Raw genomic sequence first — 72,089 nt, 5'->3', positions numbered from 1 at the left:
CCAAACCCGATACATCACTGATCACCCCTGCACTCTTAACATTCAAACCAGAAACGTCACTCACCTCACCTGCACGGTCTATATCCAAACCATTGACATCACTGATCTCCCTACACTGTTAATATCCAACCCAATCACCTCACTGATCTCAGCCAGGTTATCAATATCCAATACAGTCACATCAATGATCTCACCAACACTCTCAATGTCCAATTCAGATAAATCACTGATCTCACCAACACTCTTAATATCCAATCCCGATTCATCACTGCTCTCATCTACACTGACAATTTCCAAACCAATGACATATCTCGTCTCCCCTACATTCTCAATATTCAACCCAGACTTATCACTCATCTAAACTACGCTGTCAACATCCAAACCAGACACGTCACTGATCACACCTATAATGTCAATATCCAAACCAGACACATCACTTACCTCACCAACATTGTCAATATCAAACCCAGACACCTCACTGATTTAACCTACACTGCCCATATCCAAACAATTGTCATCACTGATCTCACCTTTACTGTCAATACCCGACCCAGATTCATAACTGGCCTCAGCCACGCTGTCAATATCCAACCCAGACACATCTGTCAATATCCAACCCAAACACTGCTCTGATCTCAGCTGAAACTGTCAATATCCAACCCAGATATATCACTGACCAGATCTACACTGTTGATATTCAAGGTAGATATATCAAGGACCAAACCTACACTTCCAATATCCAAACCCGACATGTCACTGATCACACCAGCACTCTCAATATTCAACACAGAAAATCAATCATCTCACCAGCACGGTCAATATTCAAAACATTGACATCACTGATCTCCCTACACTGTCAATATCCAACCCACGTATCCAACACAGAGTCATCACTGATCTCATTTAAACTACCAATATCCAATCCGATGCACCACTGGTCTACTTTACAATGCCAATGCCCAGCCCAGAGATATCACTGACCTCACCTACACTGCCAATATCCAACTCAGACACGTGAATGACCTTGGCAACATTGTCAATATCCAACCCAGTCATATCACTGATCTCAGCTACACTGTCAACATTCAATGCAGATTCATCACTTAAACTTTCCATATCCAACATAGTCACATCACTGATTCCAGCTGTACTCCCAATATCTTATGCAGACACAAGCCTGACCTCATCTACACAGTCAACATCCAATACAGAGTCATCATTGATCTCATTTACACTACCAAAGTCGAATCCGCTACATCATTGATCACACCTACATTGTCAATATTCAACCCAGTCACATCAATGGTCTCAACAACACTGTCGATATCCAATACAGACGAATCATTGATCACACTTACAATATTAATATCTAACCCCGATACATCACTGTTCTCATCTACACTGTCACTTTTCAAACCAATGACAGAACTCGTTTCTACTGCACTCTCAATGTCCAACGCAGACAATCACTGACCTTACCTACACTCCTAATACCCGACCCAGTGCCATAATTGGTCACAGCTACGCTGTCAATATCCAATCCAGACACATCTGTCAAAATACAACCCAGACACCTCACTGATCTCAGCTGAAACTGTCAACATTCAACCCAGATATATCATTGACCAAATCTACACTGGCGATATCTAAACAAGATATATCACTCCTGTCATCCACACTGTCAATATCCAAACCAGAGACATCAGTGATCTTCGTACATAGTCAATATCCAACCCAGTTGCAATATTGACCAAATTTACAATGTCACTAACCAACCCAGAGACATCACTGATTTCACCTACGCTGTCAATATCCAACACAAAGATGTTACTTGTCTCGTCTACACTGTCAATATCCAACCTCACCACCACTGTCAATATGAAAACCATTGACATCACTGATCTCACCGACACTGTCAATATCTAACCCAGAGACATTACTGGTCTCGTCTACACTGTCAATATCCAACCCAGATGTATCACTGATCGCGCTTCACTGTCAATATCTAAACAATTGAAAACACCGATCTCACCTGCACTCTCAATATCCATACGAATACGAGACACATCACTGATCTCACCTGCACTGTCAATGCCTAACACTGAAATATTACTGATCTCACCAACACTGACAATATCCCACCTAGACATATCGCTGACTTACCTACAATGCCAGTATTAATTCCCGAGACATCATTGGTCTCAACTACAATGTCAATATCCAACCGAGACATATCAGTCAATATCCGACAAAGACACCATTGATTTCACCTACACTGTCAATTTCCAACCGTGAAACATCTGCGAAGTGAGATACACTGTCAATATCCAACTGAGACGCATCACTGAACTCACCTACACTGTCAATATCCAACACAAAGATGTTACTTGTCTCGTCTACACAGTCAATATCCAACCTCACCACAGCACTGATCTCAACTCCACTGTCAATATGAAAACCATTGACATCACTGATCTCAACTACACTGTCAATATCTAACCCAGAGACATTACCAGTCTCGTCCACACTGTCAATATCCCACCTAGACATATCGCTGACTTACCTACAGTGCCAGAATTAATTCCCGAGACATCATTGGTCTCAACTACAATGTCAATATCCAACCGAGACATATCAGTCAATATCCGACAAAGACACCATTGCTTTCACCTACACAGGCAATATCCAACCCCGACATGTCACTGATCGCAACGACACTGTCAATATCCAACCCAGAGACACTATTGGTCTCACCTACACACTCAATATCCAACCTAGACATATCACTGACTGCTAACCTCAACTAGACTAACAATATCCAAACCAAGCAACTAACTGATCTCAACTACACCGTCACTATCCAACGAAGTCACCTCACTGATCTCACACACACTGCCATAACCCAAACCAGACGCATCACCGATGGCTTTTACAATGTCGATATCGAAACCAGTGACTTCACTAGTCTCTTCTACACTCTCAATATCCAACTGAGACGCATCACTGACCTCAACTACACTGTCAATATCCAACAGACACATCAATGATCTCACCTACTCTGTAAAGATCCAACCCAGATACATCGGGCAATATCCAACATAAATATATCCTTGCACACATCTACACTGTCGTTATCCATCCAAGACATATCACAGATCTCAGCTGGACTGTCAATATCCAACCCCGATACATCACTGATCTTAGCCACATTACCAACATCCAAATCAGACGCATCACTGAACTCACCTACACTGTCAATATCCAACACAAGGATGTTACTTGTCTCGTCTACACAGTCAATATCCAACCTCACCACAGCACCGATCTCAACTCCACTGTCAATATGAAAACCATTGACATCCCTGATCTCACCTACACTGTCAATATCCAACCCAGATGTATCACTGATCGTGCTTCACTGTCGATATCTAAACATTTGACAACACCAATCTCACCTACACTCTCAATATCCATACGAGACACATCACTGATCTCACCTGCACTGTCAATACCTAACCCTGTAATATTACTGATCTCACCTACACTGACAATATCCCACCTAGACATATCGCTGACTTACCTACAATGCCAGTATTAATTCCAGAGACATCATTGGTCTCAAAGACAATGTCAATATCCAACCGAGACGTATCAGTCAATATCCGACAAAGACACCATTGGTCTCACCAACAAACTCAATATCTAACCTACATGTATTACTGACTGCTGACCTCAACTATACTATCAATATCCACCCCAAGCACCTAACTGATCTCAGCTACACCGTCAATATCCAACGAAGTCACATCACTGATCTCACACACATTGCCAATATCCAAACCAGACGCATCAATGATGGCTTCTACAATGTCGATATCGAAATCAGTGACTTCACTAGTCTCTTCTACACTCTCAATATCCAACTGAGACGCATCACTGACCTCAACTACACTGTCAATATCCAACAGACACATCAATGATCTCACCGACGCTGTAAAGATCCAACCCAGATACATCTGGCATTATCCAACATAAATATATCCTTGCACACATCTACACTGTCGTTATCCAACCAAGACATATCACTGATCTCAGCTGGAATGTCAATATCCAACCCCGATACAACACAGATCTCTCCCACACGAGCAACATCCAACTGAAACGCATCACTCACCTCAACTGCGCTTTCAATATCCAAATCACATAAAGCACTAATCTCTTCCACACTGACCATATCTAGCTCAGAGACCGTCACTGACCTAAACTGCTAATATCAAAGGCAAAGATGTCACTGATCTCAACTACGTTGTCAAGATCCAAACCATACATATCACTGTCCTCACCGACACTTTCAATATCCGACCGAGCGTCATTACTGGTCGAGCCTGCACTCTCAATATCCAACACAGACATATCAGTGACGTCACCTACATAGGAACATAGGAAAAGGAGTAGGCCATTCAGCCCCGCGTGCCTGCTCCGCCATTTGATAAGATCATGGCTGATCTGTGATCTAACTCCATATACCTGCCTTTGGCCCATATCCCTTCATACCTTTGGTTGCCAAAAAGATATCTATCTCACATTTAAATTTAGCAATTGAGCTAGTATCAATTGCTGTTTACGGAAGAGAGTTCCAAACTTCTACCACCCTTTGTGTGTAGAAATGTTTTCTAATCTCGCTCCTGAAAGGTCTGGCTCTAATTTTTAGACTGTGCCCCTACTCCTAAAATCCCCAACCAGCGGAAATAGTTTCTCTCTATCCACCCTATCTGTTCCGCTTAATATCTTATAAACATCGATCAGATCACCCCTTAACCTACGAAACTCTAGAGAATACAACCCCAATTTGTGTAATCTCTCCTCGTAACTTAACCCTTGAAGTCCGGGTATCATTCTAGTAAACCTACGCTGCACTCCCTCCAAGGTCAATATTTCCTCCGAAGGTAAGGTGCCCTGAAATGCTCACAGTACTCCAGGTGCGGTCTAACCAGGGTTTTGTATAGCTGCAGCATAACTTCTGCCCCCTTGTACTCGATTCCTCTCGATAGAAAGGCCAACATTCCATTTGCCTTCTTGATTATTTTCTGCACCTGTTCATGACACTTCAATGATCTATGTACCTGAACCCCGAAGTCCCTTTGGACATCCACTGTTTTTAACTTTTTAACCATTTAGAAAGTACCCTGTTCTATCCTTTTTTGATCCAAAGTGGATGACCTCACATGTGTCTGCATTGAATTCCATTTGCCACAGTTTTGCCCATTCACCTAATCTATCAATATCGCTTTGTAATTTTATGTTTTCATCTACACTGCTTACAATGCCACCAATCTTTGTGTCATCGGCAAACTTCGACATGAGACTTTCTATGCCTTCATCTAAGTCGTTAATAAATATTGTGAATAATTGAGGCCCCAAGACAGATCCCTGCGGGACTCCGCTGGTCACATCCTGCCAATGTGAGTACCTCCCCATTATCCCTACTCTCTGTCGCCTTTCGCTCAGCCAACTTCCTAACCAAGTCCGTAATTTTCCATCGATTCCATGGGCTTCTACCTTAGCTAACAGTCTCTTATGTGGGACCTTATCAAATGCCTTCTGGAAGTCCATATAAATAACATCCATTGGCATTCCCCTGTCCACTACTTTAGTCACCTCTTCAAAAAATTCAATCAGGTTTGTCAGGCACGACTTACCTTTCACAAATCCATGCTGGCTCTCTCTGATTAACTAAAAATTCTCGAGGTGTTCAGTGACACTATCTTTAATTATAGACTCCAGCATTTTCCCCACAACAGATGTTAGGCTGACTGGTCTATAATTCCCCGGTTTCCCTCTCTCTCCTTTCTAAAAAAACAAGTGACATGTGCAATTTTCCAATCTAGAGGGACAGTTCCTGAATCTAGAGAACTTTGAAAGATTATAGTTATGGCATCCACAATGTGCTCACCTACTTCCTTTAAAACCCGCGGATGGAAACCATCTGGTCCTGGGGATTTGTCACTCTTTAGTGCTATGATTTTCTTCATTACTGTTGCTTTACTTATGTTAATTTTATCGAGTCCCTGTCCCCAATTCAACATAAATTTTCTTGGGATTTCCGGCATGCTATCCTCTTTTTCTACTGTGAATACTGACGCAAAGTAATTGTTCAACATGCCCGCCTTTTCCCCATTGTCAATGACAATATCCCCACTTTCAGTTTTTAAGGGGCCAACACTGCTCCTGACCACGCTCTTTTTCCTAATATAACTATAAAAGTTCTTCATATTGGTTTTGATATCCCTTGCGAGTTTCTTTTCATACTCTCTTTTTGTAGCCCTTACTATCTGCTTTGTGACCCTTTGTTTATCTTTGTATCTTTCCCATTCGCCAGGATCTGTGCCATTTTTTGCCTTTTTGTATGCCCTTTCCTTATGTCTTATACTCTCCCTTACCTCTTTAGTTGTCCATGGCTGTTTTTTTTTTGGCAAGTAGAGTTCTTACCCCTCAGGGGTATAAACCGATTCTGTATCACGTTAAATGTTTCTTTAAACATTTCCCACTGATCAACAGTTGTTTTACCCATTAACAGATTTGCCCAGTTTACTGTGGACAGTCTCTGTCTCATCCCATTGAAGTCGGCCTTACCCAAGTCTAGAATCTTAGCAGCTGATTCACTTTTTTCCCTTTCAAAGACTACATTGAACTCGATCATGTTATAATCACTATTGGATAGATGTTCACGCACAGTTAAGCCGTTAACTAAATCTGGTTCTTTACTCATTACTAAATCGAGTATGGCTTTCCCCCTTGTTGCCTCTCGGACATAGTGGTGTGGAAAACTATCCCGGACACACTCAAGAAATTCAGTACCTTTCTGATAGTTGCTAGTCTGCTTTTCCCAATCTATGTGAAAGCTAAAGTCCCCTATTAAGACCACTATGCCTTTCTTACACGCTTGTCTAATCTCTGCATTTATACAATCTAGCACTTCAGAGCTGCTGCCAGGGCGCCTATATACAACCCCCACCAGAGTCTTCGATCCTTTCCTATTGCTCAATTCAACCCATAAGGTCTCTGTTGGCTGCTTACCTCTCGTTATATCCCCCTTTATCATTGAAGTGATTTCATCTCGAATCATTAAGGCTACTCCTCCCCCTCTTCCATTTTCCCGATCTCTCCTGTAGACCTTTGAACCTGGTATAATTACTTCCCAATCCTGACCATCCTGCAGCCAAGTCTCAGTAATAGCTATCATGTCATACCCTCCAATTTGAATTTGAAGCTGTAGTTCATTTCATTTATTCCTTATACTCCGTGCATTTGTATATAGAACCCTTAGTTGGGCCACACACCCTCGCCTGACCTTCAGTTTTGATGCTGGGTTAATCGCCTGACGCCCACTAGTTTTTATTTTATCTGTCGTGCCTAAAGTACACTTTCTTTCCGCTGCTCTGCGCTTTTCCCTTTCACTTGTTCTTGAACAACTGTTTGTACTATTTGTATTGAAAATTTCCCATGGGTCTTCCCCTCTCTTGCTGCACTCAACTTTATTCCCTTCTGACTCCCCGCTCAGGTTCTCATCCCCCTGCCACTCTAGTTTAAACCTTCCCCAACAGCACTAGCAAACACCCCCGCGAAGACATTTGTCCCGGTCCTGCTGGGGTTTAACCCGTCACGCTTGTACAGGTCCCACCTTCCCCAGAACCGGTCCCAATGTACCAGGAATCTAAATCCCACCCTCCTACACCATCCCTGCAGCCATGCATTCACCCTGTCTATTCTCCTTTTCCTATACTCACTAGCACGTGGTACTGGTAGTAATCCTGAGATCACTACCTTTGAAGTCCTGCTTTTTAATTTATCTCCTAACTCCTTAAATTCACCTTGCAGGACCTCATCTTTTTTTTTACCTATGTCGTTGGAACCAATATGGACCACGACTACTGGCTGTTCACCCTCCCCGTGCAGAATGCCCTGCAGCCGCTCCGTGACCTACACTGCAACTATACAAACCATTGACATCACTGATCTCAACTGCATCTCAATATCCGACCAAGGCCTATCACTCATCTCACCTACACACTGTCAATATACAACACATACAACTCACTGACCTTATCTACCCTGTTATAATCTAACCCCGATACATCACTGATCTCACCCACGCTGTCAATAACCAAACCGGATGCATCAGTGATCTCATCTTCATTGTCAATACCCAACAAGGGCACATCACTGACATTACCTACACCGTCAATATCCAAACCTAATACATAACCCACCTCACCTACACCGTCAATATCCATCCCGGAGACATCCATACTCTCAATAACCCCCACTGGCTTACAACTGATCTCACCAACTCTATCACTATCCAACTCACAGACTTCTCTGAGTTCACCTACACTGTCAATTTCCAACCGTCAAACAACTGCGAAGTGAGATACACTGTCAATATGCAACTGAGACGCATCACTGAACTCACCTACACTGTCAATATCCAACACAAAGATGTTGCTTGTCTCGTCTACACAGTCAATATCCAACCTCACCACAGCACTGATCTCAACTCCACTGTCAATATGAAAACCATTGACATCGCTGATCTCACCTGCACTGTCAATATCGAACCCAGGGACATTACCGGTCTCGTCTACACTGTCAATATCCCACCTAGACATATCGCTGACTTACCTACAATGCCAGTATTAATTCCAGAGATATCATTGGTCTCAACTACAATATCAATATCCAACCGAGACATATCAGTCAATATCTGAAAAAGACATCATTGATTTCACCTAGACAGACAATATCCAATCCCGAGATGTCACTGATCTCAATTACACTGTCAATATCCAACCCAGAGACACTATTGGTCTCACCTACACACTCAATATCTAACCTAGACATATCACTGAATGCTGACCTCAACTATACTATCAATATCCAACCCAAGAACCTAACTGATCTCAGCTACACCGTCAATATCCAACGAAGTCACATCACTGATCTCACACACATTGCCAATATCCAAACCAGACGCATCACTGATGGCTTCTACAATGTCGATATCGAAATCAGTGACTTCACTAGTCTCTTCTACACTCTCAATATCCAACTGAGACGCATCACTGACCTCAACAACACTGTCAATATCCAACAGACACATCAATGATCTCACCTACGCTGTAAAGATCCAACCCAGATACATCTGGCAATATCCAACATAAATATATCCTTGCACACATCTACACTATCGTTATCCAACCAAGACATATCACTGATCTCAGCTAGACTGTCAATATCCAACCCCGATACATCACTGATCTTAGCCACACTACCAACATCCAAACCAGATGCATCACTGGTCTCACCTACGCTGCGAATATCTAACCCCGATACAACACAGATCTCTCCTACACTAGCAATATCCAACTGAAATGCATCACTCACCTCAACTACGCTGTCAATATCCAAATCACATAAAGCACTAATCTCATCCACACTGACTATATCTAGCTCAGAGACCATCACTGACCTAAACTGCTAATATCAAACGCGGAGACGTCACTGATCTCAAGTATGTTGTCAAGATCCAAACCAAACATATCACTGTCCTCACCTACACATTCAACATCCGACCCAGCGTCATTACTGGTCGCGCCTGCACTGACAATATCCAACCCAAACATATCAGTGACGTCACCTACACTGCAACTATACAAACCATTGACATCACTCATCTCACCTACACACTGCCAATATACAACTCATACAATTCACTGACCTTATCTACCCTGTTAAAATCCAACCCCGATACATCACTGATCTCACCCACGCTGTCAATAACCAAACCGGATGCATCAGTGATCTCATCTGCATCGTCAATATCCAACAAGGGCACATCACTGACCTTACCTACACCGTTAATATCCAACCCTAATACATAACCCACCTCACCTACACCGTCACTATCCATCCCGGAGACACCCATACTGTCAATATCCCCCATTGGCTTACCACTGATCTCACCAACACTATCAATATCCAACTCACACACTTCACTGAGTTCACCTACACTGTCAATTTCCAACCGTGAAACATCTGCGCAGTGAGATACACTGTCAATATCCAACCCAGAAACATCAGTTATCTCACCAACGCTGTCAATATCCAATCGAGATAAATCGCTGACCTCACCTGCACTGCTACTTTGCAACCCCGATACATCACTGAACTCACCTACATTGTCGATATCCAACCCATAAACATCACTAATTTCACCTACGCTGTCAATATCCCACATTGACACATCATTAATCTCACCTACACTGTCAATATCCAATCCAATCACATCACTGATGTCAATTTCCAACAAAGACGCATCACTGATCTCATCTCCACTGTCCATATCCAACCCACAAACATAAGTGATCAAATGTACACTATCAATATACAACCCAATCAAGTCACTGATACCACCTGCACTACCATTCTCGAACACAGACACATCATTGATCTCACCAGCACTGTCAATATCCAATCTACACCCATCACTTATCTCACCTACATTGTCACTATCCAAAACGGACGTTTCACTGATCTTACAGACACTGTCAATATCCAACCCACGAACCTCACTGATCTCAGGTACACTGCCAATATCCAAACCAGTCACACCACACTGATCCCAACTACGCTATCACTGTCCAACCCAGACAAATCACTGACGTCAGCAACAATTTCAATGATCAACACAGAAATCACTGATCTCAACTACACAGTCAATAACCAACACACACTTCACAGTGCGATCAAATGCAGATGGATCTCTGGAACTGGACATTGTTATCAAAATGAATCTGATCTCTAGGCCTGGACAGTGCCATCAAATGTACGCTGATCAATCAGATCTCTGAGTACGATCAAACGGAGACTGATCGCTTGATCTGGCATTGCTTTCAAATGGAGACTGAACCCCAGACGTGAACAGTGCTACCAAATTTAGACGGATCTCTGGACATGAAGAGTGCACTTCAAATGGAGTGTGAACACCTGACCAAGACAGTGCTATCAAATGGACACAGATCTCCGGCGCCCTGGACCGTTTTTTTCAATTGGAGACTGATCCCCTTACCTGGACAGAGCTGTCAAAAGGACACCGAGCTCTGGACCTGGGCAGTGCTATCAAATGGAGACTGAAGTACAGGCCTGCACCGTGCTAACAAATAGAGTCGGATCTCTGGACCTGGATGGTGTTATCTAATGGAATCTGATCTCTGGGCGGTGACATTGCTACCAAATGCAGACTGACCTCTGGGCCTGGCCAGTGCTATCAGACAGAGAGTGATCCACGGGCATGGACACTGATATCATAGAATAGTTTCGGCACAGAAGGAAGCCATTTGGCCCATCGAGTTTGTGCCGGCTCGTTGTAAGTGCAATCCAGTTAGTCACATTCCCCCGCACTTTCTCCATAGTCCTATAATTTTCCCTTCAAATATTTATCAAATTCCTTTTTGAAAACCACAATTGAATTTGCTTCCACCACCCTTGCAGGCATCGCATTCCAGGTCATAATTACACGCCGCATAAAAAAGATTTTCCTCATGTCGCCTTTGCTTCCTATTCCAATCACCTTCAATCTGCGCCCCATGATTCTCGACCTTCCGCCAATCGGAACAGTTTCTCTTTATTTACTTTATCTAAACCCTTCATGATTTTGAACAATTCTATCAAATCTCCTCTTAACTTTCTCTGCTCTAAGGAGAACAATCCCAGCTTCTCCAGTCTATCCACGTAACCGAAGTCCCTCATCCCTGCAACCATTCTAGCAAATCTTTTCTGCACCCTCTCTAAGGCCATCACATCCTTCCTAATTTGCGGCACCCAGAATTGAACACAATTCTCCAGTTGTGGACGAACCAGTGATTTATAAAGGTCAATATAACTTACATGATTTTGTACTCTATGCCTCTATTTTTGAAGCCCAGGATCCCGTATGATTTTTCAACCGCTTTCTCAACCTGTCCTGCCACCTACAAAGATTTGTGCACACATACCTCCAGGTCTGTCCGTTCCTGCACGTCATTTAGAAAAGTACCATTTAGTTTATATTGCCTTTCTTCGTTCTTCCTGCCAAAATATAACACTTTGCAGTTATCTGCGTGTAATTTCATCTGCCACGTGTCCACCCATTCCACCAGCCTGTCCATGTTCTCTTGAAGTCTATACTATACTCCTCACTGTTCATTGCACATCCAAGTTTTGAGACATCTGCAAATTTTGAAGTTCCGCCCTATACCCCCAAGTCCAAGTGATTAATATATATCAAAAATGGGAGTTGTCCTCGTACAGGCCCCTGGGGAACACCACTGCATATCTTCCTCCAGTCCGAAAAACAACCGTTCAGCACGACTCTCTGTTTCCTGTCATTTTGCCAATTAGCCACATGGTATCCATGCTGCCACTGCCCCTTTTATTCATGGGCTTCAATTTTGCTGACAAGCACATTACGTGACACTTTATCAAACGCTTTTTGAACGTACACAACATCAACCATATTACCCTCGTCAACCCTCTCTGTTACCTCATCAAAAAACGTAATCAAGTTAGTTAAACACGATTTGTCTTTAACAAATCCGTGCTGGCTTCCCTATTATTAATGCACTTTTGTCCAAGCGATGATTAATTTTGTTCCGGATTATCGTTTCTAAAAGCTTCTCCACCACCGAGGTTGAACTGACTGTCCTGTAGTTGCTGGGTTTATCCTTATACCCTCTTTGAACCAGGGTGTGACATTTGCAATTCTGCAGTCCCCTGGGACTACCCCCATATCGAAGGATGTTGGAGGATTATGGCCAGCACCTTTGTAATTTCCACCTTTACTTCCTTCAGCAACCTAGGGTGCTTCCCACCTGGACCAAGTGACTTATCTCTTTAAGTACGGCAAACCTTTCTGGTACCGCCTCTTTATCAATTTTTGCCCATCCAGTATCTCAACTACCTCCTTTTTCGCTGTGACTTTGGCAGCATCTTCTTCCTTTCTAAAGACAAATGCAAAGTACTCATTTAATACCTCAGCAGTGCCCTCTGCCTCCACGCGTAGATCTCCTTTTTGGTCCATAATCGTTCCCATCATTCCTCTTATTACACGTTTACTATTTATATACACCCGTCAAAGACTTTTAGATTCCCTTTCATGTTAGCCGCCAATTTATTCTCATAATCTCTCGTTGCCCCTCTTATTTCCTATTTCACTTCTCTCTACGTTCTATATTCAGCCTAGTTCTCACTTGTATTATCAACCTAACATCTGACATGCGCCCTCTTTTTCTGCTTCAGTTTACTTTCTATTGCTTTTGTCATTCAGGGAACTCTGCCTTTGGTTGCCCTTCCTTTCCCCGTCTTGGGAATGTACCTTGACTGTACCCGAGTCACCTCCTCTTTAAAGGGCGCCCATTGTTCGATTACAGTTTTGCTTCCCAATCTTCGATTCCATTTACCCGGGCCAGCTCCGTTCTCAACTCACTGAAATTGGCCCTCCTCCAATTATGTATTTTTACTCTAGATTGCTCCTTGTCTTTTTCCATAACTAATCTTAACCTAATGATACTATGATCACTGTTCCCTTAATGACCACACTGACACTTGCTCCACTTGATCCATCTCATTCCACATAACTAGATCCAGCAATGCATCCTTCCTCGTTGTCCCAAAACATGCTGATCAAGAAAGTTCTCCTGAATACACTACAGAAATTCCTCCCCATCTTTGCCCATTACAGTATACCGATCCAGTCTATATTAGAATAGTTGAAATCCCCAATATGGCTACTCTATACTTCTTGCACATCTCTGTAATTTCTCTGCAAATGTTGTCCTCCATATCCTTCCCACTCGTTGGTGGCCTATAGAATACACCCAGTAGTGAAATAGCGCCTCTGTGGTTTGCTAACTCTAACCAAATAGGTTCTGCCCTTGACCCCTCAAGAACATTCTCTCGCTCCAGTATTCTCCTTAATCAATACTGCCACCCCATGCCCCTCCTTTTTTTCTTTCCCTGTCTTTCCTGAACACCTTGTATCCAGGATTATTTAACTTCATGCGTTGAAACACCTACACTCTCAACCTATTTTAGGCCTTATCGTATTATCTCTTAGTGTGATCCCTTCTAACTGCACTATTTCTTAATCTGGTGCTATCTGTCTCTGCCAACTCTATTTAATCGAGACCGATCTTTGGACTTGGACAGTTCTATTAAATGGAGACGGATCTCTGGAACTGGGCAGTGCTATCAAATGGGCACCAATACCCAGACTTGGACACTGCTAGCAAATTGAGACGGATTTCTGGACCTGGACAGCGTTATCAAATGGAAATTGATCTATGGACCTGGATAATGTTATCAAATTGTGGTGGACCTCTGGACCTGGACAGAGTTATCAAATGGAGACTGATCTCTGGAACTCGACGGTGCATTCAAAAGGAGACTGATCCTCAGACCTTGAAAATGCTATCAAATGGAGATTGATCATTCGACCTGGACAGAGCTATCAAATGGACAGTGCTATCTGGGCCTGGACAGTGCTATCAAATTGAGACTGACCAATTAGGTCTGGTATTGCTGACCAATCGAGACGAATCACTGGACAAGGAGAGGGCTATCAAAAATGACTCTTATCTCTGATCCTGGACAGTACTTTCAAATGCAGACTGATCCACAGATCTGGACAATGCTATTAAATGGAGACTGATGTCTGGACCTGGAAACTGTTATCAAAGGCAGCCTGATCGCTGGATCAGGAGAGTTCATATAATTAGAGACTGATCCCCTGACCTGGACATGTGGTATCAAAGGGAAACTGATCTCTGCTCCTGGTCAGTGATATGAATTTGAGACTGATTTGTGGACCTGGAAGCTGCTATCAAATGCTGACTGATCTCTGGACCAAGACATTGATACCAAATGCAGATCGATAACTGAACCTGCAGAGTTCTTTCAAATGGAGCCTGAACCCTAGACCTGTGGAGTGCTACACAATGAAGACGGATCTCTGCATCTAGACAGTGCTATCCAATGGAGTTTGAGCTCTCGACCTGGACAGAGCTATCAAATTGACACTGAAATCTAGACATGGACAGTGCTATCAAATGGATACACATCTCTGGGCCTGGACAGTGCTTTAAAATGTAGACAAATCTCTGAACATGGACCATGCTGTTGAATTTAGAAGGAACTCGGGATCTGGACAGTGCTACAAAATGGAGACTGAGCTCTTGACCTGGACAGAGCATCCAAATGGAGATTGATCCAAGATCTTGATAGGGCTATCACATGGACAGTAATATCTGGGCCTTCACAGTGCTATCAAATGGAGAACGATCGATCGGATCTGGTAGTGTTACAAAATTTAGACGGATCTCTGGACATTGCCAGTGCTATCAAATGCAGACTGATCCCCAGTCCAGAACAGTGCTATCAAATGGAAACTGATCTACAGACCTGGGCTGCGCTATCAAAAGCAGACTGATCTCTCAACTTGGACTTTCAATTCAGGAGCGATCTACACATCTGGACAGTGTTATTCAATAGACACTGATCTATATATTAATGACTTCAACTTGAGCACACAGGGTACAATTTCATAATTTGCAGATGACACAAAACTTTGAAGGGTAGTAAACAGTGAGGAGGATACTGATAGACTGCAAGAGGATATGGACAGGCTGGTTGCCTGGACGGACACGTAGCAGATGAAGTGTGGCGTTCTTCCTACCGAAATGTTTAAATTTAACATTTTGGTAGGAAGAAGGAGGAGAGGCAATATAAACTAGAGGGCAAAACTCTAAGGGGTATCGGAGACTGATCTCTGGGCCTGGACAGTGATACCTATTGGAGTCTAGTCTCTGGATTTGGGCAGTGCTGTTAAAAGAACACAAATGCCGAGACCCGGGATACTGCTAGCAAATGGAGATAATTGCATAAACCTGTACAGTGCCAGCAAATTGAGTCGGATTTCATGACTTGGACAATGCAATCAAATGCAGACTGATCTCTAGACCTGGGCCGTACTATGAAATGGGGACTGATCTCTGGGCCTGGAGAGTGCTTTCGAATCTAGATAAATTTCTTGACCTGGACAATTTAATCAAATGGAGACTAATCTCTGGATTTGGGCAGAGTTATAAAATGGAGACTGATGCCGATACCTGGAAACTGGTAGCAAATGGAAAAGGATTTCTGGACCTGGACAGTGTTAATAAATCAGGTACAGGCCAGTCAGCCTAACATCGGTGGTGGAGAAACTTCCGTAGAACATAATCCGGGACAAAATGAATTGTCACTTGAGAGAACAAGGGTTAATCAATGACAGGCAGCATGGATTTGTTAAAGGAAAATCGTGTCTAACAATCTTGGTTGAGTTCTTCAATTTAATAACTGAGAGAATTGAAGAAGGTAGTGTAGTGTATATGGACTTTCAAAAGGCGTTTGATAAAGTGCCACATGATAGATTGGTTAACAAAATTGAAGCCCATGGGAGGCCGATAGTGGTAGGGTGGTTACTAAATTTGCTAAGAGACAGAAAGCAGAGAGGAGTGGTAAACGGTTGTTTATCAGATAGGAGGGAACTATAGATTGGTGTACCGAGGGGTCGGCGATAAGACCACTGCTCTTTTTGATATATATTAGTGACCTGGACTTGGTTATAGTAGGCATTATTTCTAAGTTTGTGGATGAAACAAATCTTGGAAATGTAGTAAACAGTAAGAATGAGAGTGATAGACTTCAGGAGGGCATAGACAGACAAGTGAAATGAGGAGGCACATGGCAGATGAAATTTAATGCCGAGAAGTGTGAGGTGATGCATTTTGGTAGGAAAACTGAGGAGAGGCAATATAAACCAAATGGTACAAATTCAAAGGGGGTGCAAGAACAGAGAGACCTGTGGTGGGGGGGGGGTGAGACAATGGGGAAAAGGCGGACATATTGAACAATTACATTGTGTCAGTATTTACAGTACAAAAAGAGATAGCTTGTCGGAAATCCCAAGAAAACTAATATTGAATCGGGTACAGGGTCTCAATAAAATTAACATAAGTAAAACAACAGTAATGAAGAAAATAATAGCACTAAAAAGTGACAAATCCCCAGAACCAGATGGTTTCCATCCCAGGGTTTTAAAGGAAGTAGGTGAGCACATTGCAGATGTCCTAACTATAATCTTTCAATGTTCTCTACATTCAGGAACCGTCCCTTTAGATTGCAAAATTGCATATGTCACTCTGCTTTTTAAGAAAAGACTGAGCGGGAAACCAGGGAATTATAGACCAGTTAGCCTAACATCTGTTGTGGGGAAAATGCTGGAGTCTATAATTAAGGATAGGGTGACTGAATACCTCGAAAATGTTCAGTTAATCAGAGAAAGCAAGCATGGATTTGTGAAAGGTAGGTCGTGCCTGACAAACCTGATTGAATTTTTTGAAGAGGTGACTAAAGTAGTGGAGAGGGGAATGTCATTGGATGTTATTTATATGGACTTCCAGATGCCATGTGGGACTGGTCAGAACTGACAGTGTCCAAGTAGAGCAGAGACCAGACAGAACAGAGAGGATCAATGAGAGAAGCAACAGGACTCTGAGGGTTTGAGAGTGGAAGAAATGTCATAACATGAGGTCCACGGATGTGCAAAGAAATGGATTGGAAAACCAGGCGTGATGGTTCAGGCCCACTTTAACACACTTATTCATATGATCATAGAAAATTTACGGCACAGAAGAAGGCCATTCGGCCCATCGTATCTCCGCCAGCTGAGGAACGAGCCACCCAGCCCAATCCCACTTTCCCGCATTTGTTCCAAAGCCCTGCAGGTCACGGCTGTTCAGGTGCACATCCAGCTATTTTTTAAATGAGTTGCGGGTTTCCGCCTCTACCACCCTCTCGAGCAGTGAGTTCCAGACCCCCACCAATCTGAGTGAAAAATGCTTTTCTCATTTCCGCTCTAATCCTTCTACCAATCACATTAAATCTATGCCCCCTGGTTATTGACACCTCCGCTAAGGGAAATAGTTCTTCCCCATTCACTCGACCTAGACCCCTCAATCAAATCACCCCTCAGCATCCTCTTTCCAAGGAAAACAACCCCAGCCTATCCAAACTGAAATCATAGCTAAAATTCTCCAGCCCTGCCAACATCCTCGTAAATCTCCTCTGCACCCTCTCAAATGCAATTACATCCTTCCTGTAATGTGTTGACCAGAACTGTGCGCAGCACTCAAGCTGTGGCCTAACTAATGTTTAAGACAGTTCCAGCATAACATCCCTGCTTTTATATTCTATGCCTCGGCTAATAAAGGAAAGTATTCCATATGCCTTCTTAACCACCTTATCTACATGTCGTGCTACCTTCAGGGATCTGTGGACATGCACTCCAAGGTTCCTCACTTCCTCCACACCTTTCAGTATCCTCCCATTTATTGTGTATTCCCTTGCCTTGTTTGATGGCCCCAAATGCATTACCTCACACTTCTCTGGATTGAACTTTGGATGGAAAGAATATAGTTGCCCCATTTAGCCAATTATTTCTACTTGTTGTTTGGTCCAATCGACTACAGTGCACAAGTATTGGGTGAGGACCAAGGGATCTCACCGCGATATTATGGCCAATCACCATTTGACAGAATTGTCTGAGCAGCAAATGATACTCATTAAACTGGAACGTCAGCCTTTACCTTCTAACATGATATTGATTCGAAGAGATGGCTTGTGCTCAGGCCCATCTGCTTTATTGCTTCTGTACAATAACATGTTTCAGTAACACATTCAAATTGGTGGCACCTTCTGACTCTGTCCAAACACTTCATATTCTGGACGATCAGTAAATACAAATTCTAATAATCAATAAACAATACTTGTATTAATATGGCACCACAACGAACACGTCTCATAAAATTAGTGACTGGGCACAGTGACCGTAGTTGTGTTGGCAAAATCTGATACTAATAAAAAGCTATTCAGAAAGATATGAGACGTTTGTAGAAGTAGAAGAACTTGACCAAAACCATAAGACCATAAGGGATAGGAGCAGGAGTAGGCCAGTCGGCTCCTCGAGCCTGCTTCGCCATTTTATGAGATCATGGCTGATCTGATTTTTATTTCAGCTCCACTTTCCTGCATTTTCCCCATATCCTTTGACTCCCTTGCTGATTAAAAATTTGTCTAACTCAGCCTTGTATGTACTCAATGACTCAGCCTCCACAGCTTTTTGTATGAATTCCAAAGATTCACGACCCTCTGGGAGAAGAAATTCCTCCTCATTTCCGTCTTAAACTGGCGACCCCTTATTCTGAGACTATGCCCTCAAGTTTTAGATTCCCCCATGAGGGGTAACATCCTCTCAGCATCTACCCTATCGAGTCCTTTCAGAATCTTGCATGTTTCAATAACATCTCCTCTCATTCTTCTAAACTCCAATGAGTATAGACCCAACCTGTTCAATCTTTCCTCATAAGACAACGCTTCCATACCCGCAATCAACGGAGTGAACCTTCTCTGAACTGCCTCCAATGCAAGTATGTCCTTCCTTAAATAAGGGCACCAGAACTGTACGCAGTACTCCAGGTGTGGTCTCACCAGCACCCTGTACAGTTGTAGCATGACTTCCCTGCTTTTATATTCCATCCCCCGAGAAATAAAGGCCAGTATTCCATTTGCCTTCCGAATTACCTGCTGCACCTGTATGTTGAATCTTTGTGTATCATGTACGAGAACACCCAGATCCCTCTGTACCGCAGCATTTTATAGTATTTCTCCATTCAAATAATATTTTGCTTTTTTTTCCTCCCAAAGTGGATGACTTCACATTTTCCCACATTATATTACATCTGCCAAATTTTTGGCCATTCGCTTAACCTGTCAATATCCCTTTGCAGACACTTTGTGTCCTCATCGCAACTTGCTTTTCCACCTATTTTTGTATCATCAGCAAATTTGACCACAAGACACTCTGTTCCATTATCCAAGTCATTGATATATATTGTAAATAGTTGAGGCCCCAGCACTGAGCCCCGCGGCACCCCACTAGTTACAGATTGCCATTTTGAAAATGACCCTTTTAACCCGACTCTTTCTTTTCTGTTTGTTAGCCAATCCTCTATCCATGTCAATATATTACCCTCAACACCATGAGTTCTTATCTTGTGCAGTAATCTTTTATGTGGCACCTTATCGAATGCCTTTTGGAAATCCAAATATACTGCATCCATTGTTTCCCCTTTATCCACCCTGCCCGTTACTTCCTCAAAGAACTCTAATAAATTTGTCAGACACGATTTCCCCTTCATAAAACCATGTTGACTCTCCTTGATTGTATTATGAGTCTCCAAATGTCCCGCTACTACTTCTTTAATAATGGATTCTAGCATTTTCCCAATGACAGATGTTAGGCTAACTGGTCTATCATTACCTGCTTTCTGTCTCACACTCTTCTTGAACAGGGGTGTTACGTTTGCGGTTTTCCAATCCGCTGGGACTTTTCCAGAATCTAGTGAATTCTGAAAGATTAATACCAATGCATCAACTATCTCTGTAGCCACTTCCTTTACGACCCTCGGTTGCAAGCCATCAGGTCCAGGGGACTTGTCAGCCTTTAGACCCATTAGTTTACCTAGTACTTTTTCTCCAGTGAGAGTGATTGTTTTTAGTTCCTCCCTCCCCTTTGCCCCTTGATTTTCTACTATTATTGGTATATTATTAGTGTCTTCTACTGTGAAGACAGATACAAAATATCTGTTCAATTCCTCTGCCATTTCCTTGTTTTCCATTATTATTTCCCCAGTCTCATCCTATAAGGGACCAATGTTTACTTTAGCTACCCTCTTCCTTTGTATATACTTGTCGAAGCTTTTACTGTCAGTTTTTATATTTCTTGCTAGTTTACTCTCATAATTTATTTTCTCCCTCTTTATTATTCTTTTAGTCATTCTTTGCTGGTTTTTAATGTTTTCCCAATCTTCGGCTTACCAGTAATCTTTGCCATGTTGTATGCTTTTTCTTTTAACCTGATACCATCCTTGACTTACATGTTGTACCAACAGGTCCTCACACATTGATGTGTACAATTGCATGAAAAGATCACAAGAAAACGTTGCAAAAGTACAGGCTGCTGAGTGAATGAACGCCCCTAGGTACAGGCTCATGAGTAACTGACGGTCTTAACTGTATGCTGCTGAGTGACTGAGAGACTAACTACATGCTGCTAAGGGACCGAAGGACTAACTACATGCTGCTGATTGACTGAGCTGCCTAACTGCAGGCTGCTTATTGACGGAGCTGCATAACTACAGGCCGCTGAGTGACCGAGCTGCCTAACCACAGGCTGCTAAATGACCGCGCTGCCTAACTACAGGATGCTGAGTGACTGAGGGGCATAACTATAGGCTGCTTAGTGACTGGGGGGCCAACTACAGGCTGCTGATCCATGAAGGCCATCACCATAGGCTGCTGAGTGATTGAGGGTTCTCAGTACAAGGAGCTGAGTGACTGAAGGGCCGAAGTACTGGCTGCTGTGTGAGTGAGGGAATTAACTGTAGGCTGCTGAGGAGCGAACGCCCTCACTGCAAGCTGCTAAGTGACAGAGGGTCCTAACTACAGGCTACTGAGTGAATCAGAGTTCTAAACAGTGGCTGCAGAATGACTGAGAGGACTTACTACAGGCAGCTGAGATGTATAGGCCCTCTCTACAGGCTGGTGGGTGACTGAGGGGCCTAGCTACAGGCTGCTTATTGCATGAGTGGTCTAACTGCAGGCTGCTGAGGTGGAAGGCCCTCACGACAGGCTGATAAGTGACCGAGGGTCCTAACTACAGGCGACTGAGTGAATTAGAGTCCTAAATAGTGGCTGCAGAATGACTGAGAGGACTTATTACAGGCAGCTAAGAAGTAAAGGCCCTCTCTACAGGCTGGTGGGTGACTGAGGGGCCTAACTACAGGCTGCTTATTGCATGAGTGGTCTAACTACAGGCTGCTGAGGTGTGAAGACCTTCACTGCATGTCGATGACTGACTGAGGGTCCTAAATGGAGGCTGTTGAGTGAGGGGACTAACTGTAAGCTGCTGAGGAGGGCCTAAATACAGGCTTCTATGTGACTAACGGCCTAACTACAGGCTGCTGGTTGACAGAGGGCCTAACTTCAGGCTCCTGAGGGGCCTAACCAACTGGCGGTGACTGACTGAGGGATTAAGTACAGGCTGCTGAGTGGCTGAGGGGCCTGACTGCAGGCTGCGGATTTACTGTGGAATGACTACAGGTTGTCGAGGATGAAAGCCTTCACTACATGTTGATGAATGTCTGAGGATCTTAATTAGAGGCTGAATGACATTGCAACTAAGTACAGGCTGCTGAGTGACTGAGGGGACTAACTACACACTGCTGAATTGCTGAGGGTCCTAACTACAGGCTGCTGATGAGTGAAGGCCCTAAGTATAGGCTGCTGAATGACTCAGGGGCAAAATTATAGGCTGCTGAGTGCGTGAGAGGAAGAACTACAGACTGCTGAGCGACTGAGGAACTTAAATAAAGGCTGCTGGGTGACTGAGGGATCTAACTGCTGGCTACTTACTGTTTGTGGGCCTAATACAGGCTGCTAATTAACTGTGGTAACTAACTACAGGCTGCTAAGGAGTGAAGGCCTTCACTACAGGCTGCTGAGTGCATCAGGGGCTGAATTGCAGGCTGCTGACTGACTGTGGGACCTAGCTCTCGGCGGCTGAATGATTGATGGTTCCCTCGACAGGCGGCTGTGTGTCTGAGGGGCCTAACTACAGGTTAGGCACCTCCGACACACAACAGTGACTGAAGGACTTAACTGCAGGCTACAGAGAGTGCTTACTTATTATGATATTAAGGATACATTTTCCGAGACCCTTTTTGTAGAATGGGAGATCCTTGGTCATTGTTTTATTTCATTGTCATTTCTGGGTTTGTAATAGTGTAAAGGGCAAAGAGGGGGAAGATTTTCTGAAGTATGTTCAGAAGAACTTTCTTGATCAATTTGTTTCCGGCCCAATGAAGGAGAAGGCATTGCTGGATCTGGCTCTGGGGAATGAGGTGGGTCAAATGGAGCAAGTGTCAGTGGGGGAACATTTGGGGAACAGTGATCATAGTTTCATAAGGTTCAGATTAGTCATGGTAAAGGGAGGGAAGAGCAAACTAGAATAAAAAGACGCAATTGTAGGAGGGCCAATTTCAGTGGGTTGAGAACAGATCTGGCACGGATAAATTCGAATCAAAGATTGGCAGGCAAAATTGTAAATGAAAAATGGGCAACATTTAAAGAGGAGATGGTTCGGGTACAGTCTAGGCATATTCCCAGGACCGGATGGGATGCATCCTAAGTCGCTGAGGGAAGTAAGGGTGGAAATTGCAGACGTGGTGGCCATAAACTTCCATTCCTCCTTAGATATGGGGGTGGTGCCAGAGGACCGGAGAATTGAAAAAGTTACACCCTTGTTCAAAAAAAGTGCAAGGATAAACACAGGCCTAATAATAGGCCAAACTGTTTAACCTAGGTGGTAGAGAAGCTTTTAGAAATGATAATCCAGGCCAGAATTAACAGTGACTTGGACAAAGGTCCATTAATAAAGGAAAGCCAGCACGGATTTGTAAAAGGCAAATTGTGTTTAACTAATTTGATTGACTTTTTTTGATGAGGTGACAGAGAGGTGATGAGGGCAATGCGGTTGATGTTGTGTATATAGACTTACAAAACGCGTTTGATAAAGTGCGACGTAATAGGCTTGTCTGGATATGAAATTGGTTAGTGACAGGAAACAGAGAGTAGTAATGAACGCTTGTGTTTCAGACTGGAGGAAGGCATACAGTGGTGTTCACCAGGGGTCGGTACTAGGCCAACTGCTTTTGTTGATATATATTAATTACCTGGACTTGGGTATACAGGGCACAATTTCAAAACTTGCACATGACACGAAACTTGGAAGGGTTGTGAACAGTGAGGAGGACAGTGATAGACTTCAAGAGAACATAAACAGGCTGGTGGGATGGGTGGACACATGGCAGATGAAATTTAATGCAGAGAAGCGCACAGTATTAAATTTTGGCAGGAAGAACGAGGAGCAGTAATATAAACTAAATGGTGCAATGCTAAATGAGGTGCAGGAACAGGGAGACCTGTGGGTACATGTGCACAAATCTTTGAACTTGGCAGGACAGGTTGAGAACACAATTAAAAAACATATGGGATCCTGGGCTTTATAAATAGAGGCATAGCGTATAAATGGAGGTAAATTATGTTGAACCTTTATAAAACACGGTTCGGCTACAACTGTCCAATTCTGGACACCACATTTTAGGAAGGATGTGAAGGCCTCAGAGATGGTGCCGACAGGTTTTACTGGAATGGTTCCAGGGATGAGGGACTTTAGTTCCTTGAATAGACTGGAGAAGCTGGGGTTGTTCTCCTTGGAGCAGAGAAGGTTAAGAGGAGATTTAATCAACGTGTTCAAAATCCTGTAGGGTTTAGATAAAGTAAGTAAAGAGAAACTGTTCTCATTGGCCGAAGGGTCGAGAACCAGAGGACACAGATTTAAGGAGATTGGCAAAAGAACCAAAGGCGAAATGAGCAAAAACTTTTTTTACACAGCGAGGTGTTATCATCTGGAATGCGCTGCCTGAAAGCTTGGTGGAAATTGATTCAATCAGGGTTTTCGAAAAGTAATTGGATAAGTACTTCAAGGGCAGGGCAACTGGGAAAGATTGGCGTAGGGGACTAACTGGATTTCTCTTACAAAGACCCAGCATTGACACGATGGTCCGAATGGACGTCTTCAGTGCTGCAACCATTATATGATTCTATGGTTCTATGATAATAAATGTTCAAGCGAATAATCCTGCTCAACATTTCTTCACAATGCTGTCAGTCAGGTTAATGAGTTCGAACCCAGGTATTAATGGATTATCTTAAAAATAGCACATGATGATCATTTTTTCAGTGATGTTTCGTTTCTCCAGTAACAGAAGTCGGGGTGGGATTTACGAGATGGAATGTGCAACAGAATCAGTTCTGGTGCAGGAAAGTGCTCAGCTTTTGCTGTTATTTAACTAACTGGGCAATCAGAACAAAGGGATAAGTGAGCACATCCTTAAACTCCTCTCGGACTTTGGTCTGGGTCACGACGTAGATGCAGGTGTTGCTGCAGGAACTGAGGAGCTGGAGCATTGGCCCGATGTAAAAAATGACGGATGGAAGGCGGCTTGCGAGGACGACATCAATGAAGTGATTTAACGTAATCCGTTCGTGGATGGTGTACACAGCTTGTGTCATCCACAGCAGTATGAAGCTTGCAGATATACTGAAGAGCAGAATGATGGACTTCCTGCGGTTCTCCATCTCCGTATCCTTGTGATTCTCCCTGTCCCTGTTCCCCCGGAGCTCCCTGCGCACTCGACTCGCCACTAAAATGTGTCTGACAGTCAGAGCGTTTAGGAGCAGGATCAGAGAGAACGGCAGCAGTGGAGTAAACACACGATGGAACAAGTCAAATGTTTTCCACAGGGGTGAGCTATAGTAGCTGAGCTTCACCATGCAAAACAACGGGATGAAAATGAAATACACAGGTTCATATCGAAAATACCAAGGGACGTTCTTCAAAGAGCTCAGCGCACACACTGTTCCGATAATCACAACCGCTGTTCTGACAGTGCAATATTGAGTTTTCAGCTTCTGGCAACAAATGGCCACAAATCGATCAAAGGTGAAAGCGACCGTGAACCAGACAGAACAGTCCGTGGCTGCATGAGTGAGGCAGTCAATGAGACCACACAGGGTAATCTTGTTTGTGAATGGATCCCTGAAATAAAGGGGGACAATCTGCTTCAGTATCACGTCAGTGAAGATAACGGTGAGATCAGCCGTTGCCATGGCCACCAGGTAACAGGTGATGCATCGGGACAGACCGCACTTTCCCCGGGACAAGATCAGGATCACCAGCAGGTTAACTGGGAGAAATCGGAACAAAAAATCAGGTCAATTAATTATCAGATTGGCAACAAAGAATGTACAGGATTTTGAGAGGAATTTATACTGTCCTTACTGCATTCAGCAAATGGAGACTGATCACTGGAACTGGCCAGTGCTATACAGTGGAGCAGATTTAGTAATAAACTGAACATCAAAATATTAAGAAACTACAGACACCAGTCTATCGGAATGAGTGAGTGAATAGATAGTCTCATTGAAATACATAAAATTCTAAGCGGGCTTGACACGGTTGAAGCTGAGAGGATGATTTCCCTGGCTGTAATGTCTAGAACTAGGGGCTATAGCCTCACGATAAGAGGTCGTCGATTTAGATCTGATATGAAGAGGAATTTCTTCACAGAAATGTGTGAATATTTGGAATTTTCTACCCCAGCAAGCGGCGGATGCTGCTTCATTGATTATATTCAAGACTGAGATCGATAGATTTTCGCACTCTCTGGGAATCGAGGGATAAAGGGATCGGGGCGGGGGGGGGAGTTGAGTTTGAAGTTCAGCCATGGTCTTAGTGAATGACGAAGCAGGCTCGGGGGGCCGTATGGCCTAACACTGCTCCTATTTCTTATGTTCTTATAGTCTGATAGTCAAAGGAAGGGATTAGAATGGGGTCGATTCGGGACCAAAATCAAATCATCTTGCGGAAGCAGATTGCATGGCTGGGATATTAAAAGAGAACTTTGCATTTGTCTTCAGGAAAAAGGCAATGCTACCAATGTCACAGTAAAGGAGGAGGAAGTAGAGAAATTGGATAGGATAGAAATAGATAAGGAGAATGGGATGCATCCTCGGTTGCTGAGAGAGGTTAGGGTGGAAATAGAGGAGACTCTGGCTCAACCTTTCAATCCTCCTTGGATATGGGATTGGTGCCAGAGGAGGTTGAAAGCGTTACACCCCCGTTCAAAAAATGGGAGAAGAATAAACCAGATAGCTGCAGGCCAGTCAGCCTAACATCACTGGTGGGGAAAGTGCTAGAGACCATAATCTGGGACAAATTTAATTGTCGCATCGAAGAACTTAGTGAATCAATGAGAGCCAGCACGGATTTTTTAAGGCAAACCGTTTCGAAAAACTTGATTGAGTTCATCAATTAAATAAAGGAGAGGGTTGATGAAGGTAGTCCAAGTTGTAGTGTATATGGACTTTCAAAAGGCGTTTGATAACGTAGGATTAAAGGGGCAGCTTCAGCGTGGATATGAAATTGACGAAGAGTCATAAAGCCAAGGATCCCGAATGTTTTTTAACAGTTTCATCAACTTGTCCTGCCACCTTCAAAGATTCTGGAAAACGGTTGTTTTTCAGACTGGAGGGAAGTATAGAATCTCAGCCCCAGGACAGTGCTGCAGGAGTTCCTCAGGGCAGTGTCCTCGGCCCAACCATCTTCAGCTGCTTCATCAATGACCTTCCCACCATCATAAGTTCAGAAATGGGGATGTTTGCTGATGATTTTATAGTGTTCGGTTCCATTCACAACCCCTCAGATAATGAGGCAGTCCGTGCCCGCATGCAGTAAGACCTGGACAACATCCAAGCTTGGGCTGATAAGTGGCAAGTAACATTCGCGCCAGACAACTGCCAGGCAATAAACATCTCCAACAACAGAGAGTCTAACACCTCCCCTTGACATTCAATGGCATTACCATCACCGAATCCCTCACCATCAACATTCTGGAGGTCACCGTTGACCAGAAACTAAACTGGACCAGCCATATAAATATTGTGGCTACAAGAGCAGGTCAGAGGCTGGGTATTCCGCGGCGAGTGACTCACCTCCTGACTCCCCAAAGCTTTTCCACCATCTACAAGGCACAAGTCAGGAGTGTGATGGAATACTCTCCACTTGCCTGGACGAGTGCAGCTCCAACAACACTCAAGAATCTCGACACCATCCAGGACAAAGCAGCCCGCTTGATTGGCACCCCATCCACCACCCTAAACATTCACTCCCTTCACCACCCACGCACTGTGGCTGCAATGTGTACCATCCACAGAATGCACTGCAGGAACACACCAAGACTTCTTTGACCTCACCTCCAAAACCAGCGACCTCTACCACCTAGAAGGACAAGGGCAGCAGGCACATGGGAACAAGAGCACCTGCACGTTCCCCTCCAAGTCACACACCATCCCGACTTGGAAATATATCGCCGTTCCTTTATCGCTGCGTCAAAATCTTGGAACTGCCTACAAAACAGCACTGTGGGAGAACCTTCACCACACGGCCTTCAGCGGTTCAAAAAGGCGTCTCACCACCACCTTCTCAAGGGCAATTAGGGATGGGCAATAAATGCTGGCCTCACCAGCGATGCCCACATCCCATGAACGAATAAAAAAAGAATTGTGTCCTCAGGGGTGAGCGCTGGGACCAATGGTCTTTTTGATATACATTAATGGCCTGGCCTTGGACTACACGAGCATAATTTCATAGTTTGCTGATGAAACAAAGCTTGGTAGTGCAGTAAACAGTGTGGAGGATAGCAACAGGCTTCATGAGAAAATAGACAGACTGGTGAAACGAGAAGACACATGGCAGATGAAATGTAATGCAGAGAAGTGTGAAGATATGCACACTTCGGAAAAATTAGGCGAGGCAATTTAAACTAAATAGTACAATTTTAAAGAGTGTACAGGAACAGAGGGACCTGGGGTTGCATGTACACAAATCTTTGAAGGTGGCAAGAAAAATTGATGAAGCTGTTAAAAAAGCAAATGGGATCCTTGGCTCGAGAAGTAAAGACACAGGCTTCGATATTAAACCCCCACGATGCCGCTTTTAATGGAGAGGTGGGAAACTTCATTATCATATTTAAATTGGACTCGCATAATACAATTGGAGACCCAATTTACAATTCACTGCTGCTGCACGGGTTTCCCAGTGGTCGGGAAATCCGGCAGTGAAAGGGAGGGGGAGCTGCCGCCTCCACAAAGTAAGCGACTTGTGATCACCCCATGTGGGTTAGGAGGAGCATGAGTGCTCCCCCAGGTTCTTAATGATGCCGTCTTTACCCCCCCCCCCCGCTGATCACGGACCCTCTCTGCCCCCTGCATCGATCGCTGAACTCTCCCCAGTCCATTTGCAATGTCCAATCTTTCCCCCACCTGCCGCGATGTCTAATGTTCCCCACTCCCAAGCCGTGAGCTTACACCCCCAACAAGCAACGATGGCTGACCTGCCCCCTCCCAATTGTAGGAGACCGTCCAGGCTGTCAATTTGGCCAGCTTACGGGCAGAAAATGGAACAAAGAAATGATAATGAGGTCCCGCCGTTAAATTAGGCACGAACTCCGTGTCCTCGTGCTTGTCGGTTCTTCAGCTGTTTTCGGCCTCCTGTGCGCCCTCCATGCCTCCTCGTAAATACTGGGGCCATAAGAGCAAGGGAGTTATGCTGAACCTTTATAAATTACTGGTTGGACCTCAGCTGGAGTATCGTGTCCCATTCTGGTGACCACACTTTAGGAAGGATGTCAAGGCCTTGGAGAGGATGCAGAGGAGGTTTATCAGAATGTTACCAGGGGTGAGGCATTTCAGTTATGTGGAGAGACTAGAGAAGATCGGATTGTTACCCCGGAGAGCAGAGAAGATTAAGGGGAGATTTAATAGAGTTGTTCAAAATTATATTTGTTTTTTTATATAGATAGGGAGAAACTGTTTCCGCTGGCAAAACAGTCGGTAACTAGACGATTGGCAAAAAAGCCAGGGGGAGATGAGGAGAATTTTTTTTTACTCAGTGAGTCGTTATGATCTGGAATGCTCTGCCTGAAAGGGTGGCAGAAGAAGATTCATTGATAACTTTCAAAAGGGAATTGGATAAATGTTCAAAAAGGAAACATTTGCAGGGCTTTGGGGAAAGAGCACGGGAATAGGAGTAATTGGATAGCACTTTCAAAGAGCCAGCTCATGGACGATGGGCTGAATGTTCTTCCTCTTAGCTGTATGATTCTATAAAAATATGTTTTAGAACCGACAAGGATACAGGGCATATTGGATTTGGTGATCAGTAATCAGCCTAAATTAGTCAAAAATCTGATAGTAAGGGAACATCTTGCGAATAGTGAACATAAAATGATAGAATTAGATATTAGGTTTGGGAGTGAACAGAGAGGGTCATAAACTAAGGTCTTAAATTTAAGTAAAGCAAATTTTGAAGGGATGAGAAATAAATTGGGCTGAGCTGTTAATGGGTAAACCTACAGACAGAGTGGGAAGTATTCACAGATATTTTTGGAACAACATAAAACCAGTACCTGCCCCTAAAAGGCAAAAGCTCCACTTGTGTACTTAAGCAACCGTGGTCAACAAATGAGGCAAGAGACAATATTAAGCTGAAAGACTTACACAAATGCAAGGAAAGGTGAAAATCCAACATGCTGGGAGAGCTATAAAAAGCAACAAAGGAAAACAAAGAAAGTAGTAAGAGGTGCAAAAAGGGAATGTGGAAATTGTTTCAAGGGATATCAAAACAAACAGCAAAAGTTTTTATTAATATATTAAGAGAAAGTGAGTGGTAAAGAGGAATCCAAACTATTAAATACACATGGAGGAGAGACTAAGGACATGGCAGACTTGTTAAATGAAGATTTTGTTCCCGTTTTCACAGTGGAGGAAGAGGACACAGGGACCTTAAATACAAGTCCTCTTCCTCCACTGTGAAAACGGGAACAAAATCTTCATTTAACAAGTCTGCCATGTCTTTAGTCTCTCCTCCATGTGGAGGAGCTTAGTAGATTTAATTAAAACATTTTAAATTTTAATGAAGAAAATGATAGACTTAACAAAGACACATCTCGAGGACCTGGTGGTTTCGACGCTAGGGAATTAAAAGAAATGGGGAAGGAAATTGCAGATTTGTCAACATTTTCCAAAGCTCTCTGGTTGGCAATTGGTTGGTAGGTACGAGACAGAGAGTAGGTATACGGGCTTTGTTCTCTGATTGGCGGGATGTGACAAGTGGTGTTCCCGAGTGATCTGTACTTGGGCATCAGCTTCTCACCACATATTAATAACTTGGTTGAATGAATATAGGGTTGTATATCCTGGTCTGCAGATGACACTAATTTAGGAGGTACAGTGGGTTGTGTGGATGGGAGGAGAAAGTTACAAAGGGACAGGGACAGACTAAGTGAGAAGGAAAAACTATGGCTGATGGAATTCAATGTGCGGAAGTGTAAGTTCATCCACTTTGGTTTTGGGAAATTCAACTCAGGATATTTTCTCAATGGTGAGAGACTAGTGGCTGTGGAGAAGCAGAGAGATTTAGGTCTCCGGGTACACAAATCACTAAAAGCAAGTGCACGTATACATAAAGCAGTCAAAAAGGCGAATAGAATGTTGGCCTTTATCTCAAGGTGGCTGGAATGCAAAGGGGCAGAAATCATGCTACAGATGTACAGCGCCTGTTCAGAACACACCTGGACGACTGCATTCAGTGCTGGATGCCGCACCTCAGGAATTATATATTGGCCTTGGAGGGGGTGCAGAATTATATTTAAAGCTGGAATCGTTCTACTAAATCTCTTCTACACCCTCTGTAAGGCCTTCACGTTCTTCCTAAAGTGCGATGCCCAGAACTGGACACAATGCTCCAGTTGTGGCCGAACCAGTGTTTTATAAAGGTTCGTCATGACTTCCTTGCTTTTGTACTCTGTGCCTCTATTTATAAAGCCCATGATCTTATATGCTTTTTTAACCGCGTTCTCAACCTGCCCTGCCACCTTCAATGATTTGTGGACATATTCCCCCAGATCTCTCTGTTCCTGTACCCCTTTTAGATTTGTACCCTTTAATTTATATTGCCTCTCCTAATTCTTCCTACCGAAATGTATCACCTCGCATTTTTCTGTGATAAATTTGATCTGCCCATTCCAACAACCTGTCTACATCCTCTTGAAGTCTATTTCTATCCTCCTCACTGTTCACTACACTTCCAAGTAGAGGGAGAAAGAAAGAAAGAGAGAAAAGGAGAGAGAAGATGAAAGGATCCAGTGAGAGAAACATTATGCAGGACAAAGCAGACGGCTGAATCAGCAGACCATCCACCATGTAACATCAACTCACTCCACCACCGGCGCCTAGTGGCTGCTGTGTGTATTATCTACAGGATGCACAACATCACCTCGCCAAGACTGCTTCACCAACACCTCCCATACTCATGATGTACGCAACCTAGAAGGACAAGTGTAGTGGTTGCATGGGATCACTCAAGAGCCCAACTTGGACAAATATAGATATTCCATTATCATCTCTGGCTCAAAATCCTGTTACACTCTACCCTTAAGCATTGTAGGAGAACCTTCACCTCATGGCTGCAGCAGTTCTGGAAAAAGTCTCACCACCTTCTCAAGGACAACTAGGGATGGGATCTGGTATAGATTAGACACTAGAACAAGTTAAGGTGTAGCTTAGATACTAGAACTAGGCCTGGCATAGCTTAGATGCTGGAACTATCCGTGGTGTAGCTTAGATGCTAGATCCAGCACTGGTATCGCTTAAATACAATAACCAGCCCTGGTATAGCTTAGATACTATAACTTGCCCTGGTAAAGCTTAAATATTTTAACCTGCCATGGTATAGCTTAAATACTATAACTAGCCCTGGAATAACTTAGATACTAGAACAAGCCCTGGTATACCTAAGACGCTAGAACTAGCCCTGGAATAGCTTAGATACTAGAAGTAGCCCTGGTATACCTTAGACACTGGAGCTAGCCATGCTATAGTTTAGGTACAAGAACTAGCCATGGTATAGCTTAGTTACTGGAACTAGCCATTGCCGGAATAACTGGATGAAACCAAATTGCCACAGGAGAGAAGTATATTTTTACCTGATGTGCAACCAGTCCTGGATCAAGGAAGTCAGCAACACTTTTCCTGACTTTACAGATTTATTGGGGAGCATATGGTGAGCATGAATTACTGTCTGGCTACACAAAATGAAACATTGTGCAATCCTCAAATTGAGCTCTAAAACTGATTAGCGTTATTTTTATTAAGCCTAACAGCTAAAACGTTGTTATGCAAAACTAAAGTTAAACCCAATGCAATACTGTTGTATTTCTGAAAAGCAGTAATTATTGTAATGATCACTCTGCTGTCTTATCTGTGTATGGATAGAGTTGGATACGTAATTTAGTTTCAAATATAAAATATGGTATCATCATCCATTTCTTGACCTCAAGTAAAGCAAAAATGTTGGCAGAATATTCCTGTTTATATAAATAGGTTCAAGTTGCAACAGGGAAATAGGCCATTCCGCCCATTCAGTGTGGCTTTTAACCTCCACACGAGCAAATAGTCCTAATCACATTTAGCCAACCTGTTCTCATGTCCGTTCTGTCAATTTTCCTTCATCTAAGTATCCAGTCTCATCCTGAATGTTGACTTAGTTTCTGCTTCAACCACTAACCCTGGAAGTAAATTTTAAAGCATCTCAACACTATGTGAAGAAGTTTATTCTGCCCTCTGTTCTAAATGTCGTAGATTTAATCTTGTATCTATGTATCATAGATCATAGAATCATAGAATGATAGAGCACAGTAGGAGGCCATCTCTTTGAAAGAGCTATCCAATTAGTCCCACTCCCCTGCCCTTTAGCCATAGCCCTGCAAATTTTCCCCTTCACGTATTTATCTAATTTATTTTTTGAAAGTTATTATTGAATCTGTTTCACCACCCTTCCAGGCAGTGCATTCCAGATGATAACAACTCACTGCGCCTCGGGTTCTTTTGTCAATTACCTTAAATCTGTGTCCTTTGGTTACCGACCCCAACTGTCACTGAAAACAGTGTATCCTTACTTAATCTATCAAAAGCCGGCATGATTTTGAACACCACTATTAAATCTCCCCTTAACCTTCTCTGCTGTAAGGAGAACCACCCCAGCTTCTCTAGTCTCTCCACATAACGAACGCCCCACATTCTTGGTACCGTTCTATTAAATCACCTCTACATCCTATCTATGGCCCTGATATCATTACTGAAGTGTGGTGCTCAGAATTGAACACAATACTCCAACTGGGGCCCAACCGTGATTTATAAAAGTTTAGCATTATTTGCTTGTTTTTGTACTCTTATACCACTGTTTACAAGGCTAAGGATACCATACTCTTTGTTAACAGCCTTATCAACTTGTCCTGCCACATTCAAAGACTTCTGCACGTGTACCCACATGTGTCTCTGTTGTAGCACCACCTTTAAAATTGTACCATACAGTTATAGAACAGAAGTACACAATGACTGTTAAAAATAAAGTGAGAGGAACGTTAATGAAAACAAATTAAATTGCCTGTACAGCAATTTGAACAGCATCTGAAACAAAACGTGGAAACTGGAGGCAATAATCCATTGCGAGAAGCCAGATGTTGTAGGGATAACGGAAACATGGCTACATAAAGTACAGGACTGGCAGTTAAATATTGTAGGATATAACGTATTTAAAAGTGACATGGAGGGAAGAAAGGGGTCAGGTAGCAGTGCTAATGGGAGGCAGCATAATGGCAGTAGAAAAATGGACGTAACTGACATTAAGTTTGAAACAGAATCATATTGATTGAGACAAAGAAAAAGGAGGGTTCGATCACATTAATAGGGATATTCTTCAGACCACCTAATACTGGAAGGGAAGTTGAGGGTGAAATATGTATGCAAATCTATGAAATGAGTAAAAAACATCGAATAACAATCATGGGAGATTGAGAAACTTGCAAGAAGAGGTTGGGAAAGGGGAAACGGGAGTAGAGTTTTTGCAGTGTGTACAGGACTCCTTGCACATCTAATAGCTCAGAACTCCAACAAGAGAAAAATCATTGCTGGATCCAGTAATGTGAAATGAACCAGAGGAGATAACAGAAGTAAGCACAGGAAAACATCTAGGCAATATAGATCATAACATAATAAGCTTTAACATAATGATTAAGCAAGGCATAAGTAAGATAAGGACCATAGTAATATACTGGAAAAAGCTAATTTTGAGAGGATGAAAATGAAACTAGGGAAGGTAAGCTGGAGAAAAATGTTGACAGATAAAGGCATAGGACAGCAGTGGGAAATATTTAAAATGGTGATCAATAGAGTTCAGGGGAAATATATTCCTCTAAAGACAAGAACTCATTAGCCATGGATTAACAAAGAAATAAGAGTGAAATTGACACTAAACATAATGGCATACATTAAGTACAAAGACAATAAATGAGAGGATGACGAAAGGGAATACGAGGAGGTTATTAAAGCAATCAAAAACCATTAGGAAAACAGAGAGCAATTGCGAAATTAAATTATCAAGGAATATGAAAAGAAATAGTACAGTATTCTACAGACACAGGAATAATAAGAGAAAGCAGGATAGGGATAGGGTCACTCAGGGATGCACAAGATAAACTCAGACGTAGTGACAGCGAAATTGCAGAAATATTGAATAGTTATTTTGCCTCAGCATTTACCAGGGAGACTAAAAGGGTGAGTGTGACATTAGAAGAGGGAATCAAAAAAAATATAAAGACATTTAAGATAGAAAGGGCGGAGATAATTTATAAACTGTTCAAACTTAGAGAGGATAAAAGCCCTGGTCTGAATGTATTGCATCTACATATATTACAAACAAATTAGGGAAGAGATAGCAGGGGCACTTTAACATGTATATATCAAAATCATTCGAAAAGAGAATAGTGCCAGAGGTCTGGTGGACAGCTAATATTATCCCCATAGTTAAAAAGATTCATAGAAAAAAATCCAAAGAATTATGGGCCAGTTAGCTTAACGTCAGTGGTAGCAAATATAATGGAATTTTTATTCAAAAATATAATAGAAAAACAGCTAGAAAAGGAAAATATAATAAAGAGTATTCAGCATGGATTTCCCCATGAACGTGATCGGTCCCTTCTTATCCTTTGCCTCAATCCATTCGGATTCCAACTCTATTGAATTCTTTGAAGAAATAACAGAAAGGGTAGACTAGGGTAATGTAATAGATGTAATATATTTGAGTTTTCAAAAGGCCTTCGATATGGTACCGCATTGTAGACTCATTATTAGGTCAGAACGAGGGGACCAGGGGACAGGTAGCAAGCTGGCTACAAAACAGAAAGCAGATAGTAGGGGTTAAGTATAACTAATCAGACTGGCAAAAGTTGGTAAAAGGTGTTCCACAGGGATCGGCACTAGGAGCACTGTGGTTCAAAATTTACATTACTGATTTGGACTTGGGAATCGGAAGTACAATTTGTAGACCAAATGGTCAGTAGCGAAACATAAGAAGATTTTAATGAATTTGCAGAATCGGTGTGTAATTTGTAAATTAATTTCAACGTAGATAAGTGTGAGGTGGTGCATTTTCGTAGGAAGAATAAGGAGGCCACATACTGTTTGGATAATAAGAGTTTAAAAGGGATCGAGGCGCAAAGTGTACAGATATCCAAATCACTAAAAGTAGCGACGCAGGTTAATAAGGCCGTTAAAAATGCAAACCAAGCACTAGGGTTCATTTCTACAGGGATAGAACGGAAAAGCAGAGAAATTATTTTAGACTTGTGTAGAATCTTGGTTAGACCATACTTGGAATACTGTGCACATTTCTGGTCTCCATATTATAAAAAGGCTATAGGGGCATTGGAGAGGGTGCAAAATATATTTGCTAGGATGACACCAGAACTAAGAGGATATCCTGATCAGGAAAGGCTGAACAGACTGGGGCGTTTTTCTCTCGAAAAGAGAAGGATGAGGAGTGACCTGAGAGAGGTCATCAAAGATAATAAAAGGGTTTGGTAGGGTAGACGTGGAGACAATGTTTCCTCTTGAGGGGAGTCCAAAACTACAGGTCATAAATATAAGATAGTCTCTACTAAATCCAATATGGAATGCAGGAGAAACTTCTTTACCCAAACAATGGCAAGAATATTACCACGAGGAATAGCCTGTTGTCTGCTGTAGACTCAATGTAACTCCACATATTGCCTCTCCTAATTCTTCCTATCAAAATTCATCACTTCACACTTATCTGGGTTAAATTGCACGTGTCATGTTTCCGCCCATTTCACCAGTCTGTTTATGTCGTCCAGAAGTTTGTTACTACAGAAACATGGCTGCAGGGTGACAACGACTGGGAATTAAATATGCCAGGGTATTTAACAATCAGGAAGGACAGGCAGGAAGGAAGGGGAGGTGGGGTGGCTATGTTAATAAAGGAAGGAATCACTGTAATACAGAGAAATGATATTGGGACAAAGCATCAAGATAATGAAACAGTTTGGGTGGAGATAAGGAATAATAAGGGAAAAAAAACATTAGTGGGCGTAGTATATAGGCCTCCTAATAGTTGCAACTCTGCTGGAAGAAGTATTAATGAGGAGATAGTCGGGGCATGTAATAAGGGAACAGCCATAATTATGGGGGATTTTAATTATCATATTAACTGGACAAATCAAATTGGGCAGAGCAGCCTTGAGGACGAGTTCATTGAGTGCATCAGGGATGGATTTCTTGAGCAGTATGTAACTGATCCTAAAAGGGGGCAGGCAACCTTGGACCTGGTCCTGTGTAATGAGTCAGGATTAATTAATAATGTCCTAGTTAAGGATCCCCTTGGAACGAGCGACCACAACATGGTTGAATTCCATATCCAATTAGAGGGTGAGAAGGTTGATTCTCAAACAAGCGTACTGAGCTTGAATAAAGGAGACTATGATGGTATGAGAGCGGAATTGATTAAAGTGGACTGGGAAAATAGATTAAAGGGTAAGACGGTACATGAGCAGTGGTGTTCATTTAGGGAGTTATTTTACAACTTTCAAAATAAATATATTCCACTGAGGAAAAAAGGGTGTAAAAGAAATGACAGCCACCCGTGGCTAAGTAAAGAAATCAAGGATAGTATCCGACTAAAAACAAGGACATATAAGGTAGCCAAACTTAGTGGGAGGATAGAAGATTGGGAATTCTTCAAAAGACAGCAAAAAGTAACTAAAGGATTGATTAAGAAAGGGAAGTTAGATTATGAAAAGAAATTAGCAAAAAATATAAAAACAGATAGCAAGAGTTTCTACAGATATATAAAAAGAAAAAGGGTGGCTAAGGCAAACATAGGTCCCTTAGAGGATGAGACCGGGAAATTAATGGTGGGAAACATGGAGATGGCAAAAATGCTGAACAAATATTTTGTTTCAGTCTTTACAGTAGAGGACACTAAGAATATCCCAACACTGGACAAACAGGGGACTCTCGGGGGGGAGGAGCTAAATACGATTAAAATCACTCAAGAGATGGTACTCAGTAAAATAATGGGACTCAAGGCGGATAAATCCCCTGGACCTGATGGCTTCCATCCTAGGGTCTTGAGGGAAGTGGCAGTAGGGATTGTGGATGCTTTGGTGATAGTTTTCCAAAATTCCCTGGACTCAGGAGAGGTCCCGGCAGATTGGAAAACTGCTAATGTAACACCGTTATTTAAAAAGGGTAGTAGGCAGAAGGCTGGAAATTATAGGCCAGTTAGCTTAACATCTGTGGTGGGTAAAATTTTGGAGTCTATTATTAAGGAGACAGTAACGGAACATTTAGATAAGCATAATTTAATAGGACAAAGTCAGCATGGCTTTATGAAGGGGAAGTCATGTCTGACAAATTTGCTTGAGTTCTTCGAGGATATAACGTATAGGGTGGATAAAGGGGAACCAGTGGAAGTAGTGTATTTAGACTTCCAGAAGGCATTCGACAAGGTGCCACATAAAAGATTATTACTTAAGATAAAAAATCACGGGATTGGGGGTAATATTCTGGCATGGGTGGAGGATTGGTTATCGAACAGGAAGCAGAGAGTTGGGATAAATGGTTCATTTTCGGACTGGCAACCAGTAACCAGTGGTGTTCCACAGGGGTCGGTGCTGGGTCCCCAACTCTTTACAATCTATATTAACGATTTGGAGGAGGGGACCGAGTGCAACATATCAAAATTTGCAGATGATACAAAGATGGGAGGGAAAGTAGAGAGTGAGGAGGACATAAAAAACCTGCAAGGGGATATAGACAGGCTGGGTGAGTGGGCGGAGATTTGGCAGATGCAATATAATATTGGAAAATGTGAGGTTATGCACTTTGGCAGGAAAAATCAGAGAGCAAGTTATTTTCTTAATGGCGAGAGACTGGAAAGTACTGCAGTACAAAGGGATCTGGGGGTCCTAGTGCAAGAAAATCAAAAAGTTGGTATGCAGGTGCAGCAGGTGATCAAGAAAGCCAACGGAATGTTGGCTTTTATTGCTAGGGGGATAGAATATAAAAACAAGGAGGTATTGCTGCAGTTATATAAGGTATTGGTGAGACCGCACCTGGAATACTGCATACAGTTTTGGTCTCCATACTTAAGAAAAGACATACTTGCTCTCGAGGCAGTACAAAGAAGGTTCACTCGGTTAATCCCGGGGATGAGGGGGCGGACATATGAGGAGAGGTTGAGTAGATTGGGACTCTACTCATTGGAGTTCAGAAGAATGAGAGGCGATCTTATTGAAACATATAAGATTGTGAAGGGTCTTGATCGGGTGGATGCAGTAAGGATGTTCCCAAAGATGGGTGAAACTAGAACTAGGGGGCATAATCTTAGAATAATGGGCTGCTCTTTCAAAACTGAGATGAGGAGAAACTTCTTCACTCAGAGGGTGGTAGGTCTGTGGAATTTGCTGCCCCAGGAAGCTGTGGAAGCTACATCATTAGATAAATTTAAAACAGAAATAGACAGTTTCCTAGAAGTAAAGGGAATTAGGGGTTATGGGGAGCGGGCAGGAAATTGGACATGAAGCTGAGTTCGGATCGGTCAATGCCCTGTGGGTGGCGGAGAGGGCCCAGGGGCTATGTGGCCGGGTCCTGCTCCGACTTCTTGTGTTCTTTAGATTTGTGGTTGGGATCAGATCAGCCATGATCTTATTGAATGGCGGAGCAGGCTCGAGGGGCCGATTGGCCTACTCCTGCTCCAATTTCTTATGTTCTTATGTTCTTATGTACTATCCTTCTCGCTGTTTCTTACATTTCCAAGCTTGGTGTAATCTGAAAACTTTGAAATTATGTCCTGTATACCCAAGTTCAAGTCATTAATATATATCAAAAAGAGCAGCGGTCCTAATACTGACCCCTGGGGGACACCGCTGTATACTTCTCTCCAGTCTGAGAAACAACCGTTCACCACGACTCTTTGCATTCTGTCTCTTAGCCAATTTCGTATCCACGCCGCCACTGTCCCTTTAATCCTACGAGCGTTAGTTTTGTTAACTAGTTTATAATGTGGTGCTTTATCAATCGCCCATGGCCTCTCGTTCTTGACCCCTCAACTGCTGGAAACAGTCTGCTTCTATCTACCCTGTCCCATCCTTTCATAATCTTAAACATTTCTATTATATCGTCTGGTAACCTGCTTTGTGGTAAGAAACACATTTTCAATGCTTTCTATTCCCTCATGCCAGGCAGCATGCTCGTGAGTCTGAGTTGTGCCCTCTCTAAAGACTCAATATCCTTCCTGTAGTGTGCAGCCCAATATTGCACACTGTAGTCTAACTGAGGTTGTATTAAGGTTTTATAGATCATCTTCAATTATATATTATATACTTGTTTAGATAAAACCTGGAATCCCATTCCGGTTGTTTACTGTAGCAGAACTCCAGTTAAGTGAATGCAGCATCAAACTCTAAGTCCGAGACACACATTTCTTATCTGAGGTCTGTCAGTGAGACTTTGGGTTTTAAAGACACTCATTTCCATTTAATAACTGTTAGGATCCCAATATTTGAACCTCCATTCTTAAGGGGTCTCGTGACATACACACAGAACAATACAGAGGTGCTTAAGTCACGGTACATCTACAGACTTGCTCTTTCGTTGAGTACTGCCATTGAATTGAGCGGTTGCCAAAGTTATTTGAGTTGGGAGCTATTCAGCTGCACTCTAGGATTCTCACCTGGGCTCCAATGGCTCACAATGACATTGTAAGTAACTTTGAGAAAGCAGCACCGTATCCAGAATGAGCGATAAAAGGACTCACAGTGCAGTGCACTGGCATCTGAGCATCACTGTGAACCCGCTCTTCGTCAATTCCAGGGAAACTGAGGTTTGCGAGTAACAGTGGGATAGAATAGGATTTACAAACAGGCCAAACTATCAAGATCCCAGCTCGACATAGAGAGCGAGCGAGAAAGAAATGGAGAAACAGACAGAGAGCGAGAAAAGGAGAGAGAGAGACAGACAAAGAGAGCGAGCGACACAGAGAGAGCGAGACAGAGGGACAGTGAGAGAGATAGATAGACAGAGAGGGAGATAAAGAGAGAGAGAGAGACACAGACAGCGAGACAGACAGACAGCGAGAGAGACAGAGAGGCAGAGGGAGGGAGAGGCAGAGAGACAGAGACAGGGAGATATAGGCAGAGACAAAGAGTGACAGAGAGATACAAACACATACACAGCGAGTCGCAGAGAGATAGAGATATAGAGAGAGAGACAGAGAGGCAGAGGGTGAGCACGAGGCAGAGAGAGAGAAAGGGAGAGAGAAAGGGAGAGAGAGACAGATAGAAACAGCCAGAGAGAGTTAGCCATAGAGAGAGAACAAAGAGAAACAGAGAAAGACAGAGAGAGACAGAGATGGGAGGCCCTCAGTCAATCTCTACTGCTCAACATAACTTGAGCAGCACCAAGTAATCACTATATTAAACAGTTCCAAAGCGATGACTGGGGTTAAAATCGAATCTGACTGGATGTTCTTGCAATCTGTGGATTGTCTGACAGATCCATGGGGCAGCGACACTTACAATGGGGATTCACATTAATATGGTTTGTGTAAGGGAGTTGAGTGAAAATGGGAAATGTGGCATTCGGTGAACTGATAGCACAAACCGGAAACTGACAAACTGGAGAAGACAACATCCTTACATTATCAGGAACAGCAGCAACACACAGTCACTTGGAATAGCAACAGCAACAAGCATGGGTAAAACATCCTTCGTGCCTGCCTGCGGTTCATGTTGTGAGTCGATTAGTGCTTCAGCCTCTCATTACCAGTCCCAGTCGCAATCTCACTCTCACTCCCAGTCCCACTCCCAGACCCACTCCCAGTCCCACTCCCAGTCAGTCCCACTCCCACTCTTACTCCCAGTCCTACCCTCACTCCCAGTCCCAGAACCTCTCACGGGATCCATTGAGGGGAGGTCTTATTTCTAGGGGGATGCGAAACCCCCTGAGGCGGCAAGAGGCACACAGCTGATTGGCAAATGCTGTTAAGAGTATTAAATAACCTTATACTTAAATGGGTGTACAACAGATGGACAATCTTGAGAAATCCAGTCATTAAATTCGTGTCAACAAAACCACGACATGACAATCTTGTACATTCAGGTAAGTAACTGGCTCATTTAACTGCCTGTTTCACCAATAAAGGAGGAAATGCGGAGAGGAAAGAATTAAAAATCTTCTTAAATGTAGAGTTTCAGGTGAGTAATGGGCATGGACACACCCACTGGCTTGGTGACTTAATTGTAAAATCATTTGATGTTCGAACACAGCCCGGCTCCTGAAATCTACAAGCAGATGTTGGCAGCATCTGTTGGAAAGTCCCCAGCCCTCCCAGTGAGGGTGCATCCGTTAAAAGGCAGTGAACAGCGGCAGAATAGGGAAAGATTAACACAGACAGAGAAACAAACTGCCACTACAGGGGGACCATTAATAACCAGAGAGAAGCCAAGGAGAGAGAGAGAGAGATTGGGCAGCGTAGAACTGCCGCAGCAAAATAGGGAACAATAAACACAACAGGAGCTGCTGCACCACATAGAGGTACCGATACAAGAGAGAGAGAGAGAGAGAAATAGACAGAGACAGACAGAAAGAGACACAGAGAGAGAGAGAAAGATAGAGAGCGAGAGATGAGACAGGGGCCGGGGTGAGGTTGGGGGGGGGGGGGGGGGGGATTGACAGAGACATGAGAGAAAGAGAGAGAGAGACAGAGAGAGAGAGATGGGAGAAATTCAGTCAATCTGTACTGCTCAATGTAACCCGAGCAGCGCCAGGTAATCACAATATTAAACAGTTTCAAAGCAATGACTGGGGATATAAGCGAATCTGACTCGATGTTATTGGAGTCTGTGATTCCAGTTGTTGCATTAAACCAGTGCAGAACGGCGAAATATGAATGTGCTCAACTGAAGCGGAAGAACCTGGTCAACAGCACAGACTGGATACAACGTGCATCCCTCAGGAAACTGACAAACTGGCGAAAACAACCTTATATTATATTATCAGGAACAGCAGCAACACAGTCACTTACTTGGGATAGCAACAGCAGCAAGAATAGGGTAGAAAATCCTTCGTGTCCGTGTCAGTTCCATTTCGTGAGTCGGTTGGTGCTACAGCTTCTCACTCCCAGTTCTAGTCCCAGTCCCAGTTCCAGCCTTACTCCCAGTCCCAGTTCCACTCACACTCCCAGTCCCACTCCCAGCTCATCTCGCGCGATGCATTGAGGGGAGCTCCTATTTATAGAGGGGCGGAGAACCCCCGAAAGGCGGGGAGAGGGAGGGGAAGGTTACATCACCCTTCGTTTTACTTACAGTCAGTTGCACAAAGCAGGTTGGCAAATGCTCTCAAGAGTATTAAATAACATTATATTTAAATGGGTGCACAGCAGAGGGGGAATTTTGCGAAATCAAGTCATTAAATTATTGTCAATTAAACCACGACATGACAATCTTTTATATTCAGGTGAGTAACTGGCTCATTTAACTAGCCGTTTCACAATTAAAGGTGGAAATGTGTAGCGGAAAACAATTAAAGATCTTAGTGTAGTTTCAGGTGAATAATGGACAGGGACACAAACGCTGCGATTGTTGACTGGATCCTAAAACATAAATTGTTCGAACACAGCTCGGCTCCTGAAATCTACAAGCAGATGTTGTCAGCATCTGTTGGCAAATCCCCAGCCTTCCCAATGAGGATGCATCCGTTAAAAGGCAGAGAACAGCGGCAAGATAGGGAAACATTAACACAGACACAAAAACAAACTGCCACCGCAGCAAGAGAGATGCCAGAGAGAAAGAGAGGGCGAGATTAAGAAAAATAAGGAAAAATAGCAATAAAACAGGAGCTGCTGCATCACACAGAGCTACCGTTACAACAAAGAGAGTGACAGAGAGACAGAGAGAGAGAGAGAGATAGGGACACAGAGAGGGAGAGAGAGAGAGAGAGAGACAGAGATGTGGAATCTTGCGAAACCCAGTCATTAAATTCCTGTCAATTAAACCACGACATGACAATCTTGTGCATTCAGGTGAGGAACTGGTCCATTGAACTGCCCGTTTCGCAATTAAAGGTGCAAATGTGGAGAGGAACGAATTATGAACGTTCTTAAATGTAGAGTTTCAGGTGAATATTAACAGGGACACACACTCTGGGATTGGTGATTGGATCCTAAAATATATGACGACCGAATACAGCCCGACTCCTGAAATCTACAAGCAGATGTTGGCAGCATCTGTTGGAAAGTTCCCAGCCCTTCCACTGAGGGTTCATCCGTTAAAAGGAAGAGAACAGCGGCAAAATGGAGAAACATTAACACAGACACAGAAACAAACTGCCACCACACAGGAACCATTGCAAACTAGAGAAAGAGGTAGAGCGAGGGAGAGATTGGGCAGCGTAAAACTGCTGCGATAAATAGGGTAGCACTAACAACACAACAGGAGCTGCCGCACCACACAGAGGTCCCGATACAATAAAGAGAGAAAACGCGACAGAGAGAGACACACGGAGAGAAAAAGAGACAGAAAAAAAAAACAGACAGACCAACAGACAAGGAGGGCAGGGAGCGAGAGAGATTGCATGGTGGTTATGTTACTGGACTAATAATCCAGAGACCTGGACTACTAATCCGGAGTAATGAGTTCAAATACCACCACCGCAGCTGGGGAATTAAAATCCAATTAATTGAATAAAATCTAGAATTAAAAAAATAGTATCACTAATGGTGGCAATCATACTACCGGATTGTCGTAAAAACTCATTTGGTGCACTAATGTCCTTCAGGGAAGGAAACCTGCCATCCTGACCCGGTCTGGCCTATATGTGACAGCAGACCCACAACAATGTTGATTCTTAATCGCCCTCTGAAATGTCCCCGCAAGCGACTCAGTTGTGCAATCTCACTACAGAAAGTCACAATAAGAATAAAACCGGATGGACCACCCTGCATCGGACCAATAGGCACCGGACATGACAAAGGCAAACCAAGGCCCTGTTGACACTGCAAAGTCCACCTCACGAACATCTGGGGACCTGTGCCAAAATTGGGAGAGATGTCACACAAAATTGTCAAGCAAGAGCCTGACATAGCCATACTCACAGAATCATACCTTAAAGCCAACGTCCCAGATTCTTTCATCACCATCCCTGGATATGTCCTGTACCACCAGCAGGACAGACCGACCAGAGGTGGTGGTACAGTGATATACAGTCAGGAGGGAGTGGCCCTCAGAGTCCTCAACATTGACTCTGGACCCCAAGAAATCTCATGGCATCAAGTCAAGCATGAGCGAGGAAACCTCCTGCTGATTACCACCTACCGTCCCCCCTTCGCTGATGAATCAGTCCTCCTCCATGTTGAGCACCACTTGGAGGAAGCACTGAGGGTAGCAAGGGCACAGAATGTACTCTAGGTGGGGGACTTCAATGTCCATCACCAAGAGTGGCTCGGCAGCACCAATACTGACCGAGCTGGCCGAGTCCTAAAGGACATAGCTGCCAGAATGGGCCTGTGGCAGGTGGTGAGTGAACCAACAGGAGGGAAACACATACTTGACCTCGTCCTCACTAATCTACCTGTCGTAGATACATCTGCCCACGACAGTATTGGTAGGAGTGACCACCGCACAGTCCTTGTGGAGATGAAATCCGGTCTTCAAAACTGAAGACACAATCCAACGTGTTGTGTGGCACTACCACCGTACTGAATGGGATAGATTCAGAACAGATCTAGCAACTCAAAAATGGGCATCCGTGAGGCGCTTTGGGCCATCAGCAGCAGCAGAATTATATTCCAGAACAATCTGTGACCTCATGGCCCGGCATATTCCTCACTCTACCATTACCAACAAGCCGGGAGATCAACCCTGGCTCAACGAGAAATGTAGAAGAGCATGTCAGGAACAGCACCAGGCGCACCTAAAAATGAGGTACCAACCTGCTGAAGCCACAACACAGGACTAATGCATACTAAACAGCAGAAGCAACATGCAATCGACAGAGCTAAGCGATTCCACAACCAACGGATCAGATCAAAGCTCTGCAGTCCTGCCACATCCAGTCGTGAATGGTGGTTGTCAATTAAAAAAACTAACGGGAGGAGGAGGCTCTGTAAACATCCCCATCTTCAATGATGGCGGAGTCCAGCACGTGAGTGCAAAAGACAAGGCTGAAGCGTTTGCAACCACGCTCAGTGGATGATCCATCTCGGCCTCCTCATGATATCCCCACCATCACAGAAGCCAGTCTTCAGCCAATTCGACTCACTCCACATGACATCAAGAAATTGCTGAGTGCACTGGATACAACTAAGACTATGGGCCCCGACAACATCCCGGCTGAAGTGCTGAGGACTTGTGCTCTAGAACTAGCAGCACCTCCATCCAAGCTGTTCCAGTACAGCTACAATACTGGCATCGACCCAACAATGTAGAAAATTGCCCAGATATGTCCTGTCCACAAAAAACAGGACAAATCCAATCCGGCCAATTATCGCCCCATCAGTCTAATCTCAATCATCAGCAAAATGATGGAAGGTGTCGTTGACAGTGCTATCCAGTGGCACTTACTCATCAATAACCTGCTCACCGAAGCACATTTTGGGTTCCGCCAGGACCACTCAGTTCCAGACCTCATTGCAGCCTCCGTCCAAACATGGACAAAAGGGCTGAATTCCAGAAGTGAGGTGAGAGTGACTGCCCTTGACATCAAGGCAGCTTTTGACCGAGTGTGGCACCAAGGAGCCCGAGCAAAATTGAAGTCAGTGGGAATCAGGGAGAAAACTCTCCGATGGCTGGAGTCATACCTAGCACAAGGAAGATGGTAGTGGTTCTTGGAGGCCAATCATCTCAGCCCCAGGACATTACTGCAGGAGTTCCTCAGGACAGTGTCCTATGTCCAAACATCTTCAGCTGCTTCATCAATGACCTTCCCTCCATCATAAGGTCCGAAATGGGGATGTTCGCTGATGATTGCACAGTGTTCCGTTACATTTGCAACCCAGCAGATAATGAAGCAGTCCGTGCCCGCATGCAGCAAGACCTGGACAACATCCAAGCTTGGGCTCATAAGTGGCAACTAACATTCGTGCCAGACAAGTGCCAAGCTATGACCATCTCCAACAAGAGAGAGTCTAACCACCTCACCTTGACATTCAACGGCATTACCATCGCCGAATCCCCCACCATCAACAATCATGGGGGTCACCATTGATTATAAACTTAACTGGACCAACCACATAAATACTGTGGCTACAAGAGCAGGTTAGAGGCTGGGTATTCTGTGATACACCTCTTGACTCCCCAAAGCCTTTCCAGCATTTACAAGGCACAAGTCAGGAGTGTGATGGAATACTCTCCACTTGCCTGGATGAGTGCAGCTCTAACAACACTCATGAAGCTCGTCACCATCCAGGACACAGAAGCCCGCTTGATTGGCACCCCATCCACCACCCTGAACATTCACTCCCTTCACCACGGGCACACTGTGGCTGCAGTGTGTGCCATCTAAAGGATGCATTGCAGCAACTCGCCCAGGCTTCTTGGACAGCACCTCCCAAACCCGCGACCTCTACCACTTAGAAGGATAATCGCTGCAGGCACATGGAAACAACACCACCTGCACGTTCCCCTCAAAGTCACACACCATCCCGACTTGGAAATATATCGCCGTTCCTTCATCGTCGCTGGATCAAAATCGTGGAACACCCTACCGAACAGTGCTGTGGGAGAACCTTCACCACACAGACTGCATCGGTTCAAGGAGGCAGCTCACCACCATCTTCTCAAGGGCAATTAGGAATGGGCAATAAATGCTGGCCTTGCCAGTGTCGTCTACATTCCACGAATGAATTGAAAAAATGTCTGCGCCGTCACTCTGAAGCAGCTACCAAATTGCCCCATGCACCTGCTCTTTCCCCATAGCGCTGCAAATGTTTCCTTTTTAATTATGTATCCAATTCCCTTTTTAAAGTTCTTTTGAATCTGCTTCCAACACCCTTTCAGGGAGTCCAGGTCATAACAACTCGCTGAGTAAAAATTCTTATCTTCACTTTCACCTATTTTTTAGCTAATTATCTTAAGTTTGTGTCCTCTGATTACTGACCCTCCAGCCAGTGGAAATAGTTTCTCCCTATCCATGCTATCAAAACGAAATATAATTTTGAACACCTCTATTAAATATCCCCTTAACCTTATTTGCTCGAAAGAGAATAATCCCAGCATCTCTGGTTTCTCCACATGACTGGTTTCCTTCATCCCCGATACCATTCTGATAAATCTCCTCTGTACCAACTACAAGGCCTTGACATACTTTCTAAAGTGTGGTGCCCAGAATTGGTCACAGTGCTCCAGCTGAGGTCTAACCAGTGATTTATAAACGTTTACCATACCTTCCTTGCTTTTGAACTGTCGACCACTATTTCTAAAGCCAAGGATCCAGTATACTTTTTAACAGCTTCTTAACTTGTCCTGTCAACTTCAAAGATTTTTGTATATGAACCCCAGGCCTCTCTGTCCCTGCACATCCGTTAATATTGTACCATTTAGTTTACATTGCCTCTCCTCATTCTTCCTACCAAAATGTATCACTTCACACTCCCCTGCAATAATTTTCATCTGCGATGTGTCAGCCCATTTCACCACTCTATCTATGTACTCCTGAAGTCTGCCATTATCCTCCTCACAGTTTACTACATTTCTGAGTTCTGTGTCATAGAATCATAGAATCATGGAAATTTATTGCACAGAAGGAGGCCATTCGGCCTATCGTGTCTGTGCCAGCCATAAAAGAGCTATCCAGCCTCATCCCACTTTCCAGCACTTGGTTCATAGCCTTGTAGGTTATGGCACCTCAAGTGCACATCCAAGTACCCTTAAAATGCGATGACAGTTTCTGACTCTACCACCCTTTTAGACACTGAGTTCCAGACCCTCACCACCCTCTGGGTGAGAAAATCTCTCCTTAACACCCCTCTAATGCTTGTACCAATCACTTTAAATCTATGCCCTCTGGTTATTGACCAATCTGCTAAGGGAAACATTTCTTTCCTATCCACTCTATCTAGGCCACTCATAATTTTGTACACCTCATTAAATCTCTCCTCAGCCTCCTCTGTTCCAAAGAAAACAATCCCAGCCTATCCAATCTTTCATCATTGCTAAAATTCTTCAATCCTGGCAACATCCTTGTAAATCTCCTCTTTACCCTCTCTAGTGGGAACATACCACAGCTTTTCTGTAATGTGGTGACCAGAACTGTACACAGTCGCCCAGCTGTGGTCTAACTAGTGTTTTATAAATTTTAGCATCACCTCCCTGTTCTAATATTCTATGGCTTGGATAATAAAGGAAAGTATCCCGTATGCCTTCTAAACCATCTTATCTACCTGTCCGGTTATCTTCAGGGATCTGTGTACATGTACTCAAACGCCCTTCTGTTAATCTGCACTTCCTACCATTTATTGTTTATTCCCTTGACTTGTTTGCCCTCACACTTCTCCAGATTGAATTCCATTTGCCCCTTTAATGCCCACCTGACCAGACGATTCACATTTTCCTGCAGATTACAGCTTTCATCCTCACTATCAACCACATGGCCATTTTTTTTTGCATCATCTGCAAACTTCTTAATCGTGTCCCCTACATTTGCATCTAAATCATTGATATATACCACAAAAAACAAGGGACCTAGTTCTGAGCCCTGCTGAAACCCACTGGAAACAAACTGCCATTGAGCCAATTTTGGTTCCAGCTGGCCACTTTCCCTTGGATCCCCTCGGCTTTTACTTTTCTGAGCAGCCTGCCATGTGGGACACTGTCAAAAGCCTTGTTAAAATCACGTAGACAACAGCAAAAGCACTAACCTCATCGACCTCCTTGTTACCTCCTCAAAACATTCAATCAAATTAGTCAGACAGGACCTCACCTTAACAAATCCATACTGACTTTCCTTGATTAATCCGTGCTTTACTAAATGATGAATGATACTGTCCCTCAGAATGTTTCCAACAATTTGCCCACCACCGGGCTTAGACTGACTGGTCTGTAATTATTCGGTGCATCCCTTTATATCTTTTTAAATAAAGGTACAAAGTTAGCAGTCTTCCAGTCCTCCAGCACCATGCCTGTAGGAAATTGAAGGTCAGAGCCTCCTCTCGTTTCTCCCTTGCTTCTCTTAACATTTCATCAGAGCTTGGCGATTCATCTATTTTCGAAAATTCTAAACCCCTGAATACTTCCTCACTCACTATGTTTATCCCATCCAATATTTCACACTACTCCTCCTTAACTACAATGTCTGCGTCAACCCCCACTTTCGTGAAGACAGACGCAAAGTTTTCATTAAAAACCAGACCAACATCTTCCGTCTCCACACACACGTTACCTTTTTGGTCTCCAATAGGCCCTACTTTTCCCTGTGTTATCCTCTTGCTCTTTATGTATTCATAAAACATCTTCGGGTTTTCCTTGATTTTACTTACCAATATTTTTTCATGCTCTCTCTTTGCTTCCGTAATTTCCTTTTTTCATTTCACCCCTGCACTTTTTTACTCCTCCAGGCTTTCTGCACTATTGATCTCTCAGTACCTGACATATGCGTCCATTTTTTGCCTTATCCTACACTGTATGCTCCTTGTCATCCAGGGGACTCTAGATTTGGGAGTCCCACCCTTTTTCTTCGTGGGAATATATTTGCTCTGAACCCTCACTATCTCCTCCTTGAATGCCTCCCACTACTCTGACATTGATTTACCTTCAAGTAGCTGTTTCCTGTCCACTTTTGCCAAATCACATCTCAGCTTAGTAAAATTGGCCTTCCCCCAATTGAGAACTTTTATTCTTGTTCTATCTTTTTCCTTTTCCATAACTATGCTAAATCTAACTGAATTACGATCACTACCGCCAAAATGCTCTCCCACTGATACTCCATCCACCTGCCCAGTTTCATTCCCTAAAATTAAATCCAGAACTTGCCCCTCTCTTGTTGGTCTTGCTATGTACTGGCTAAAAAGGTACTGCTGAATTCAATATAAGAATTCAGCGCCCTCTATACCTCTTACATTGATTCTATCCCACTTAATATTAGGGTGGTTGAAATCCCCTAGTATTACTGCGCTATTATTTTTGCATTTGTCAGAATTTGCCTATATATTTGATTTCCTATCTCCCTCTGATTGTTTGGGGTCTATAGTACGCTCCCAGCAGTGTAATTGCCCCTTTTTTGTTTTTCAGTTCTACACATATGGCCTCATTTGATGTTCCTTCTAACATACCATCCCTCCTCACAGCTGTAATTGTTCCTTAAAACAATATTGCCACCACCTGCTTTTTTATCCCTTTCTCTATCTCGTCTGAATTCCCTGTACTGAGGAATGTTGAGCTGCCATTCTTGCCCCTCTTTAACCCATGTTTCAGTAATAACTATGATATACTACACGTATCTGTCTGTACCCTCAGCTCATCTGCCTTATTCACTAAATTCCCGGCATTGAGTTATATACCATTAAGCAGTGCCAAACACATTTGTTTTCTGCTTTCTAGCCTTTGTTTCCTCTGCTGCAAACTCGCTCACTAATTTTCTACCTTCCATTTCCAGCTTTGCTTCTTTCCCTTCTGAATCTAACCTCAGGTTCCCATCCCCTTCTCAAGCTTGTTTAAACCCTCCCCAATAGCACTAGCAAACTTTCCTCCGAGGATATTGGTCCCGGCCCTGTTGAGACATAACCTGACCCATCTGCAAACTTTGAAATTATGCTACCGAGACTCAAGTCCAGGTCATTAATATATATTAATACATAAATTAATATATAGCCTAATATCCACTCCACTTTATACTTCCCTCCAGTCTGAAAAACAGTTGTTCACCACTACACTCTGATTTATGTTTCTCAGCAAATTTCGCTGTCATTCTCCCTTTAAAAAATGAGCTTCAATTTTGCTAACAAGCCTATCATGTGGCACTTTATCAAATGCCTTCTGAAAGTCCATATACACGACATCAACTGCAATTCCTTCATCAAAACTCTCGGTTAGTTACATCGAGTTACATCGAAACTACAGCAAAGAAAACGGTCTTTGCTGGTATTTATGCTACACATGAGCCTTCTCCTCCCCTACTTTATATAACCCTATCAGGATACCCTTCTATTCTTTTCTCCCTCACGTGTTCTTCTAGCTCCAGCTTAATTGTATCTATGCTATTTGCCTCAACTACTCCTTGTTGGTGGTAGCGAGTTCCACATTCTAACCACTCTTTGCATAAAGCAGTTTCTCCTGAATCCACTATTGAATTTATTAGCGACTATTTTATACTTATGACCTGTAGTTTTGGTCTTTCATCTACATCTTTTCTACGTCTGCCCTATCAAACCCTATCAACATCTTAAAGACCTCTATCAAGTTTCCGCTCGGCCTTCTATTTTCTAGAGAAATGATTCCTACCCTGTTCAGCCTTTCCTGATCAGGATATCCTCTCAGTTCTGGTATCATCGTTGTGAATCTATTTTGCACCCTCTCCAATGCCTCTACATCCTTTTTATAATATGGAGACCAGAACTCTGCACAATACTCCAAATATGGTCGGACCAAGGTTCTATACATGTTCAACATAACTTCGTTGCTTCTAAATTCTATCTCTCTTGAAAGGAACCCTGGTGCTTGATTTGCTTCTTTTATGGCCTTATTAACCTGCATCACTACTTTCAATGATTTGTGTATCTGTTCCCCGAGATCCATTTGCTCCTCTATACCATTTAGACTCTTATTATGCAAGTTGTATGTGGCATCCTTATTCCTCCTACCAAAATACACCACCTTACATTTATTTAGATTGAAATTCATTTGCCAATTACACCCCCATTCTACACGTTAATTAATGTTCTCTTGCATTTTGATGCATTCTTCATTTGTATTTACTGGAACCCACAATTTGGTGTCTTCTGCAAATTCTGAAATTGTACTCCGAATTCCCGAATCCAAAACATTAATGTAAATTGTGAACAACAATGGTCCCAGCAACAATTCCTGTGGAACTCCATTTCCCACTTTTAGCCAGTTTAAATAGCTACCCTTAATTCCTACTCTCTTATTTCTGTTTATTTTAGCCAACTTACTATCCATTATGCTACCTGTACCCTGACTCCACATGCTCTAACCTTAGCCACGAATCTACAATGTGGCACCTTCTTGAAGGCCTTTTGAAAATCCAATTATATTGCATTTACTAGATTAGCCTTCTCTTCTCTTTCTGTTACTTCTTCAAAGAATTCAATAAGATTGGTGAAGTTGGAGTACACAATAAATGGGAGGATACCGAGAACTGTAGAGGAAGTGAGGGACCTTAGAGTGCATGTCAACAGATCCCTGAAGGTAGCAGGTCAGGTAGATGATGTGGTTAAAAAGACATACGGGATACTTTCCTTTATTAGCCGAGGCATAGAATATAAGAGCAGGGAGGTTATGTTGGAACTGTGTAAAACATTGGTTCGGCCACAGCTTGAGTACTGCATAAAGTTCTGGTAATCACATTACAGGAAAGATTTGATTGCATTAGAGAGGGTACACAGGAGATTTACTCGGGCGTGGCCAGGGCTGGAGAATTTTAGCAATGAGAAAAGATTGGATAGGCTGGGGTTGTTTTATTTGGAACAAAGGAGGCTGAGGGGGGATTTAATTGAGGTATATGAAGTTATGACGGGACTTGATCGCGTGGATCGGGCGGAGCTATTTCTCTTAGTGGAGGGGTCAGTGACCAGGAGCTTAGATTTAAAGTAATTGGTAGAAGGATTAGAGGGGATCTGAGGAGATTTTTTTGGTCCCAAATGGCGCTGTGAGTCTGGAACTCACTGCCTGAAAGGATGGCAGAGGCACAAACCCTCAGCTCATTTAAAACCTACTTGGATGAGCACTTGTGTCATAACGTACAGGGCTATGCACCAAGTGCTGCAAAGAGGGGTTAAGCTGGATAGCTCTTTTTCGGCCGGCACGGATACGATGGGTCGAATAGAAACATAGAAACATAGAAAATAGGAGCAAGAGTCGGCCTTGCGGCTCTTCGGGCCTGCTCCGCCATTCAAAATGATTATGGCTGATCGTCTAACACAGTACCCTGTTCCTGCTTCTTCCCCATATCCCTTGATCCCTTTAGCTTTGAAAAATATATCTATCTCCTTCATGAATACATTTAATGGCTTGGCCTCCACTGCCTTCTGTGGTAGAGAATTCCACAGGTTCACCACCCTCTGAGTGAAGAAATTTCCCCTCATCTCGGTTACAAATGGCATACCCCGTATCCTGAGACGGTGACTCCTGCTTCTGGACTCCCCAGCCATCGGGAACATCCTCCCTGCATCTAGTCTGCCTACTCCCGTTAGAATTTTATATGTTTAGCCTCCTCCTGTGCCATAACATTCTATGATTCAATGATTCGAAGCATGACTTTCCCTTCTGAAACCCGTGCTGACTATAATTTTATTATATTTTCATTCTCTAATGTTTTTCTATTACATCTTTGAATAAAGATTCCATTGTCTTTCCTACCACTGATATTAAGCTAACTGGCCTATATTTCAATGGACTTGTTCTATCTCCCTTTTTAAATGTTGGAATTACATTAGCTGTCCTCCAGTCCTCTGGCACTGTTCTATTTTCTATATTTTTTCGATATATGTAATGGTGCCTCTGCTATTCCCTCCAAAACGTATTTTAATATTCGTGGATGCAACCCATCTGGGCCAGTTTTTTTATCCATTCTAAGTTTAAATATTTTAACAATTATCTCCCACCACTTCCTATCTTAAAAGTTTCAATATCTTTTTACATCTCTTCTTCTAGTGTCCAGCCCACCTCATTCATCTCCTTGGTAAATACGGAGGCAACGTAACTATTCAACATTTCTGCCATTTTGCTGTTGTTACCTGTGAGTTTATCGTGTGTATCCATTAGTGGCCCGACTCCTATCCTGATTTTTCTTTTGTTATTGATACTATTTCTTTTTATGTTCCTTGATAATTTAATCTCATAGTTCCACTTTGCTTTCCTGGTTGTTTTTTTTTATTCTTTCCTAACCTCTTTGTATTCCCTTTTGTCATCCTCTCTTTTATTGTCTATGTACTCACAGTATGGCTACATCGTTCATTTTAATATACCCTTATCTCTTTATTCATCCATAGTGTTTCATTATTGGCTGGATTGTTATTGCTTTTTAGAGGAATATATTTCTCCTGGACTTTATTGTTCAATGTTTTAAATATTACCCAATGCTGTTCTATTTCTTTGTCTGTCAATTTTTTTTCCAGTTAACCTGCCCTGGTTCCATTCTCATCCCCCAAAATATACTTTATAGTTAAAGATAGAGTGTGTACAGTAAATTAAAGGCTTAGTTTAATTTCCTCCGGTTACACTGCTCCCCTCAGCTCTGCTGACGACAATGTCACCTTTCGAGATTTTTCCTCGAGTTTGTCTAACTGTCCTGGTTTCCGGCTAGTTAAAAAGCATTAAAGCTAAACAAACACCAACACACTAACTATAAAAAACAGGTCCAACAGCTAAGGTCCGCTCTCCCCGCCACTCGGTTTATTCCCCCGGGTCCGCTCTCGCTGCTGCTCTTCTTTTTCAATCAGTTTAGTCAGACACGATGTGCCTTCAACAAATCTGTGTTAGTTGTCAATTATTAACCCGTGTTCTTCCAACTGACAATTCATTTTGTCTCGAATTATGGTCTCTGGAAGTTTCCCCACCACCGATGTTCGGCTGACTGGCCTGTAGTTGCCAAGTTTATCTCTCTGCCCGTGAAACATTCTTGTAGTAGACATGTTGATTCCGGTTCTTATCATAATGTGACCTGTGAACGGCTGGCCAAAAAACTACAGAAACACACAAACCTTGTGGAGCATTAAGCAGGGAGCGCAACATTCCAACTCTGGATCTCTGCTTTGACATGGACAGATGCCTTGGACTCTCTCTCTCTCTTTCCCCCTTTATCTCTATCTCTCTCTCTCTCTCCTGTAACAGTTAATTTATTGGGAGGCTACTCCGGCCCAACCCAGTTCCCAGGCTAAAATGCCCGGGTTACATTGTGATTTTTAACTTGTTTGCTGAGGAGTTATTTTGAGTCTTGTGTAATTCGCTAATTTACAGACAGGTTTTGACATTTCAGCTGTTTACCCTCCATCAGACAGGATAAGTTGGATAACGTGTTGTTTTGCTGGACGAGAATTACTACACCATGAATGTAGTATTCTGCTGCTAAGGTAAAGCTGTGCTTCTTTAAGGTCACAGAGTCCAATTGTGAAATGACCGCATGCTGGAGTTTAATTGTTGTTTGGTCAGACACCTCTGCAGAGTGAAAAGTTCCTTAGTTTCACTTCCAATTCGATACAGGCGGCATTAAGTACCAGCTCTAAACGAATAGCACTAAGCAACTAGATCTTTCTCTTTAAACAAAGATTGTTTTTCACCAGTAATTGTGTGACATTCACTCTGTGACGTTGATAGCGTGACGTCTGCTGTGTGACATCCAGCGTGCTGCCGTATCATTGCACATAATACTAGTGAATCCCCCATTATGTTGCTCACAGAAACTGATGAGACTTGTTACACCATCAATGCAGATTGTATATTCTACTGTTAATCGAGATGCTTCACTTTAAGTAATTAGAGCCGTACTTCATTCAGAGCATTTTATTCAGAAATATTTTAAATCAGCTTTTTTATGATTAATGTAATTTTTAGCATCAGTTTTTCTAGCAGAAAAAAATCCAACCTGGAATTTTTTAATGGTTTGATTGGTTGATTTTGTTACTTTAATTGCAATACATTTCCCACAGCTCATAGTTACTGAGTTTTGGTTTACTGCGGTTGGAAGAATTCTGAAAACACATTTGGAGGGATTTGAGTAGTTCGCTTTCTTTATTGTGATCCTTGTATCTTTCTCCACCTTCACAGTTACTGAAATCATATTGTTCACATATCCAGCTAGAGAAAGTGTAAGATAATGAACTACAAGAAATTTGCATTTTTTAGAATGTTTGACGAGGTGTGTCTGGTGCAATGGTATGACGCAGGAATTGTGACAGGAATACATTAGATGTAAAATGGGTCTCCCATGGCATTGATCATAACTTGGTATACACCAATAGGGATTACACAACATGTCTCGCTAAAGGTATTATTAACAGGGCACTCAATTGTTGCCCCAATTCTAAACTGGCGCATCCAATGGGAACGCAGCAACTTCGGATAAGATGCTCGTTTTTTACCAATCCCGATTATACACTCCAGTGAAAGGTAACTCGATGGTGATCAGAAGCATGACGAAAAAGCCATTGTTACGAACAGGATCCAGGCAGAACCGATAGGAATCAGAGAGAACAAATAGTGTCCAGATAGAACAAACAGGATTCAAATAGAACCAACAGGATCAGGGTAGAACCCACGGGATCAGGATAGAACCAATATGAACGACAAAGAACCAAAAGGAACAAGGCAGAACCAAAAGGAACCAGTTAGAACCAACAGAGTCAGAATAGAACCAACAAGGTCAGAATAGAACCAATAAGGTCAGAATAGAACCAACAGGAACCAGAGAGAAACATAAGATCCAGACAGAACCAACAGCATCCAGATAGAACCAATAGGAAACAGATAGAACCAACAGGAACCAGATAGAAGCAACAGGGTTCAGGTAGAACCAACAGGAAACAGATAGAACAAACAGGAACGAGATAGAAAGAACTGGAACCAGATAGAACCAATAGGGTCAGGATAGAACCAGCAGGATTCTGATAGAAACAACAGGATCCAAATAGAAAAAAAAACTAGTTCAAGATAGAACAAACATCTTGACAGAAACAACAGGATCGAGAGAGAACCAAAGGGATCAGAATGAAAACAACAGAATCCAGACAGAACCAACAGTATTAGGATAGGATCAAAAGTCTCCAGATGCAACCATTAGGAACCAGTTAGAACCAATAGGTCCAAATAGAACCAACGGGATCCAGATATATCCAACGCTAACTACATAGAACCAATAAGGACCAGATAGAACCAACAGCAGCCAGGTGGAATCTATAGGGTCCAGATAGAAGTACAAGGAACCAGATGAAACCAAAAGGTTCCAAATAAAACCAATATAATGAGGATAGAATCAACAGCATCCAGATAGAATCAACAGGATCAGGAAAGAACCAACATAGGAAGATAGGAACAGGAGCTGTACTTTTAGTTCTCCAGCCTGTTCCACCATTCAATGAGATCATGACTTATCCCCAGATCCCTTAATACCTTTGGTTAACATAAATCTAGCAATTTCAGCTTTACAGTTAAAAACTGAGCTATCACCAACTGACGTTTGTGGAAGAGAGTTCCAAACTTCGACCACCATTTGTGTGTAGAAGTGTTTCCTAACTTCACTCCTGAAAGTATTGGCTCTAATTTTTAGGCTATGACACCTAGTCCTAGACTCCCCAACAAGCGGAAATAGTTTATCTCTAACTACCCTATCAGTTCCCTTTAATATCATGAAATTTTTGATCAAATCACCTCTCAATCTTCTAAATTCAGGGGAAGACAAAGCCACTTTGTGTGATCTAGAAGTGTCGAGTGAATGATCCATCTCGGCCTCCTCCCGATATCCCCACCATCACAGAAGCCAGTCTTCAAACAATTCGATTCACTCCACGTGATATCAAAAAACGACTGAGTGCACTGGATACAGCAAAGGCTATGGGCCCCGAGAAACATCGCGGCTGTAGTGCTGAAGACTTGTGCTCCAGAACTAGCTGCGCCTCTAGCCAAGCTGTTCCAGTACAGCTACAACAATGACATCTACCCAACAATGTGGAAAATTGCCCAGGTATGTCCTGTCCACAAAAAGCAGGACAAATCAAATCCGGACAATTACCGCCCCATCAGTCTACTCTCAATCATCAGCAAAGTGATGGAAGGTGTCGTCGACAGTGCTATCAAGCGGCACTTACTCACCAATAACCCGCTCACTGATGCTCAGGTTCGGTTCCGCCAGAACCACTCGGCTCCAGACCTCATTTCAGCCTTGATCCAACCATGGACAAAAGAGCTGAATTCCAGAGGTGAGGTGAGAGTGACTGCCCTTCATATCAAGACAGCATTTGACCGAGTGTGGCACAAAGGAGCCCCGGTAAAATTGAAGTCAATGGGAATCAGGGGGAAAACTCTCCAGTGGCTGCTGTCATACCAAGCGCAAAGGAAGATGGCAGTGGTTGTTGGAAGCCAATCGTTTCAGCCCCAGGACACTGCTGCAGGAGTTCCTCAGGGCAGTGTCCTAGGCTCAACCATCTTCAGCTGCTTCATCAACGACCTTCCCTCCATCATAAGGTCAGAAATGGGGATGTTCGCTGATGATTGCACAGTGTTCAGTTCCATTCGCAAACCCTCAAATAATGATGCAGTCCGAGCCCGCATGCAGCAAGACCTGGACAACTTCCAGGCTTGGGCTCATAAGTGGCAAGTAACGTTCGCGCCAGACAAGTGCCAGGCAATGACCATCTCCAACAAGAGAGAGTCTAACCACCTCCCCTTGATATTAAACGGCATTACCATTGCTGAATCTCCCACCATCAACAACCTGGGTGTCACCATTGACCAGAAACTTATCTGGCCCAGCCATATAAATACTGTGGCTACAAGAGCAGGTCAGAGGCTGGCTATTGTGCGGCGAGTGACTGACCTCCTGACTCCCCAAAGCCTTTCCACCATCTACAAGGCACAAGTCAGGAGTGTGATGGAATACTCTCCACTTGCCTGGATGAGTGCAGCTCCAACAAAACTCAAGAAGCTCGACACCATCCAGGACAAAGCAGCCCGCTTGATTGGCACCCCATCCACTACCCTAATCATTCATTCCCTTCACCACCGGCGCACAGTGGCTGCAGTGTGTACCATCTACAGGATGGTGCTTCTTCGACAGCACCTCCCCAACCCGCGACCTCTACCACCTAGAAGGACAAGAGCAGCAGGCACATGGGAACAACACCACCTGCACGTTCCCATCCAAGTCACACACTATCCCGACTTGGAAATATATTGCCTTTCCATCATCGTCGCTGGGTCAAAATCCTGGAACTCCCTTCCTAACAGCACTGTGGGAGAACCGTCACCACACGGACTGCAGCGGTTCAAGAAGGCGGTTCACCACCATCTTCTCAAGGGCAATTAGAGATGGGCAATAAATGCCGGCCTCGCCAGCGACGCCCACATCCCATGAACGAATAAAATAAATCTGTCCAACAGATAGAATGAACAGGATCACGATAGAACCAATTGGATCCAGATAGAACCAAGACAATCGGGATACAACCAATAGGAACGAGAAAGGACGGAAAGGTACCGGATAGAACCAAAAGGCACCAGATATATCCAAATGGAACCAGTTAGAATCAACAGGATCCAGATAGAACCAACATGGTCAGGAAGGAACCAAGATAAACAGGATAGAACACGATCTCAATGGAATCAATATGGTCTTTATTGAACCAACTGGATTGAAGTAGAACAAAAAGGATCTGGATAGATCCAAAAGGATCCAGGTAGAATCAACAGGTTCCAGGTAGAATCAACAGGATCAGTATATATCCAACGGGATCTGGATAGAACCAACAGGAACCGTGCAGAACCAACATCATCAGGATAGTGCCAACAGGATCAGGATAGAATCAATAGGATCAGGAAAGAACCAATAGGAACAAGAAAGAACGAAAGTATCAGATAGAATGAAAAGACACCAGATGTATCCAACAGGAACCAGATAGAATCAAAAGGATCCAGAAAGAAGCAACAGGGTCAGGACAGAACCAGAATAATTAGGATAGAATCAATAGGGTCCAGTTAGAAAATAAGAAGATAAGAACATAAGACATTGGAGCAGGAGTAGGCCATTTGGCCCTTCGAGCCTGCTCCGCCATTCAATGAGATCATGGCTGATCTGATTCTGGCCTCAACTTCACTTTCCCGCCATTTCCCCATATCCTTTGACTCCCTTTCTGATCAAAAATTTGTCGAACTCAGCCTTGAATATATTCAATGACTCAGCCTCCACCGCTTTTGGGGGCAAAGAATTCCAACGTTTCACAACCCTCTGAGAGAAGAAATTTATCTTAATCTCCGTCTTAAATGGGCGACCCCTTATTCTGAGACTATGTCCCCTAGTTATAGATTCCCCTATGAGGGGAAACATCCTCTCATCTTTTACCCTGTCAAGCCCCCTCAGAATCTTACATGTTTCAATAAGATCTCCTCTCATTCGTCTGACAATTCGTGAGTATAGGCCCAACCTGCTCAATCTTTCCTCATAAGAAAACCCTTCCATACCCAGAATCAAACGAGTGAACCTTGTCTGAATCGCCCCCATGCATGTATATCCTTTATTAAATACGGGGACCAAAACTGTACACAGGACTCGAGGTGTGGTCTCATCAGCACTCTGCACAGTTGCAGCAAGACTTCCCTACGTTTATAGTCTATCCCCCCTGAAATAAAGGCTATTGTTCCATTTGCCTTTGCAATTTCCTGCTGCACCTGTATACGAATTTTTTGCGTTTCATGTACGAGGACACCCAAATCCCTCTGCACCGCAGCACTCTGTAGTCTTTCTCCATTTATATAACATTTTGTTTTTTATTCTTCCGAACAAAGTGGATGACTTCACATTTTCCCTCATTATACTCCATCTGCCAATTTTTCCCCATTCATTTAACCAATCTAAATCCCTTTGCAAACACTTTGTTACCTCCTCGCCACTTACTTTTCCACCTATCTTTGCATTATCAGCAAATTTGGCCACAGTACACTCGCTTCCTTCATCCAAGTCATTGATATAGATTGCAAATAGTTGAGGCCCCAGCACTGATCCCTGAGGCACCCCACTAGTTACAAATTGCCATCCTGGAAATGAACCCTTTATCCCGACTCTCTGTTTTCAGTTAGTTAGCCAATCCTCTATCCATGCTAAAATATTACCCCAACACCATTAATTCTTACCTTGTGCAGTAATCTTTTATGTGGCACGTTATCGAATGCCTTTTGGAAATCCAAATGCACTACATCTACTGGTTCACCTTTATCCACCCTGCCCATTACTTCCTCAAAGAATTCTAATAAATTTGTCAGACACGAGTTCCCCTTCATACCATCAAGGAGAGTCAACATGGTTTTATTATGAGTCTCCAAATATATCCAATAATGGATTCCAGCATTTTCCCAATGACAGATGTTAGGCTAACTGGTCTATAGTTACCTGCTTTCTGTCTCACTTCCTTCTTGAATAGGGGTATTACGTTTGCGGTTTTCCAATCCTGAGACTTTTCCAGAATCTAGTGAATTTTGGAAGATTACAACCAATGCATCCGTTATTTCTGTATCCACTTCTATCCAGACCCTCGGAAGCAAGCCATCAAGTCCAGGGGACTTGTCAGCCTGCAGACCAATTAATTTACCTAGTACTTTTTCTCTAGTGATAGTGATTGTTTTTAGTTCCACCCTCCCCTTTGCCCCTTGATTATCTACTTTATTGGTGTGCTTTTAGTCTCTTCTACTTGAAGACAGATACAAAATAGCTGTTCATTGCCTCTTCTATTTCCTTTTTTTCCATTATTATTTCCCCAGTCTCATCCTCGAAGGGACCTATACTTGATTTAGCTAGGCTCTTCCTTTTTATATACTTGTAAAAGCTCTTTCTGCCAGTTTTTATATTTCTTGCTAGTTTACTCTTATAATCTATTTCCTACCTCTTTATTATTTTTTAGTCTCCATTTGCTGGTTTCTAAAGTTTTCCCAATCTTCGGGCTTACCACTAATCTTTGCCACGTTGTATGCCTTTTATTTCTACTTGAGGCCATCCTTAACTTCCTTAGTTGTTCATGGTTGTTACACCATTCTCGAGGAGCCTTTGCTCCATCCTGGAGTTTATTTTTGGTGAGAGTTACAAAATATATTTTTAAATGCCTGCCACTGCTTATCCACCATTATATCTTCTAATCTGTTTTCCCAGTCCACTTTAGTCAACTCTGACCTCATGCCATTGTAATTGCCCTTGTTTAGGTTTAATACAGTAGTTTCAGATCCAAGATCCTCACTCTCAAACTGGATGTGAAATTCTGTCGTATTATAATCACTGTTTCCTTAGGGATCCTTTACCTTGAGGCTATTAATTAATTCTCTCTCATTACCCGTTACCAGATCTAAAATGGCCTGTCCCCTGGTTGGTTCCACAACGTATTGTTCTAAGTAACAGTCCAGAATACACTCTATGAACTCATCCTCAGGGCTACTTATGCCAATTTGATTTGTCCAATATATATCAAAATTAAAATCGCTCATGATTATTGCATTACCTTTTTTTATAAACACCCATTATTTCTTGGTTTACATTTTGCCCTACAGTGTAGCTACTGTTAGGGGGCCTATAGACTACTCCCACCAGTAATTTCTTACCCTTGCTATTCTTACCTCTACCCAAAATAATTCGACATCTTGATCTTCTGTACCAAAATCAATTCTCACTATTGTACTAATTTCAACCTTTATTAACAGAGCTACCCCACCACCTTTACCTTTCTTCCTATCCATCCGAAATGTCAGATACCCCTGACTATTCAGTTCCCAACCTTGGTCACCTTGCAACCACATTTCTGTAATGGCAACGAGATCAGACCCATTTGTTTCTATTTGTGCCGTCAATGCATCTATCTTATTACGAATGCTGCGTGCATTCAGATAAAGAACCTTTAATTTTGTTTTGTTATCATTTTTTCCTTTTCTGACCCCATTTGCTGGTGCACTCTTATGTTTGTTCGCTCTGTCCCAAAAGAATCTTTATGATACCAACAGGAGTTCGATCAAACCAAAATGATCTAGGTAGAACCAACTGGATCAACATTGAACCAACAGGATCTCGGTAGAATCAACACGACCCACATAGGTTCAGGGTCGTTCCAACAGGATCAGGATAGATGCATCAGGATCCAGGTAGAACCAACAGGATCCAGATAGGAACAAAATGATCTAGGTAGAAACAACAGAATCCAGATCGAACCATCAGCACCCAGAAAGAAGCAACCGAGGCAGGACAGAACAAACACAATCAGGATAGAACCAACAGGTTCAGGATAGAAACAATAGCAATGAGAAAGAACGAAAATGTACCACATAGAACCAAAAGGGATCAGATTTATAAAAAGGAACCAGATAGAATCAACAGGATCCAGATAGACCGAGCAGGATCAGGATATAACCATTCATAACGAGGAAATGTACCTGATGGAAACAAAAGTCACCAGATAAGTCCAACAGGAACTAAATAGGATTAACAGGATCCAGAAAGAAGCAACAGGGTCAGGACAGAACGAACGTAATCAAGATAGAACGAAAAGGATCTGGATAGAACCAACATGATTCAGTTACAACCAACAGAATCATTAAAGAACTAACAGGTCCTAGATGGAACCTAAAGGACAGGATAGAACCAATAGAGACAAGATGGAACCAACAGGAAGCCAATAGAGCCAATTGGATCAGCATAGAACCGATGGGATCAAGGTAGAATCAACAGGATCAGTATGGAACCAGCAGGATCCCGATAGAACCAATAGTGTCAGGATAGAACCAACAGGATCAGGATATAAATATCAGGATCTAGGTAGAACCAACAGGATTCAGAAAGAAGCAACAGAGTCAGGACAAAATCAACAGAATCTTTATAGAACTAACATGAAGGATCGGAATAGAACCAACGGGAAGCAAATAGAATCAGCTGGATCAGGATAGAATCAAGAGGATTAAGATATAACCAACAGGATTAGTGTAGAACCAGTGGGATCTCTTTAGAATCAACAGGATCCCGGTAGAAACAATAGGATCGGTATATAACCAACAGGATCCCGATAGGGTCAAGATAGAAGCAATAGGATCCAGGTAGAACCAACAGGATCTAGATAGAACTAACAGGATCAGGAACGAACCAATGGGAACGAGAAAGAACAAAAAGATAGAACCAAAAGGTACCAGAGATATTCAACAAAAACCAAATAGAATCAACATGATCCAGTTAGAATCTTTATAGAACAAATAGGATCTAAATAGAACCCTAAAGATCAGGCTAGAACCAACAGGGACCATAAAGAACCAACAGGAAATCGATACATTCAACAGGATTAGGATAGAAACAACGGGATCAGGAGAGAACCAACAAGAAATGTATAGAACCAACAGGGTCATGGTAGAATCAACACGATCCAGGTAGAACCAACAGGATCAGTATATAACCAACAGGATCCAGAGAGACCCAACAGTTTCAGGATAAATCCAGGGTCATTATAGAACCAACAGGATCAGGATAGATCCATTAGAACCCAGATACAACAAGCAGAATCGGGAAAAAATCAACAGGACCAGCGTAGAATCAACAGGATCCAGGCAGAACAAACAGGAACCCAATAGAACCAACGGGAACTCGATAGATCCAACAAGAACCAAATAAATCCAACATGAACCATATAGAACCACGATGATCCAAATAGAACAAACAGAAACCAGATAAAATCAACAGGAGCCAGATAGAACTATCAGGTTCCAAAATGATCCAGGCAAAACAAAACAGGAAATTGGTGTAACCATCAAGGAACAGATAGAACTATCAGGAACCTGATAGAACCAATATGATCCAGGCAGAACAAACAGGAAATAGATGGAACCAACAGGGGCAGATAGAAGCAACAGGGTCCAGATAGAACCAACGGTATCAGGATATATCCAACGCGATTCTGATAGAACCAACGGTATCAGGAATGGAACCAATAGGAACCACACAGAAGGAAAGTAGTGGTCAGACAGGAATAAGAGGAGACAGACAGAGTTGAGAGACGAGACAGAACCGAGAAGGACTAAACAGGACGCCGATGGACTCAACAGAACTGAGAGGTGTTCCCTAGGAATCAGTACCAGGACCATTGCTTTTCTTGATATATATTAATGACTTGAACTTGGGTGCACAGGGTACAATTTGAAAATGTGCTCATGAGACAAAACTTGGAACTATAGTGAACAGTGATGAGAATAGCGATGGACTTCAAGAGGACATAGACAGGTTGGTGGAATGGGCGGACACGTAGCAGATGAAATTTAACGCAGAAAAATGAGAAGTGATACATTTTTGTAGGAAGAACAAGGAGAGGCAATATAAACAAAAGAGCACAATTCTAAATGGGGTGCAGGAACAGAGAGATCTGGGGATATATATGCACAAATCGTTGAAGGTGGCAGGGCAGGTTGAGACAGCGGTTAAAAAAGCATACGGGATCCAGGGCTTTATAAATAGAGGCATAGAGTACAAAAGCAAGTAAGTTATGATGAACCTTTATAAAACATTGGTTCGGTCACACTGGAGTATTGTGTCCAATATTGGGCACAGCACCTTAGGGACGATGTGAAGGCCTTCGAGAGGGTGCAGAAAAGATTTATTCGAATGGTTCCAGGGATGAAGGACTTCAGTTATGTGGATAGACTGGAGAAGCTGGGGTTGTTCTCCTTCGAACAGTGAAGGTTGAGAGGAGATTTGATGGAGGTGTTCAAAATCATGAGGAGTCTGAACAGAGTTGATAGAGAGAAACTGTTCCCATTGGTGGAAGGGTCAAGAACCAGCGGAGAAAGATTTAAGGTGATTGGTAAAAGAACCAAAGGCGACATGAGGAAAATCTTTTTTTTACGCAGCGACTAGAATGCAGTGCCTGAAAGGGTAGTGGAGGCAGATTCAATCGTGGTTTTCAAAAGAGAATTGGATAAGTGCTTGAAGAGAAAAAAAATGTAGGGTTATGGGGAAAGGGCCGGGCAGTTGGACGAGCTGGATTGCTTTTGTTGAGAGTTGGCACGGGCTCGACAGGCCGAATGGCCTCCTTCTGTGCTATAACCATTGTATGATTCTATGATTTCATGAGAGTCTCCAAGTAGAGCAGGGAGCAGACAGTACAGTGAAAATCCAAGGAGTGAAATCACAGAACTGTGAGGGTTTGAGAGGGGATGAAATATCACAACATGAGATCACGGATGTGTATAAAAAATGGATTGGAACACCAGGCCTGATGGTTTGGAATCACTTTTTAAACGTCTTTCGCATTGAAAGAAATAACTTGCCGCAATTAGCAAATTGCATCTCGTTGTTATTCGTCCAATAGACTGCAGTGAACAAGTGTCGGGTGTGGACGAAGGGATCTCACTGCAATATTACGCCAATCACAAACTGGCAGATTTGTCTGCGCGGCAAATGATACTCGGTAATCTCGAACGTCAGTCTTCACCTTGGAACACGATATCGATTCGAAGCGATGGGTTGTCCTCAGGCCGATTTGCTTTATTGGTTCTGTACAATAACATGTTTCAGCAACACACTCGAATTGGTGGCACCTTCTGACTCTGTCCTAACACTTTATATTCTGGGCAATCAGTAAATACAAATTCTAATAATCAATAAATAATACTTGTCTTTATATAACACCGTTACGCACACGTCTCATACAATTCATGACTGTTTGGGCATAGTGACCGGTGTTACGATGGCAACATTTGATACAAACACAAATCTATACAGACAGGAAACATGAGACGTTGATAGAAGTGAGAAAACATAGAACAAAACCACAAAGTTCTTAATCAGAGTTGTCACAGTTTTTATGGTTTACTGTTGTACCCAAACCAACTTGATGTGATCGGTTGTCTTGTATGAACATTGTTAAAATACACGGACTTCCTACAGGTCTTCAAACATTGACGTGTGCGTTTGTGTGAAAAGTTCACTATTAAATGTACCAAAAATGCAGGCCGCTGAGTGAATTTTGAACTACCGACTGCTGACTGACTGAGGGACTAACTACAGATTGCTAAGTGACTGGTGTACTAACTACAGGCTGTTGAGTCACTGAGGGACCAGCTACAGGCTTCTGAGGCCGTGCGGGACACAACTACACGCTGCTGAGTGACTGAGGGACTAACAACATGCTACTGAGTGACTGAGGGGCGAACTATAGGAAATTAAGTGATTAAGGGACTAACTGCAGACTTCTAAGCGACCGAAGGACTAACTACAGTCTTCTGAGTGATTGAGGCACCAACTACAGGCTGCTGACTGACTGAAGGTCCTAACTACAGGATTCTGACGGACTGAGGGAATAATTACAGGCAGCTGAGTAACTGAGGGATTAACTACACCCTGTTGACTGACTGAGGGACTAACTACAGGCTGCTGACTGACTGACCGTCAAACTACAGGCAGATGAGTGACTGAGGGATTAACTACAAGCTTCTGAGTGAAGGAGGAGCCTGACTACAGGTTGCTGAAAGGACCCACACTAAGGAAACATTTTACGTGTCTTTTTTTCTGTAGAATTGGAGATATTTAGTCTTTGTTTGATTTGATTGTCACTTCCTTAATAACAAATATTCAGCTAAGAACCCTGATGAACAATTCTTCACAATGCTGCCAGTCACGGTTAAATGAGTTCCAAGTCAAGTATTATTGGATTGGCTATAAGAAGGCACATGATTACAATAGTTTCAGGGATGTTTTGTTTCTTCGGTAACAGAAGCCGGGATTGGATTTATAGGATGGAATGTGCAACACAATCAGTTCTGGTGAAGGAAAGTGCTCAACTCTTGCTGTTATTTAACTAACTGGACAATCAGAACAAAGGGATAAGTGAGCACATCCTTAAACTCCTCTCGGACTTTGGTCTGGGTCACGACGTAGATGCAGGTGTTGCTGCAGGAACTGAGGAGCTGGAGCATTGGCCCGATGTAAAAAATGACAGGTGGAAGGCGGCTTGCGAAGACTACATCAATGAAGTGATTTAACGCAATCCGTTCGTGGATGGTGTACACAGCTTGTGTCATCCACAGCAGTATGAAGCTTGCAGATATGCTGAAGAGCAGAATGATGGACTTCCTGCGGTTCTCCATCTCCGTATCCTTGTGATTCTCCCTGTCCCTGTTCCCCCGGAGCTCCCGGCGCACTCGACTCGCCATTAAAATGTGTCTGACAGTCAGAGCGTTTAGGAGCAGGATCAGAACGAACGGCAGTAGTGGAGTAAACACACGATGGAACAAGTCAAATGCTTTCCACAGGGGTGAGCTATAGTAGCTGAGCTTCACCATGCAAAACAACGGGATGAAAAAGAGATTCACAGGTTGATATCGAAAATACCAAGGGACGTTCTTCAAAGAGCTCAGCGCACACACTGTTCCGATAACCACAGCCGCTGTTCTCACGGTGCAATATTGAGTTTTCAGCTTCTGGCAACAAATGGCCACAAATCGATCAAAGGTGAAAGCGACCGTGAACCAGACAGAACAATCCGTGGCTGCATGAGTGAGGCAGTCAATGAGACCACACAGGGTAATCTTGTTTGTGAATGGATCCGTGAAATAAACGGGGACAATTTGCTTCAGTATCACGTCAGTGAGGATAACGGTGAGATCAGCCGCTGCCATGGCCACCAGGTAACAGGTGATGCATCGGGACAGACCGCACTTTCCCCGGGACAAGATCAGGATCACCAGCAGGTTAACTGGGACAAATAGGAACAAAAAATCAGGTCAATTACTCATCAGATTGGCAACAAAGAATGTACAGGATTTTGAGAGGAATTTATACTGTCCTTACTGCATTCAGCAAATGGAGACTGATCCCCATTCCTGGACAGTGCAATCAAATGGAGACGAATTCAGTAATAAACAGAATCGCTAAATACTATTAAGTAACAGACGCCAGTCCACTGCAATGAGCGAGTGGAGAGATAGTCAAATGAATGATGGGGTCGATTCGGGACCAAAACGCAAGTCAACTTGTGGAGGCAGAGGGCATAGCTGAGGTATTAAATGAGCACTTTGATTCTGCCTTAATTAAGAAGAGGATCCTGCCAAAGCCGCAGTAAAGGCGGAGGAAGTAGAGAAGTTGGATAGGATAGAAATTGATAAACAGGATGGGATGCACCCTAGGTTGCTGAGGGAGGTTAGGGTGGAAATGGAAGGAGCTCTAGCCACAATCTTACAATCCTCCTTGGATATGGAAGTGGTGCCAGAGAACTGGAGAATTGGAAATATTACACCCCTGCTCAAAAATTGGGAGAGGAATAAGCCAGGTACCTACAGGCCAATCAGTCTCATTTCAGTGGTGAGGAAACTTCTGGAGACCGTAATCAGGGACAAAATTAATTGTCACTTGGAAGAACTTGGTTAATCAATGACAGGCAGCACGGATTGCTTAAAGGAAAATTGAGTCTTACAAAATTGATTGAGTTCTTCAATTAATTAACGGAGAGGATTGATGTGTATTTGGACTTTCAAAAGGCGTTTGAAAAAGTCCCACATAATAGACTTGTTAAAAAAATTGAAGCGCATGGGATTAAAGGGACAGTGGCAGCGAGGATATGAAATTGGTCAAGAGACAGAAAGCAGACAGTAGAGGTGAACGGTTGTTTTTCAGACTGGAGGGAAGTTTACAGTGGTGTTCCCCAGGGGTCAGTATTTGAATCACTGTTTTTTTATATATATATTAATGAACTAGACTTGAGTATACAGGGTATAATTTCAAAGTTTATAGATAGCACAAAGCTTGGAAATGTAGTAAAAAATGCGGAGGATAGTAATAGACCTCAGGAGGACATAGACAGACTGGCGAAATGGGAAGACACATGGCAGATTAAGTTCAATGCAGAAAAGTGTAAGTATGATGCAATTTGGTCGGAAAAATTAGGAGAAGCAATATAAAATAAATGGTATAATTTTAAAGGGGGTGAAGGATCAAAGAGACCTCGGGGTGTATGTACACAAATCTTTGAAGGTGGGAGCAAAAGTTGATGAAGCTGTTAAACAAGCATAGGGGATCAGTGGCTTTATAAATAGATGCATAGGCCACGCTATTAACCCCCGTGATGGTGGGAGAGGAATGGGGCAGAGGTTAAACCATTAATTGCGCAAATCGTAACCGCAACCCACTGCGCACATGCCCATTGCAGGTTTAACCGCGGTGGATATTAGGATGTCCGAGTGTCCCAGAGTGGAGAGACGGGAATCAGGCTCGCACAATGCAATTGGGAACTCAATTGTAAATTCACTGCTGCTGCACGGGTTTCTCGGTGGCCGGGAAAGCCTGCAGTGAAAGGGAGGCGTGAACTGCCGCCTCCACAAGGTAAGTGCCTTTTTCAGCACTCGTTGTGGGCCAGGAGGAGCAGGAGTGCTCCCATTTGGTCTCTTAAGAAAGCCGTCTGCCTCCCCACCGCTGATTGTGGCATCTCTCTACCTCCTGCCATGTTTACAGTCCTCCCTCCCGTCCGGTCTTTCCCCCAGCTGATGTGATGGCCGACCTTCCCCCCGCCTGGGCAGGAAACGGAACAAATAAGTGATGATAAGGTCCTGCTGTTAAGGTCAGCAGAACCTCCGAGTACCCAGCGTTGGTGGGTTCTTCAATTGCTTTCAGACTCGCCCGCACCCTCCCCGCCTCCCCATAAATATCGAGGCCACATGGGATCCTCGGCTTTATTAATAGAGGCATAGAGAACAAAAGCAAGGAAGTTATGCTAAACCTTAATAAAACACTGTCTAGGCCTCAGCTAGAGCATCGTGTCCAATTCTGGGCACCACACTTTCGGAAGGTTTTCAAAGCTTCGGATAGGATGCAGAGGAGATTTACTCAAATGTTACCAGGGAAGAGGGACTTCAGTTTTAAGGAGAGAGCTGAAAAGTTGGGATTTTTCTCTTCTGCGCAGAGAATGTTAAGGGAAGATT

The 72,089-nt window shown here is 43.1% G+C and overlaps 1 protein-coding gene across 1 annotated transcript; it reads right to left on the bottom strand.

The window, feature by feature from the left end:
• Nucleotides 1–25,098: 25,098 nt before the first annotated feature.
• Nucleotides 25,099–43,379, bottom strand: LOC137333862 (probable G-protein coupled receptor 139). Its single transcript, XM_067998249.1, has 2 exons — nt 43,319–43,379; nt 25,099–26,003 (listed from the first exon to the last, which is right to left on the bottom strand). The coding sequence occupies exons 1-2, from the start codon at nt 43,377–43,379 to the stop codon at nt 25,099–25,101; spliced, it is 966 nt and encodes a 321-aa protein (XP_067854350.1).
• Between the last annotated feature and the right edge of the window lie 28,710 nt (nt 43,380–72,089).

Source organism: Heptranchias perlo, chromosome 16, assembly GCF_035084215.1.
Source record: "Heptranchias perlo isolate sHepPer1 chromosome 16, sHepPer1.hap1, whole genome shotgun sequence".
Classification (NCBI taxonomy): Eukaryota; Metazoa; Chordata; class Chondrichthyes; order Hexanchiformes; family Hexanchidae; genus Heptranchias; species Heptranchias perlo.
The sequence above is the reverse complement of the archived record's forward strand: the minus strand, read 5'-3'. Positions and strand labels throughout refer to the sequence as shown.

Excerpts from the sequence above, each read along its gene's own strand:
- LOC137333862 (XM_067998249.1), bottom strand. The coding sequence starts at position 43,379 with ATGGAACTGACACGGACACGAAGGATTTTCTACCCTATTCTTGCTGCT. Across the intron at positions 26,004-43,318 it reads TGCTGCTGTTGCTATCCCAA|TTAACCTGCTGGTGATCCTG; the intron begins GTAAGTGACTGT and ends GATTTCTCCCAG.